At 43.8% G+C, this 72,089-nt stretch overlaps 1 pseudogene; it reads right to left on the minus strand.

Moving 5' to 3' along the window:
• Positions 1-29,115: 29,115 nt before the first annotated feature.
• LOC130039189 (60S ribosomal protein L36a-like) lies at positions 29,116-29,525 on the minus strand (annotated as a pseudogene).
• Between the last annotated feature and the right edge of the window lie 42,564 nt (positions 29,526-72,089).

Raw genomic sequence — 72,089 nt, forward strand, 5'->3', positions numbered from 1 at the left:
AAGGGAGATTTCAGGGCTCTCTGGGGGACACGTGCATCAGAGAACCTGGGAAGATGGGACTGAGGACAGAAGCTGAGAGAACAAAGGTTGCCCGTGCTTGAGAGATCCTGGGGCCTTCATGACATACATCTCTTCCATGTAAAAAACTGCTGCTAAGACCAACCAGCTTGACCTCCGTTTCCTTCCTTCACCTGACAATCACAATCAACCTCCCTGGAGTGGGGAAACGGCCTGAATGCCGGCCTTTTAATTTTTTTGTGTATTTACAAACTTTTGTTAAAACACTGGTAAATGTCCAAGTAACCCAATTCTGGATTTCAGCGGCCTGTTCACACTCGCAAGCATGCTGTTCAACTGGCTATCCACCCCAACCTGGTCAGCTCTTCCTTTTCCTGTACACACAACGCAGACTTCAGAAATTATTGGAATCACCACTACAGAATGTTTCATTCTTTCACTGCCAATCTGGAGTTCTTCGAATCTCCACTCCAGGCAGGCTTTCGTTACAACACTGGTGAATGTCCAAGTAACCCAATGATGGTTTTCAGCTGCCTGTGCTGTTCACTGGCTATCCACTCCACCCTGGTCAGCTCTTCATGTCCTGGTGCCCATAAACTGGAGTTCTGAACTCATTATTATCTCCACTACAGAATGTTCCATTCATTCACTGCAAATCTGAAATTCACCCGAGTCTCAACTCCAGGACTGGAGCGATAGCACAGTGGTAGGGCGTTTGCCTTACAAGCGGCCAACATGGCCGACCCGAGTTCGATTCCTCCGCCCCTCTCGGAGAGCCCGGCAAGCTACCGAGAGTATTCGATATGCCAGACACAGTAACAACAAAGTCTCCAATGGAGACGTTACTGGGCCCGCTCGAGCAAATCGATGATCAACGGGAGGGCCTCAACTCCAGGCAGGATTTCGTTACACCACTGGTGAATATTAAAGTAACCCAATGCTTGTTTCAGCGGCCAGTTCACACGTGCAGAGGTGCTGTTCAACTGGCTATCCACTCAACCCTGGTCAGCTCTTCATTTTCCTGTCCACACAACCTAGACTTCAGAAACAATTAGAATCTCCATTACAGAAAGTTCCATTCATTCACTGCCAATCTGGAATTCATCGAATCTCCACTCCAGGCAGGCTTTCGTTACACCACTGGTGAATATCCAAGTAACCCAATGCTGGTTTTCAGGGGCCTGTTCACACTCGCAGGCGTGCTCTTCAGTGGCTATCCAGTCCACTCTGGTCACGTCTTCATTTCCTTGTGCCAATAACCCAGAGTTGTGCAATCATTGGTATATCCAATACAGAATGTTCAACTCATTCACTGCCAATCTGGAATTCATCGAATCTCCCCTCCAGGCAGGCTTTCTTTACAACACTGGTGAATATAAAAGTAATACAATGATGGTTTTCATCGGCCTTTTCACACTCGCAGGCGTGATGTTCAACTGGCAATCCACACCAACCTGGTCTGCTCTCCATTTTCCTGTCCACACAACCCAAACGTCAGAATCTCCACTACAGAATGTTCCATTCATTCACTGCCAATCTGGAGTTCTTCAAATCTCCACTTCAGGGAGGCTGTAGTTACACGACTGGTGAATACCCAAGTAAACCAATGGTGGTTTTCAGCGGCCTGTGCTGATCACTGGCTATCCACTGCACCTTGTTCAGCTCTTCATTTTCCTGTCCACACAACCCAGACATCAGAAATCATTGGAATCTCCAGTACAGTATGTTCCGGTCATTCACTGAGAGTCGGGAATACATCTGAATCTGCACTCTACGCAGGCATTGGTCACATCCCTTGTATGTTTACCCAGAAACTTGAAATCATCTGAATCTGCACTCTAAAATCATGCATGGGCTGCTTTTTATCTTCCTATCCATACTGCCGTTCTGGGGCGAAAGCACAGCAGTCGGTCGTGTGTGTCACGCAGCCAGCCTGGCCGAGCGCGTTCAATTCCTCACCCACTCAGAGAGCCCGGGAAGCTAACGAGAGTATCTGGCTCTAGTGGAAAAACCTGGCAAGACACCCGTGAAATATTCCATATGCAAAAATTACAGTCACCACAAATCTCCAAAAGAAGACTCTACTGAACCGTGCCAGCAAATCAATGATGTCCGGGAGAACTGGAAGAGTGAAAGCGATCCACACTGCTGAGTAGTGAATTCATCTCAATATCCAATGTATTAGGCCTATGTTTGTTCTCGTTCTCCACAACATCGAGTCGAATTAGAAATCTGGCAATTGAGCATTTGCGTTCAACTCTCCACAGACCTGCTGTTCTACTCCCTGTGCAGTCAAATATAGTATTCTGTTCATGAACCCTGCCACACGAACGAGTGACCTGAGTTCACCTAAATATCAACACCTACATATCTGGTTTTCATCTGCCTGTGCACTCAATCAAGCCGAAGTTTTCATCATCCCGTAGACTCTAACTAGGCCTATTGTGCATCGACTTCTCAATCAATTGAAACCATATGGTACTCTCCCGTTAACGCCACCCAGTGATGGTGAAGATCGTATGCCTCTAAAACTAGTCAGGGTTGGAATTCTTCTGTATGTTCCAGTAACCCTATGGTAGTTGTGGTCAGCAGCCTGTTCACATACTGCAGGCATGGTGTTCACTGGCTATCCACTCCACCCTGGTCAGCTCTTCATATCCTGGGGCCCATAACCCAGTGTTCTGATATAATTGGTATCTCCACTACAGAATGTTCCATTCATTAACTGCGAATCTGGAATTCATCTGAATCTCCACTCCATGCAGGCTTTGATACAACACTGTTGAATGTCCTAGTAATCCAATGCTGGTTTTCAGCGGCCTGTTCACACTCGCAGGCGTCCTGTTCAACTGGCTATCCACTCCACCCTTGTCAGCTCTTTATTTTCCTGTCCACACAAACCAGACTCCAGAAATCACTGGAATCTCCACTACAGAATGTTCTATTGAATCAATGCCAATCTGGAGATCATTGAATCTCCAGTCCAGGCAGGATTTCGCTACACCACTGGTGAATGTCCAAGTAACTCAATGCTGGTTTTGAACGTCCTGTTCAGACTCGCAGGCATACTATTCAACTGGCTACCCACTCAACTTTAGTCAACACTTCATTTTTCTATCCACACAATCAAGACTTCAGAAATCATTGGAATCTCCACTCCAGAATGTTCCATTCATTCAATGCGAATGTGGAATTCACCTGAAGCTCCACTCCAGGCAGGCTTTTGTTACAACACTAGTGAATGGCCAAGAAACCCAATGCTGGTTTTCAGCGTCCTGTTCACACTCGCAGGCGTGCTGTTCAACTGGCTATCCACTAAACCCTGGTCCTCACTTCATTTTCCTGTCCCCACAACCCAGACTTCAGAAATCATTGGATTCTCCACAACAGGATGTTCCATTCATTCAATGCGAATCTTGAATTCATCAAATCTCCACTGCAAGCAGACTTTCATTACACCACTGGTAAATGTCCAAGTAACACAATGCTGGTTTTCTGCGGCATGTTCACACTTGCAGACGTGCTCTTCAACTGGCTATACACTGCACCCAGGTCAGCTCTATCTTTTCCTGTCCACACAACCCAGACTTCAGAAATCATTGGAATCTTCAATACAGAATATTCCATTCATTCACTGCGAATCTGCAATTCATCGAATCTCCTGTCCAGGCAGGCTTTCTTTACACCACTGGTGAATATCCAAGTAACCCAGGGATGGTTTTTAGCGGCCTATTCACACTCGCAGGTGTGCTGTTCAACTGGATATCCACTCCTACCTGGACAGCTCTTTATTTTCCTGTCCACACAAACCAGACTTCAGAAATCATTGGAATCTCTACTAGAGAATGTTTCATTCATTCACTGCTAATCTGGAATTCAACTGAATATCCAGTCTGTGCAGGCTTTCCTTACACCATTGGTGAATGTCCATGTAACCCAATGCTGGTTTTCAGCGTCCTGTTCACACTCGCAGTCGTGCTCTTCAACTGGCTATACACGCCACCCTGTTCAGCTCTTCAATTTCTTGTGCACACAACCTTGACTTAAGAAACCATTGGAATATCCACTACAGAATTTTCTATTTATTCACTGCTAATTTGGAATTCATCGAATCTCCACTCGAGGCAGGTTTTCGTTACACCACCGGTGCATATCCCAGTAACCCAATGCTGGTTTTGAGTATCCTGTTCACACTCACAGGCGTGCTGTTCAACTGGCTATCACTCCAGCCTGGTCAGCTCCTCATATTCCTGTACATACAAGCCAGACTTCAGAAATCATTTGAATCTCCTCTACAAAATGTTCTATTCATTCACTGCCAATCTGGTGTTTATCGAATCTCGACTCCAGGCAGGCTTTCGTTACACAACTGGTGAATGTCCAAGTAACCCAGTGATGGTTTTGAGCGGCCTGTGCTGATCACTGGCTATCCACTCCACCCTGGTGAGCTCTTCAGTTTCCTATCCACACAAACCAGACATCAGAAATCATTGGAATCTCCATTGCAGGATGTGCCGGTCATTCACTGCGATTCTGGAATACATTGAATATCCATTTTACGCAGGCATTCGTAAGAGCACTGGTGTGTCAACCCAGAAACTTGAAGTCATCTGAATCTGAACTCTAAAATCATCCATGGGTTGCTTTTCATTTTCCTATCCACACTGACATTCTGGCGCGAAAGCACAGCATTAGGACGAGTGCGTCAAGCAACCAGCCTTTCCGAGCCGGGTTAAATTACTCTCACTCTCACAGAGCCCGGGAAGCTACGGATAGTATCTGGCCCTCTTGGGAAAGCCTGGCATGACACCTGTGAAATATTCCATATGCCAAAACTACAGTCACCACAAGTCTCCAAATGAAGACGCTACTGAACAGTGCCAGCAAATCAATGAAGTCCTAGGGACTGGGAGAGTGAAAGCGATCCACACTGCTGAGTAGTGAATTCATCTCAATATCCAATGTATTAGGCCTGCGTTTCTTCTCGTTCTCCACGAAATCTAGTCGAATTCGAAATCTGCCAATTGAGCATTTGCTTTCAACTCTCCCCAGGTCTGCTGTTCATCTCCTTATCCAGTCGAATATAGTATTTTGTTCATGAACCCTGCCACACTACCTAGCGACCTGAGTTCATCTAAATATCAACATCTGAATATCTAGTTTTCATTTGCCTGTGCACTCAATCAAGCCAAAGTTTTCATCATACCTTCCACTCCAACCAGGCCTGGTGTGCATCCACTTCTGAATCAATCGAAACCATATGGTACTCTCCTGGTGAACGCCACCCAGTGGTGGTTATAATTGTATGCCTCTAAATCTCGTCAGGGTAGGGATTCTTCTGCATGTCCCAGTAACACAATACTAGTGTTCAGGGACCTGTAAACATACCGCAGGAGTGTTGTTCCCTGGCTATCCCCTCCACCCTGCTCAGCACTTCATTTCCTGGTGCCCATAACCTAGAGTTCTAAAAACATTGGTATCTCCACTACAGAATGTTCCATTCATTCACTGTCAATCTGCAGATCATCGAATCTCCACTCCAGGCAGGCATTCGCTACACCACTGGTGAATGTCCAAGTAACCCAGTGATGGTTTTCAGCGTCCTGTTCACACTCGCAGGCGTGCTGTTCAAATGGCTAACAACTCAACCCTGGTCAGCACTTCATTTTCCTGTCCACACAACCCAGATTTCAGAAACCTTTGGAATCTCCACTACAGAATGTTCCATTTATTCACAGTGAATCTGGAATTCATCTGAATCTTCACTCCAGGCAGGCTTTCGTTATACCACTAGTGAATGTCCAAGTAACCAAATGCTGGTTTTCAGCATCCTGTTCACACTCGAAGGAGTACTGTTCAACTGGCTCCACACTCCACCCTGGTCAGCTCTTCATTTTCCTGTCCACACAACCTTGACATCAGAAATCATTGGAATCTCCACTACAGAATGTTCCTTTCATTCACTGCCACTCTGGAGTTCATCGAATGTCCACCCAGTTAGGCTTTCGTTACACCACTGGTAAATGTCTAAATAACCCAATGCTGGTTTTCAGCATCCTATTCACACTCGCGGGCGTGCTGTTCAACTGACTATCCACTAAACCCTGGTCAGCACTATATTTAACTGTCCTCAGAAACCAGACTTCAGAAATCATTGGAATCTCCACTACAGAATGTTCCATTTATTCACTGCGAACGTGGTATTCCTTGAATCTCAACTCCAGGCAGGCTTTCATAAAAGCACTGGCAAATGTCCAAGTAACCCAATGCTGGTTTTCAGCGGCCTGTTCATACACACAGGCGTGCTCTTCAACTGGCTATCCAATAAACCCTAGTCAGCCCTTCATATAAATGTCCACACAACCCAGACTTCAGAAATCATTGGAATCTCAACTCCAGTATGTTCCATTAATTCACTGCTAATCTGGTGTTCTTTGAATCTCCACTCCAGGCAGCCTTTCGTTTCATCTCTGGTAAATGTCCAAGTAACCCAATGATGGTTTTCAGCGGCTTGTGCTGATCACTGGCTATCCACTTCACCCTGTTCATCTCTTCATTTTCCTATCTACAGAATCCAAACATCAGAAATCATTGCAATCTCCACAGAAGAAATTTCCGTTCATTCACTTCGAGTCTGGAATTCATATGAATCTACACTATACGCAGGCATTCGTTACAGCACTGGTGAGTTTAACTAGAAACTTGAAATCATCTGAATCTGCACTCTAAAATCAACCAAGGGCTGCTTTTAATCTTCCTATCCACACTGCCATTCTGGTGGAAAGCACATCAGTAGGACGAATGCGTCACGCTGCCAGCCTGGATAAGCCATTTTCAATTCCTTGTTCTCTCAGAGAGCCCGAGAGTATCTGGCCTTCTTGGCAAAGCCTGGAAAGACACCTCTGAATTATTCCATATGCCAAAATTACAGTCAACGCAAGACTCCAAACGAAGACGCTACTGAACCGTGGCAGTAAATCAATGAAGTCCGGGAGGAATGGGAGAGTGACAGTGATCCACAGGGCTGAGTAGTGAATTCATCTCAATATCCAATGTTTAAAGCCTGTGATTCTTCTCGTTCTCCACGAATTCGAGTCGAATTAGAAATCTGTCAAGTGAGCATTTGCTGTCAACTATCACCAGGCCTGCTGTTCAGCTCCTTAACCAGTCGAATATAGTATTCTGTTCATTAACCCTGCCACACTAACGAGGGACCTGAGTTCATCTAAATATCAACACCTACATATCTGGTTTTCATCTGCCTGTAAACTCAATCAAGCCGAAGTTTTTATCATCCCGTCCACTCTAACCAGGCCTGGTGTGCATGGACTTCTGAATCAATCGAAAACATGTGGTATTCTCCCCGTCAACGCCACCCAGCGGTGGTGATGCTCCTATGCCTCTAAAACTCATCAGGGTTGGGATTCTTCTGCATGACCCAGTAACCCAATGCTACTGGTCACGGACCTGTTAACATACCGCAGGCGTAGTGCTCACTAGCTATCCACTCCACCCTGGTCAACTCTTTGTTTACTGGTGCCCATAATACAGAGTTCTGAAATCATTGGTATCTCAACTACAGAATGTACCATTCATTCACTTAGAACCTGGAATTCATCTAAATCTCCACTCCAGGCAGGCTTTCGTTACATCACTGGTGAATATCCAAGTAACGCAGTGATGGTTTTCAGCGGTTTATTCACACTCGCATGTGTGCTGTTAGGTCAGCTCTTTCTTTTCCTGTCCACACAATCCAGATTTCAGATATCATTGGAATCTCCACTACAGAATGTTCCACTCATTCACTGCGAGTCTGGAATTTATTTGAATCTCCAGTCCATGCAGGTTTTCCTTACACCAGTGTTGAATGTCCAGGTAACCCAATGGGCTTTTCAGCATCCGGTTCACACTCGCAGGAGTGCTCTTCAACTGGCTATACTCTCCACCATGGTCAGCTCTTTCTTTTCCTGTCCACACAAACCAGACTTCAGAAATCATTGGAATCTCCAATAAAGAATGCTCCATTCATTCACTGCGGATCTGGAATTCATCTTAATCTCCACTCCAGGTAGGCTTTCGTTACACAACTGCTGAATGTCCAAGTAACCAAATGCTGGTTTTCAGTGGCCTTTTCACACTCGCAGGCGTGCTGTTCAACTGGCTATCCTCTCCACCCTGGTCAGCACTTCATTTTCCTGTCTACACATCATTGACTTCAGAAACTATTGGAATCTCCACTACAGAAAGTTCCACTCATTCACTGCCAATCTGGAATTCATGGAATCTCCACTCAAGGCAGGCTTTCATTACACCACTGGTAAATGTCATAGTAACCCAAAGCTGGTTTCCAACATCCTGTTCTCCCTCGCAGGCATGCTGTTCAACTGGCTATCCACTCCACCCTGGTCACCTCTTCATTTCCTGGTGCCCGTAACCCACAGTTCTGAAATCATTGGAATGTCCACTACAGAATATTGCATTCATTCACTGCGAATCTGGAATTCATCTAAATCTCCACTCCAGGCAGGATTTCTTTACACCACTGGTGAATGTCCAAGTAACCCAATGCTGTTTTTCAGTGGCCTGTTCACACTCGCAGGCTTGCTCTTCAACTGGCTATCCAGTCAACCCTGTTCAGCTCTTCAATTTCCTGTCCACACGACCTTGACTTCAGAAACCATTGGAAACTCCACTACAGAATTTTGCATTCATTCACCGCCAATCTGGAATTCATCGAATCTCCACTCGAGGCAGACTTTCATTATACCACTGGTGAATATCCAAGTAACCCAATGCTGGTTTTGAGCGTCCTGTTCACACTCGCAGGCGTGCTGTTCAACTGGCTATCCACTCCAGCCTGGTAAGCTCTTCATATTCCTGTCCACAAAACCCAGATTTCAGAAATCATTTGAATCTCCTCTACAAAATTTTCCAATCATTCACTGCCAATTTGGTGTTCTTTGAATCTCTACTCCAGGTAGGCTTTCGTTACACCACTGGTGAATGTCCAAGTAACCCAATGGTGGTTTTCAGCGGCCTGTGCTGATCACTGGGTATCCACGCCACCCTGGTGAGCTCTTCATTTTCCTATCCACACAACCCAGACATCAGAAATCATTGGAATCTCCATTGCAGAATGTTCCGGTCATTTACTGAGAGTCTGGAATACATTGAATATCAATTTTACGCATGCATTCGTAACAGCACTGGTGAGTCTACCAAGAAACATGAAGTCATCTGAATCTGCACTCTAAAATCGTTCATGTCCTGCTTTTCATCTTCCTATCCACACTTGGATTTGGCGCGAGAGCACAGCAGTAGGACGAGTGCGTGAAGCAGCCAGCCTTTCCGAGCCGGGTTCAATTCTTCTCCCTCTCAGAGAGCCTGGGGAGCTACCAAGAATATCTGGCCCTCGTGGCAAAGCCTGGCAAGACACCCGTGAAATATTCCATATGCCAAATTTACAGTCACCACAAATTTCCAAAAGAAGACAGTACAGAACTGCGCCAGCCAATCAATGAAGTCCGGGAGGACTGGGAGAGTGAAAGCGATCTACACTGCTGAGTAGTGATTTCATCTCAGTATCCAATGTATTAAGCCTGCGTTTCTTCTCGTTCTCCATGAAATCCAGTCGAATTCAAAATCTGCCAATTGAGCATTTGCTTTCAACTCTCCCCAGGCCTGCTGTTCATCTCCCTATCCAGTCGATTATAGTATTCTGCTCATTTACCCTGCCACACTACCGAGCCACCTCAGTTTATCTAAATATCAACACCTACATATCTGGTTTTCATCTGCCTGTGCACTCAATCAAGCCGAAGTTTTCATCATACCTTTCACTCCTACTAGAGCTGGTGTGCATCGACTTCTAAATTAATCGAAACCATATGGTACTCTCCTGGTGAACGCCACACAGTGGTGGTGATGATTGTATACCTCAAAAACTTGTCAGGGTAGGGATTCTTCTGCATGTCCCAGTAACCCAATGCTAGTGTTCAGCGGCCTGTTCACATACCACAGGCGTGGTGTTCACTGGCTATCCACTCCACCCTGGTAAACACTTCATTTCCTGGTGCCCATAAACTAGAGTTCTGAAATTATTGGTATCTCCAGTATAGAATGTTCCATTCACTTACGGCGAAACTGAAATTCATCTGAACCTACACTCCAGGCTGGCTTTCGTTACAACACTGGTGAATATCCAAGTAACACAATGCTGGTTTTCAGCGTCCTATTCACACTCGCAGGCATGCTGTTCAACTGGCTATCCACTCCACAGCGGTCTTCTCTTTCTTTTCCTGTCCACACAAACCAGACTACAGAAACCATAGAAATCTCCACTACAGAATGTTCCATTCATTTACTGACAATCTGGAATTGGTCGAATCTCCACTCCAGGCAGGATTTGGTTACAACAATGGTGAATATCCCAGTACCCCAATGCTGGTATTCAGCAGCCTGTTCACAAACGAAGGTGTGCTCTTCAACTGGCTATCGACTCCAAAGTGGTCAGCTCTTTATTTTCGTGTTCACACAACCCATACTTAAGAAATCATTGGAATCTTCAGGACAGAATGTTCCATTAATTCACTGCCAATCTGGAGATCATCGAATCTCCATTCCAGGCAGGCTTACGTTACACCACTGCTGAACGTCCAAGTAACACAATGCTGGTTTGCAGAGGCCTGTTCACACTCGCAGGCCTGCTGTTCAACTGGCTATCCACTCCAATTAGTCAGCTCTTCATTTTCCTGTCCACACAAACCAGGCTTCAGAAATCATTGGAATTTCCACTACAGAATATTCCATACATTCACTTCCAATCTGGAATTCATCAAATCTACACTCCAGGCAGGTTTTCATTACACCACTGGTGAATATCTAAGTAACGCAATGTTGGTTATCGGCAGCCTATTCAAACTCTCAGGCCTGCTGTTCAACTAGCTATCCACTCTCACCTGGTCTGCTCTTCATTTTCCCATCCACGAAACACAGAATTCAGAAAACATTGGAATCTCCACTACAGAATCCGCCATTCATTCACTGCCAATCTGGAATTCATCGAATCTCCACTGCATGCAGATTTTTGTTAAACCACTGTTGAAAATCCAAGTAACCCAATGGTGGTTATCAGGATCCTTTTAACACTCGCAGGCCTACTGTTCAACTGGCTTTCCACTCCACCTGGTCAGCTCTTCATTTTCCTGTCCACACAAACAAGGCTTCAGAAATCATTGGAATCTCCACTACAGAATGTTCTATTCATTCACTGCGAATCTGGAATTCATCGAATCTCAAATCCAGGCAGGATTTCATTACAGCACTAGTGAATATACAAGAAACCCATTGCTGGTTTTCAGCAGCCTGTTTAAACTCGCAGGCCTCCTGTTCAACTGGATATCCACGCTAACCTGGTCTGCTCTTCATTTCCCTGTCAATACAACCCAGAATTCAGAAATCATTGTAACCTCCACTACAGAATTTCCATTCATTCACTAACAATCTGGAATTCATCAAATCTCCACGCCAGGCAGATTTTCTTTACACCACTGGTTAATATACAATTTCCCCAATGTTCACCACTGGTTAATATACAATTTCCCCAATATACAATTTCCCCAATTTCAGCAGCCTGTTCACAGTCGAGGCGTGCTGATCAACTGGCTCTCCACTCCACCATGGTCAGCTCTTCATATTCCTGTCCACACAACTCAAACTTCAGAAATATTTGGAATCTCCAATAAGAATGTTCCATTCATTCACTGCCATCTGGAATTCATCGAATCCCTACTCCAGGCAAGTTTTCTTTACATCACTGGTAAATATCCAAGTAACGCAATGCTGGTTATCAGCAGCCTGTTCAAACTCGCAAGCCTATTCTTCAACTGGCTATCCAGTCTAACATGGTCTGCTCTTCATTTTCCTATCCACACATCCCAGACTTCAGAAATCCTTGGAATCAACACCACAGAATGTACCATTCATTCACTGCCAATCTGGAATTCATCGAATCTCCGCTACACCACTGCTGAATGTTGAAGTAACCAAATGCTGGCTTTCAGCGTCCTGTTCAAACTCGCAGGCGTGCTGTTCAACTGACTATCAATTCCAGAGTGGTCAGCTCTTTCTTTTCCTGTCCACACAACCCAGATTTTAGAGATCATTGGAATCCCACTACAGAATGTGCCATTCATTCACTTCGCATCTGGAATTCATCTGAATCTCCACTCCATGCAGGCTTTCGTTAAACCACTGGTGAATGTCCAACTAACCCAATGCTGGTTTTCAGCGTCCTGTTCACACGCGCAGGGGTTCTATTCAACTGGATATCCACTCCATAGTGGTCACCTCTTTCTTTTCCTGTCCACACAAACCAGACTTCAGAAACCATATGAATCTCCACGACAGAATGTTCCATTCTTTCTCTGACAATCTGGAATTCATCGAATCTCCACCCCAGGCAGGCTTTCATTACAACCCAATGCTGGTTTGCAGAGGACTGTTCACACTAGCAGGCGTGCTATTCAACTGGCTATCCACTCCACAGTGGTAAGCGCTTTCATTTCCTGTCCACACTTCCCATACTTCAGAAATCATTGGAATATCCACTACAGAATGTTCCATTCATTCACTGCCAATCTGGAGATCATCGAATCTGCACTCCAGGCAGGCTTTTGTTATAACCCTGCTGAATGTTTTAACAATGCTGGTTTTCAGAGGCCTGTTCACACTTGCAGGCATGCGGTTTACCTGGCTATCCACTCAAATCTTGTCAGCTCTTCATTTTCCTGTCCACATTACCCAGTTTTCAGAAACCATTAGAATCTCCACTACAGAATATTCCATTCATTCACTGCAAACATGGAAATCATCTGAATCTCCATTTCAGGCAGGCTCTCGTTATACTACTGCTGAATGTGCAAGTAACCCATTCCTGGTTTCCAAAGGCCTGTTTACACTAGTAGGCATGCTGTTGAACTGGCCAAACACTCTACCCTGGTCAGCTCTTCATTTTCTTGTCCATGCAATGTAGAATTCAGAAATCATTGGAAACTCCACTACAGAATTCCATTCATTCACTGCCTATCTAAAATTCACCGAATCTCCACTCCAGGAAGACTTTCGTTACACCACTGGAGAATGTCCAAGTAACCCAACGCTGGTTTTCAGCATCCTGTTTACACTCGAAGGCGTGCTGTTCAACTGACTATCCAATCAACCCTGTTCAGCTCTTCATTTTCCTGTCCACACAACCAAGACTTCAGAAATCATTGGAATCTCCACTACAGTATGTTCCATACATTCACTGCCAATCTGGAATTCATCGAATCTCCACTCCAGGCAGGATTTCGTTAAACCACTGCTCAATGTCCATGTAACCTAATGCTGGTTTTCAGCGTCCTTTTTACACTCACAGGCTTGCTGTTCAATTGGCTATCAACTCCACAGTTGTCAGCTCTTTCTTTTCCTACCCACACAAATCAGACATTAGAAATCATTGGAAACTCCACAAAAGAAAGTTTTATTCATTCACTGCCAATCTGGAGATCATCGAATCTCCACTCCTGGCAGGCTTTGCATACACCACTGCTGAATGTCCAAGTAACATAATGCTGGTTTTCAGCGTCCTGTTCACAGTCGCAGGCGTGCTGTAAAACTGGCTATCCACTGAAGCCTGGTCAGCACTTCTTTTTCCTGTCCACACAAACCATTCTTCAGAAATAATTGGAATCTCCACTACAGAAAATTCCATTCATTTACAGACAATCTGGAATTCATCGAATCTCCACTCCAGGCAGGCTTTCGTTAAACCAGTGTTGAATATCCAAGCCACCCAATGCTGGTTTTCAGCGGCCTGTTGACACTTGCAGGCGTTTAGTTCAACTGGCTATCAGCTCAACCCTGTTCAGCTCTTATTTTCCCGTCCACACAAACCAGGCAACAGAAATAATTGGAATATCCATTACAGAATGTTCCATTCCTTCACTGCCAATCTGGAAATCATCTGAATCTCAACTCCAGGCAGGCTTTCGTTACACTATGTTGAATGTCCAAGTAACACAATGCTGGTTTTCAGCGTCCTGTTCACACTCGCAGGCATGCTGTTCAAGTGGCTATCCACTCCACAGTGGTCAGCTCTTTCATTTCCTGTCCACACAACCCAGACTTCAGAAATCATTGGAATCTCCACTAGAGAATATTCCATTCATTCACTGCCAATCTGGAGATCATCGAATCACCACTCCAGGCTGGCTTATGTTACACCACTGCTGAAAGTCCAAGTAACCCAATGCTGGTTTTCAACGTCCTGTTCACACTCACAGGCATGCTGTTCAACTAGCTATCCATTCCACTCTGGTCAGCTCTTTCATTTCCTGTCCACACAACCCAGACTTCAAAAATCATTGTAATCTCCACTACAGAATGTTACATTCATTCACTGCCAATCTAGAGTTCATCGAATCTCCACTGCTCTTTCATTTCCTGTCCACACAACCCAGACTTCAGAAATCATTGGAATCTCCACTAGAGAATATCCCATTCAGAAATGATTGGAATCACCACTGTAGAATGTTCAATTCATTCACTGCTAGTCTGGGGTTCTTTGAATCTCCTCTTCAGGCAGGCTTTCATTACACCACTGGAGAATGTCCAAGTCACCTAATCGTGATTTTAAGTGTCCTGTTCACAATCCCAGGCGTGCTGTTCAACTGGCTTTCCACTCAACCCTGGTCGGCTCTTCATTTTCCCATCCACACAACACAGGCTTCAGAAATCAATGGAATCTCCATTAAAGAATGCTCCATTCATTCACTGGCAATCTGGAATTCATCTCAATCTCCACTGCAGGCAGGCTTTCATTACACTCTCTTGAATGTCCAAGTAACATAATGCTGGTTTTCAGCGTCCTGTTCACACTTGCAGGCGTGATGTTCAACTGGGTATAAACTCCAACATGGTCAGCTCTTCATTTTCCAGTCCACACAACCCATACTTCAGAATCATTGGAATCTCCACTATAAAATGTTCCATTCATACACTGCGAATCTGGAATTCATCTGAATCTCCACCACAGGCAGGCTTTCGTTACACCACTGGTGAATTTCCAAGTAACCCAATGCTGGTTTTCAGCATTCTGTTCACAGTCGCAGGCGTGCTGTTCAATTGTTCATCCACTCCACAGTGGTCAGCTCTTTCATTTCCTGTCCACACAACCTAGACTTCAGAAATCATTGGAAAGTCCACTACAGAATGTTCCATTCATTCACTGCCATCTGGCGATCATCGAATATCCACTCCAGGCATGCTTTAATTACACCACTGTTGAATGTGCAAGTAACACAATGCTGGTTTTCAGCGTCCTGTTCACACTCACAGGCTAATTGTTCAACGGCTATCCACTGAACCCTTGTCAGCTCTTTCATTTCCTGTCCACAAAACCCAGACTTCAGAAATCATTGGAATCTCCCCTACTGAATGTTCCTTTCATTCACTGACAATCTGGAGCTCATCGATTCTCCACTTCAGGCAGGCTTTCGTTACACCACTGGTGAATATTTAAGTACCCAAATGCGGCTTTTCAGCGGACTGTTCACACTGTCAGGTATGTTGTTCAACTGGCTATCCACTCCAACCTGGTCAGCTCTTCATATTCCTGTCAACATAACCTAGACTTCAGAAACAATTAGAATCTCCACTACAGAATGTTCCATTCATTCACTGCGAATCTGGAATTCATCGGATCTCCACTCCAGGCAGGCTTTCATTACACTACTGGTGAATGTCCAAATAAAAAAATGCTGGTTTTCAGCGGCCTGATCACGCTCGCAGGCGTTCGGTTCAACTGACTATAAACTCAACCCTGACAGCTCTTCATTTTCCTGTCCCCACAACCCAGACTTCAGAAATCATTGGAAACTCCACTACAGAATGTTCCATTCATTCATTGCAAATCTGGAATTTATCTGAATCTCAACTCCAGGCAGGCTTTCGTTAAACTACTGGTGAATGTCCAAATAACCCAATGCTGGTTTTGAGCGTCCTGTTCACACTCGCATGCGTGCTGTTCAACTTACTATCCACTCCACAGTGGTCAGGTCTTTCATTTCCTGTCCACACAATCCAGACTTCAGAAATCATTGGAATCTCCACTACCGAATATTCCATTCTTTCACGGCCAATCTGGAGATCATCGAATCTCCACTCCAGGCAGGCTTTCTTTACATCACTGGTGAATGTCCAAGTAACCCAATGCTGGTTTTCGGCGTCCTGTTCACTATCGCAGGCATGCTGTTCAACAGGCTATCCACTCAACCCTGGTCAGCTCTTCATTTTCCCGTCCACACAAACCAGTCTTCAGAAATCTTTGGAATATACACTACAGAATATTCCTTTAAATCACTGGAAATCACTGGATTCCTTTAAATCACTTGGAATTCATCTCAATATCCACTGCAGGCAGGCTTTCGTGACACTACTGTTGAATGTCCAAGTAACAAATGCTGGTTTTCAGCGTCCTGTTCTTACTCGCAGGCGTGCTGTTCAACTGGTTATCTACTCCAACCTGGTCAGCTCTTCATTTTCCTGGGCACACAACCCATACTTCAGAAACCATTGGAATCTCCACTATAAAATGTTCCCTTCATTCACTTGCAATAATGAATTCATCTGAATCTTCAGTCCAGGCAGGATTTCGTTACACGATGTGTGAATGTCCTAGTAACCCAATGCTGGTTTTCAGAGACCTGTTCACAGTCGCAGGCGTGCTGTTCATCTGGCTATCCACCCCACCCTGGTCCGCTCGTCCTTTTCTTGTCCACATAACCAGACTGCAGAAATCTTTGGAATCTCCAATACAAAATGTTCCATTCAATCACTGGAATCTGGAGATCATCGAATCTCCACTCCAGACAGGTTTTCATTACACGAATGCTGAATGTCCAAGTAACCCAATGATGGTTTTCAGCGTCCTATTCACAGTCGCAGGCTTGGTGTTCAACTGGCTCTCCACTCAGCAGTGGTCAGCTCCTTCATTTCCTGTCCACACAACCAAGACATCAGAAATCATTGGAATCTCCACTACAGAATGTTCCATTAATTCACTGGAATCAGGATATCATGAAATCTCCACTCCAGGCAGGCTTATTTTACACCACTGCTTATTGCACAAGTATCCCAATGCTGGTTTTCAGAGGACTTTTCACACTCGCAGGCATGCTGTTCAACTGGCTATCCCCTGAACCCTGGTCGTCTCTTCATTTTCGTTTCCACACAAATCAGATTTCAGAAATCATTGGAATCTCCACTACAGAATGTTCCATTCATTCACTGGAATCGGGTGATCATAGAATCTCCACTCCAGGCAGATTTTCGTTTCACCACTGCAAATGTTGAAGTAACCCTATGCTGGTTATCAGCGTATTGTTCAAAATTGCAGGTGTGCTGTTCAACTAGCTATCCAGTGAACACTGGTTAGCTCTTCATATTCCTGTCCACACAACCCAGATTTCAGAAAACATTGGAAACTCCACTACAGTATGATCCATTCATTCACTGCGAATCTGGAATTCATCTGAATCTCTACTCCAGACAGGGTTTCGTTAAACTACTGTTTAATGTCCAAGTAACCCAAAGCTGGTTTTCAGCGTCCTGTTCACATTCGCAGCCGTGCTGTTCAACTGGCTATCCACTGAAATTTGGTCAGCTCTCCATTTTCCTGTCCACATAACCCAGACTTCAGAATTCATTGGAATATCCACTAAAGAATGTTTCATTCATTCATTGCCAATCTGGAGATAATCGAGTCTCCACTCCAGGCAGGCTTTCCTTATACCACTGCTGAATGTGCAAGTAAACAAATGCTAGATTTCAGAGGCCTTTTCACACTCGCTTGCGTGCTGTTCAGCTGGCTATCCACTGAACCCTAGTCAGCTCTTCATTTTCATATCCATCCAACCCAGATTTCAGAAATCATTGGAATCTACACTACAGAATGTTCCATTCATTCACTGGAATCTGGAGATCATCGAATCTCTACTCAAGGCAGGCTTTAGTTACACTACTGTTGAATATTCAAGTAACACAATGCTGGTTTTCAGGGTCCTGTTCACATTCGCAGGTGTGCTGTTCAACTGGCTATCCAATGATCCCTGGTCAGCTCTTAATTTTCCTGTCCACTCAACCCAGGTTTCAGAAATCATTGGAATATCCACTCCAGAATGTTCCAATAATTCACTCCGAATCTGGAATTCATCTAAATCTCCACTCCACGCAGGCTATGGTTAAACCACTCGTGAATGTCCAAGTAACCAAATGCTGGTTTTCAGCGTCCTGTTGACAGTCGCAGGCGTGCTGTTCAACTGGCTGTCCACTCCACAGTGGACAGCTCTTTCATTTCCTGTTCACACAACGTAGAATTCAGAAACCAGTGGAATCTTCACTAAAGAATTTTCCATTCAATTACTGCCAATCTGGAATTCAAGGACTCGCAGCCGTGCTGTTCAATTTGCCATCCACTTAAAACTGGTCAGCTCTTCATTATCCTGTCCAAACAACCCAGACTTCAGAAATCATTGGACTTTCCATTAAACAATGTTCCATTCATTCACTGCGAATCTGGAATTCATCTGACTCTCCACTCCAGGCAGGTTTTCGATACACCCCTGGTGAATGACCAATTTACCCAATATTGGTTTTCAGCCGCCTCTTCATACTCGAAGCCGTGCTGTTCACTGACTATCCGCTCAAGCCTGGTCAGCTCTTCATTTTCCTGTCCACAAAACCCAGACTTCAGAAAGCATTGTAACCTCCACTATCTATAATTCATCTGACTCTGTTCTCAAAGCAGGTTTTCTTTATACCACTGGTGAATGTCCAAGTAGCACAATGCTGGTTTTCTGAGGTCTGTTCACACTCAAAGCCGTGCTGTTCACTGGTTATCCACTCAATACTGGTCAGCTTTTCATTTCCTTTCCAAACAATCCAGACTTCAGAAATTATTGGATTCTCCACTACAAAATGTTCCATTCACTCACTGCGAATCTGGAATTCTTCTGACTCTGCACTCAAGGCAGGTTTTTGTTACACCACTGTTGAATATTCAAATAACCCAATGCTGTTTTTCAGTGGCATGTTCACAATAGCAGCCGTGATATTCAGTTGGCTATCCACTCAACCCTGGTCAGCTCTTCATTTTCCTGTCCACCAGCCTTCAGAAAACATTTTTATCTCCACTACAGAATGTTCCATTCATTCACTGCGAATCTGGAATTAATCTGAACCCGCACTCCAGGCATGCTTTCTTTACACCACTGGTGAATGTCCAAGTAACCCAATGTTGGTTTTCAGTGGCCTGTTCACACTCGCAGAAGTGCTGTTCCATTGCCTATGTACTCCACCCTGGTCAGCTCTTAATTTTCCTCTCGAAACAACCCAGACTTACAGAAATCAGTGGAACTTCCACTACAGAATGTTCCAAATATTCACAGCGAATCTGGAATTCATCTGAATCTCCACTCCAGGCAGGTTTTCGTTACACCACTGTTGAATGTCCAAGTAACCCAATGCTGGTTTTCAGTGGCCTGTTCACAATCGCAGACCTGCTGTTCAATTTGCCATCCACTCCACCCTCGTTAGCTCTTCATTTTCCTTTTCACACAACCCATCCTTAAGAAATTATTGTTATCTGCACTACAGTATGTTCCATTAATTCACTGCAAATTTAGAATTCATCTGAAACGGCACTGTAGTCAGTCTTTCGTTACAGCACAGCTGAATGTCCAAGTAACCCAATGGTGGTTTTCAGCGGCATGTTCACACTCTCAGACGTGCTGTTAAATTGGCTATCCACTCAATGCTGGTCAGCTCTTCATTTTCCTGTCCACACAGTCCAGCCTTAAGAAATCGAGAACAGGCCGCTTAAAACCAGCATGGGTTACTTGGACATTCACCAGTGGTGTAACGAAATCCTGCCTGGAGTGGAGAGTCAGATGAATTCTAGATCATACGGGTTACTTGTACGTTAAACAATGGTATAAGGAAAGACTTCCTGGAGTGCAGATTCAGATTAATTCCATATTCGCAGTGAATGTATGGAACAATCTGTAGTGGAGATTCCAATGATTTCAGAATGCTGGGTTGTATTGACAGGAAAATGCAGAGCTGACCAGAATTGAGTGGATAGGCAATTGAACATCATGTCTGCGAGTGTGAACATGCCGCTGTAACGAAAGCCTGCCGGGAGTGGAGATTCAGATGAATTCCAGATTGGCAGTGGATGAATGGAACATGCTGTAGTGGAGATAACAATGATTTCTGAAGGCTGGGTTCTGTGGATAGGAAAATGAAGAGGTAACCACAGTTTAGTGGATGGAACTTGAACAGCACGGCTGCGAGTGTGAACAGGCTGTTGAAAACCAGCATTGGGTTACTTGGACATTCACCAGTGGTGTAACTAATTCCTGCCTGGAGTTGGAGAGTCAGATGAATTCCAGATTCGCAGTGAATGAATGGAACGTTCTGTAGTGGAGACTCCAATGATTTCTGAAGGCTGGGCTGTGTGGACAGGATAATGCAGAGCTCACCAGCATTGAGTGCATAGGCAATTGAACAGCATGTCTGCGATTGTGAACATGACGCTGAAAACGAGCATTTGGTTACTTGGACATTCACCAGTGGTGTAACGAAAGCCTGCCCGTAGTGGAGATTCAGATGAATTCCATATTCGTAGTGAATGAACGGAACATTACGTAATGGAGTTTCCATTGATTTATGAAGGCTGTGCTGTGTGGACAGTAAATTGAACAGCTGAACAGTTTTGAGTGGATAGCCTTTGAATAGCAGGGCTGCGAGTGGTAACAGGCTGCTGAAAACCAACTTTGGATTACTTCGACATTCACCAGTAGTGTAATAGAGAGCTGCCTTTAGTGGAAAATCAGATGAATTCACGATTTGCAGTGAATGAATGGAACAGTCTGTAGTGGAGATTTAAATGATTTCTGAAGGCTGAGTTCTGTGGACAGAAAAATGAAGAACTGACCAGGGTTGAATCGATAGCCAATTGAACAGCAAGGCTGCGAGTGTGAAAAGACCGCTGAAAACGAGCATTCGTTACTCGCACATTCCCCAGTGGTGAAATGAAATCCTGCCTGGAGTGGAGAGTCAGATGAATTCCAGATTCGCAGTGAATGAATGGAACATTCAGTAGTGGAGATTCCAATGATTTCTGAAGGCTGGGCTGTGTGGACAGGAAAATGAAGAGCTGACCAGGGTTTAAGAGATAGCCAGTTGGACAGCACTTCTGCAAGTGTGAACAGGCCGCTGAAAACCATCATTGGGTTACTTGGACATTCAACAGTGGTGTAACGAAGGACTACCTTTGTTGCAGATTCAGATGAAATCCAAATTCGCAGTGAATGAATTGAATATTCTGTAGTGGAGATAACAATGATTTCTAAAGTCTGGATTGTGTGTACAGGAAAATGAAGACTTGACCATGGTTGTGAGGATAGCCAATTAAACAGCACATCAGCGAGTGTGAAAAGGCGGCTGAGAATCAGCATTGCGTTACTTGGACATTCACCAGAGTTGTATCCAAAACCAGCCTGATGTGGAGATTGAGATATATTCCAGATTCGCAGTGAATGTGTGGAACATTCTGCAGTGCAAGTTCCAATGATTTCTGAAGTCTGGGTAGTGTGGACAGGAAAATGATTAGCTGAGCAGGGTTAAGTGGATAGCCAATTGAACAGCACGTCTGCGAGTGTGAACATGCCACTGAAAACCAGCATTGGGTTACTTGGACATTCAAGAGTGTGTAATTAAAACCTGCCTGGAGTGGAGAGGCAGATGAATTCCAGATTCTCAGTGAATTAATGGAACATTCTGTAGTGGAGTTACCAATGGTATCTAAATTTTGGGTGATGTGGACATGAAAATGAAGAGCTGAACAGGGTTGAGTTGAGTGGACAGCCCATTGAACCGCATGGTTGCGAGTCTGAGCAGGCCGCTGAAAAGCAGCATTGGTTTAATTGGACAATCAGCAGATGTATAACGAAAACCTGCTGGTAGTGGAGATTCAGATGAATTCCAGAATCGCAGTGAATGAATGGAAAATTCTGTAGTGGACATTCCAATGATTTCTGAAGGCTGAGTGATGTGGACAGGAAAATGAAGATCTGAACAGGGTTGTGTGGATAGCCAATTGAACAACACGTCTGCGATTGTGAACAGGCCACTGAAAATGAGCATTGGGTTACTTGGACATTCACCAGTGGTCTAACGAAAATATGCCGGTATTGGAGATTCAGATGAATTCCAGATTCGTAGTGAATAAATGGAACATTCTGTAGTGGAGATTCCAATGATTTCTGAAGGCTGGGCTGTGTGGACAGTAAAATGAACAGCTGACCAGTTTTGCGTGTTTAGCTAGTGAATAGCAGGGCTACTAGTGGGAACAGGCTCCTGAAAACCAGCTTTGGGTTACTTGGACATTCACCAGTGGTGTAACAGATATCTCCCTTTAGTGGAGATTCAGATTAATTCAAGATTCGCAGTGAATGAATGGAACATTCTGTAGTGGAGATTTAAATGATTTCTGAAGGCTGAGTTGTGTGGACAGGAAAATGAAGAGCTGACCAGGGTTGAATGGATAGCCAATTGAACAGCAATGCTGCGAGTAGGAAAATGAGGCTGAAAACCAGCATTGTGTTACTTGGACATTCAACAGTGGTGTAACAAAAACCTGGCAGGAGTGGAGAATGAGATGAATTCCAGATTCGCAGTGAATGAATGGAACATTCTATAATGGAGATTCCAATACTATCTGAAGGCTAGTTTATGTGGACAGGAAAATGAAGAATTCACCAGGGTTGAATCTGCAGCCAATTGAACAGAACGGCTGCATGTATGAAAAGTCCGATGAAAACCAGCATTGGGTCACTTGGACATTCACCAGTGGTGTAAAGAAAACCTGGCTGGAGTTGAGATTAAGATGAATTCCAGATTCGCACTGAATGTATGGAACATTCTGTAGTGGAGTTTCCAATGATTTCTGTAAATCTGGGTGGTTTATACAGGAAAATGAAGAGCTGACCAGGGTTTAGTGGATAGAAAAATGAAAAGCACGGCTGCGAGTTTGAACATGCCGCTGAAAACCAGTATTGTGTTACTTGGACTTTCAACAGTGGTGTAACCAAAACCTGCCTGAATTGGAGAGTCAGATAAATTCCATATTCGCAGTGAATGAATGGAACATTCTGTAGTGGAGATTCCAATGATTTCTGAAGGCTGGGTGATGTGGGCAGGAAAATGCAGAGCTGAACAGGGTTGAGTGGATAGCCAATTGAAAAGCATGGCTGTGAGTCTGAGCAGGCCGCTGAAAACCAGCATTGGGTTACATGGACATTCTCCAGTGGTGTAACGAAAACCTGCCGGTAGTGGAGATTCCGATGAATTCTAGATTCGCAGTGAATGAATGGAACATTCTGTAGTCTAGGTTCCAATGCTTTCTAAAGTCTGGATTGTGTGGACAGGAAAATGAAGAGCTGACCAGAGTTGAGTGGAGAGCCAAATGAACAGTATGGCTGCGATCGTCAACAGCCCACTGAAAACTAACATTGGGTTACTTGGACATTCAACAGCGGTGTATCGAAAACTTGAATGCAGAAGCAGATGAATTCCAGATACCCAGTGAGTGAATGGAACATTCTGCAGTGGAGGTTACAAAAATTTCTGAAGTCTGGACTGTGTGGTAAGGAAATGAAAAGATGACCAGTGTTGAGTGGATAGCCAGTGAACAGCACGGCTTCGAGTGTGAACAGACCGCTGAAAACCAGCATTGGGTTACTGGGACATTCACCATTGGTATAAAGAAAGCCTGCCTGGAGAGCAGTTTCAGATTAATTGCACATTCGCAGTGAATGAATGGAACATACTGTGGTGGAGGTTCCAATGACTTCTGTATATCTGGGTGGTTTAGACAGGAAAATGAAGAGCTAACCATGGTTGAGTGTATGGGAAATTGAACAGCACAGCTGGGAGTGTGAACAGGCCGCTGAAAACCAGCATTGTGTTACTTGGTCATTCACCAGTGGTTTAACGAAAACCTGCCTGGAGTGGAGAGTCAGATGAATTCCAGATTCGCAGTGATTGTATGGAAAGTTCTGTACTGGAGGTTCCAATGATTTCTGAAGTCTGGTTGGCGTGGAGAGGAAAATGCAGAGCTGACCAGGCTTGAGTGGATATCCAACTGAACAGCACGTCTGCGAGTGTCAACATGCCGCTACAAACCATCTTGAGGTTACGTGGACAGTCAACAGTGGTGTAACGAAAGAATGCCTGCAGTGCAGATTCAGATGAATTCCAAATTCGCAGTGAATGAATGGAACATTCTGTAGCGAAGATTCCAATAATTTCTGAAGGCTGAGTTGTGTGGACAGGAAAATGAAGAGCTCACCAGGGTTCAGTGGATAGCCAGCTGAACAGCACGACTGCAATTGTAAACAGGCCACTGAAAATGAGCACTGGGTTACTTGATCATTCCCCAGTGGTGTAAAGACACCTTCCTCGTGTGCAGAGTCAGATGAATTCCAGATTCGCAATGAATGATTGGAACTATCTGTAGTGGAGATTCCAATGATTTCCTAAGCCTGGGTTGTGTGGACAGGAAAATGAAGAGCTGACCAGGGTTGAGTGGATAGCCAATTAAAGAGCACGTCTGCGAGTGTGAAATGGCCGCTGAAAACCACCATTGGGTTACTTTGACATTCAATAGTGGTGTAACGAAAGACTGCCTGCAGTGCAGATTCAAATGGATTCCAGATTCGCAGTGTATGAATGGAAATTTCTGTAGTGGGGATTTCAATGATTTCTGAAGACTGCGTGATGAGGACAGAAAATGAAGAGCTCAACAGGGTTGAGAAGATAGCCAATTGAACAACACAGTTGCGATTGTGATGAGGCCGCAAAAAACTAGCATTGGGTAACTTGGACATTCACCAGTTGGGTATTGAATTCCTGCCAATAGTGGACGTTCATATGTATTCCAGATTCGCAGTAAATGAATAGAACATTCTGTAGTACACATTTCAATGATTTTGGAAGGCTGGGTTGTGTGGACAGGAAAATGAAGATCTCACCAGGGCTGAGTGGATAGCAAATTGAGTAGCACGTCTGCGTGTGTGAACATGCTGCTGAAAACCAACCATGCGTTACTTGGACATTCAATAGTGGTGTAACGAAAGACTGCCTGCAGTGCAGATTCAGATGAAATCCAGATTCGCAGTGAATGAATGGAAATTTCTGTAGTGGAGATTTCAATGATTTCTGATGGCTGCGTGATAAGGACAGAAAATGAAGAGCTCAACAGGGTTGAGCGGATAGCCAATTGAACAGCACTTCTGCGAGTGTGAATATGCCGCCTAAAACCAGCATTGGGTTACTTGGACATTCACCTTATGTGTCACGCAAACCTACCGGTAGTGGAGATTCAGATGAATTCCAGATTCGCAGTGAATGAATGGAACATTTTGTTGTGGACATTCCAATGATTTCTGAAGGCTGGATGATGTGGAGAGGAAAATGACGAGCTGAACAGGGTTGAGTGTATAGCCAGTTGAAAAGCATGAGTACGAGTCTGAGCAGGCCACTGAAAACCAGCATTGTGTGACATGGACATATACCAGTGGTGTAACGAAAACCTGCCTGGAGTAGAGATTCAGATAAATTCCAGATTCGCAGTGAATGAATGGAACTTTCTGTAGTGGAGATTCCAATGGTATCTGAAGTCTGGATTGTGTGGACAGCAAAATGAAGAGCTGACCAGTGTTAAGTGGATTGCCAGTGAACAGCACGGCTTCGAGAGTGAACAAAGCACTGAAAACCAGCATTGCGTTGCTTGAACATTCAACGGTGGTCTAACGAAAGCCTGTCAGGAATGGAGATTCAGAAGAATTCCAGATTCATAGTCAATGAATGGACCATTCTCTGTGGAGATTCGAATGATTTCTGAAGTCTGGATTTTTTGTGGACAGGAATATGAAGAGCTGACCAGTGTTGAGTGGATAGACAGTGAAAAGCCTGGCTTCGAGTGTGAACAGACTGGTGAAAAACATCATTGCATTACTTGGACATTCAATAGTGGTGTAACGAAAGACTGCCTGCAGTGCTGATTCAGATGAATTCCAGATTCGCAGTGAATGAATGGAATGTTCTGTATTGGAGTTTCCAATAATTTCTGAAGGCTGTGTTGTATGGACAGGAAAATGAAGAGCTGACCAGGGTTGAGTGGATAGCCAATTGAACAGCACGGCTGCGAGTCTGAACAGGCCGCTGAAAACCAGCATTGGGTTACTTGGACATTCACCAGCGGTGTAACGAAAACCTGCCAGGAAAGGAGCTTCACAAGAATTTCAGATTCGCAGTGAATGAATGGACTGTTCTCTAGTGGACATTGGAATGATTTCTGAAGTCTGGATTGTTTGGACAGGAAAATGTAGAGCTGAATAGGGTTGAGTGGATAGCCAATTTTAACTGCACCTCTGCGAGTGTGAACGGGCCACTGAAAACCAGCATTAGGTTACTTGGACATTCACCAGTGTTCTAACGAAAGCCTGCCTCCAGTGCGGATTCAGATGAATTCCAGATTTTCAGTGAAGGAATGGAACATTCCATAATGGAGATTCCAATGATTTCTGAATGCTTGGTTGTGTGGACAGAAAAATGAAGAGCTTACCAGCATTTAGTGGATATCCAATTGAACAGAACCTCTGTGAGTGTGAACAGGCCGCTGAAAACCAGCATTGGGTTACTTGGACATTCACCAGCGGTGTAACGAAAACCTGCCAGGAAAGGAGCTTCACAAGAATTTCAGATTCGCAGTGAATGAATGGACTGTTCTCTAGTGGACATTGGAATGATTTCTGAAGTCTGGATTGTTTGGACAGGAAAATGTAGAGCTGAATAGGGTTGAGTGGATAGCCAATTTTAACTGCACCTCTGCGAGTGTGAACGGGCCACTGAAAACCAGCATTAGGTTACTTGGACATTCACCAGTGTTCTAACGAAAGCCTGCCTCCAGTGCGGATTCAGATGAATTCCAGATTTTCAGTGAAGGAATGGAACATTCCATAATGGAGATTCCAATGATTTCTGAATGCTTGGTTGTGTGGACAGAAAAATGAAGAGCTTACCAGCATTTAGTGGATATCCAATTGAACAGAACCTCTGTGAGTGTGAACAGGCCGCTGAAAACCAGCATTGGGTTACTTGGTCATTCACCAGTGGTGTAACGAAAACCTGCCAGTAGTGGAGATTCAGATGAATTCCAGATTCACAGTGAATGAGTCGAACATTCTGTAGTGGAGATTCCAATAATTTCCGAAGTCGGGATTGTGCAGACAGGAAAATTAAGGGCTCACCAGTGTTGAGTGGATAGACAGTGAACAGCACGGCTTCGATAGTGAAAAAACTGATGAAATCCAGCATTGCTTTACTTGGACATTCACCAGTGGTATAACGAAAGCATGCCTGGAGTGCAGATTCAGATTAATTCCAGATTCGCAGTGAATGAATGGAACAGTCTGTATTGGAGTTTCCAATAATTTCTGAAGGCTGGGTTGTATGGACAGGAAAATGAAGAGCTGACCAGGGTTGAGTGGATAGCCAATTGAACAGCACGGCTGCGAGTCTGAACAGGCCGCTGAAACCAGCATTGGGTTACTTGGACATTCACCAGTGGTGTAACGTAAACCTGCCGGTAATGGAGCTTCAGAAGAATTTCAGATTCGCAGTGAATGAATGGACTGTTCTCTAGTGGACATTGGAATGATTTCTGAAGTCTGGATTGTTTGGACAGGAAAATGAAGAGCTGAATAGGGTTGAGTGGATAGCCAATTGAACTGCATGTCTGCGAGTGTGAACGGGCCACTGAAAACCAGCATTGGGTTACTTGGACATTCACCAGTAGTCTAACGAAAGCCTGCCTGCAGTGCAGATTCAGATGATTTCCAGATTCGCTGTGAAGGAATGGAACATTCTGTAATGGAGTTTCCAATGATTTCTGAATGCTGGGTTGTGTGGACAGAAAAATGAAGAGCTTACCAGCATTTAGTGGATAGCCAATTGAACAGAAACTCTGTGAGTGTGAACAGGTCGCTGAAAACCAGCATTGGGTTACTTGGTCATTCACAAGTGGTATAATGAAAACCTGCTGGTATTGGAGATTCAGATGAATTCCAGATTCGCATTGAATGAATGGAACATTCTGTAGTGGAGATTCCAATGATTTCTGAAATCTGGATTGTGCAGACAGGAAAATGAAGGGCTCATCAGTGTTGAGTGAATAGCCAGTGAACAGCACGGCTTCGATAGTGAAAAAACTGATGAAATCCAGCATTGCTTTACATGGACATTCACCAGTGGTATAATGAAAGCCTGCCTGGAGTGCAGATTCAGATTAATTCCAGATTCGCAGTAAATGAATGGAACATTCTGTAGTTTGTTTATACATTTCCTCTGAGTTGCAGAATCCAGGTCACTAACCATAGTAGGCAATACAATTTTAGAATGTAACATACTTGGGCTGGAGCGATAGCACAGTGGTAGGGCGTTCGCCTTACAAGCGGCCAACATGGCCGACCCGAGTTCGATTCCTCCGCCCCTCTCGGAGAGCCCGGCAAGCTACCGAGAGTATTAGATATGCCAGACACAGTAGCAACAAAGTCTCCAATAGAGACGTTACTGGGCCCGCTCGAGCAAATAGACGATCAATGGGAGGGCCTTTACCTTTTACCATACATACTGAGGTAAATTTAGCCTCTTTTAGAAGTCATTGGATTGAATGTGTTTTTTTTTTAATTCATTAAGGTGCCTCTTTTTCTTGACTTTGTCCATTAATATTTATCCATATATGCCTTTGCAATAACTAGATTGTGAAAAGATAACAAGTGTTGTAACAATAATCCATTGTTTGAGGTGCTTGCAGTTGTCTTAAAAAATTAAAGTATTGGGTTTTTTTTCCAGAAAAAAATGATTTTTTTTATCAAGCAAATTTCCTCTCAGGAAGTTTATTCATGACACTATTTAATTTCTCTCCTAAAACATGGATTGTTCCATCAGTCTAACACAGCCCAGGATTTCTGTCTTCGTATTAAAAGATGAAGCTTAGAACTGGATCAATTGTCCCTTTCTCTTTTGATCGCCTCCCAGTTCAAAATGCTTGCACCTCTTAATGGCCAGCATTCTCTTAGATCTGCAGTTGGGCTCGACACATTCAAATATCAACACAATCTTCTTTGGAGTTTTAGCCTTCTTCCGGAAAATAGGCTTAGTTTGACCTCCGTAACCACTCTGCTTCCTATCATAACCACGCTTTCCCTGAGCATACAGAGAATCCTTGCCCTTCTTGTACTGTGTGACTTTGTGGGGCTGATGTTTGCCACATTTCTTACAAAAAGTCCGGCGGGTTTCGGTACGTTCACCATGCTTGAGGCAGCGGTGTCTGCGAGGAAAGGAATGATTTCTGAAGAATGGGTTATGTGGACAGGAAAATGAAGTGCTGAACATGGTTCAGAGGATAGCCAATTGAACAGTATGGCTACGAGTCTGAACAGGCCGCGGAAAAGCAGCATTAGGTTACTTGGATATTCAACTGTGGTGTAAAGAAAACCTGCCGGGAATAGAGATTCAGATGAATTCCAGATTGAATGAATGAATGAATGAATGAATGGAACTTTCTGTAGTGGAGATAGCAATGATATCTGAAGTCTGGCTTCTGCGGACAGGAAAATGAAGAGCTGACGACTGTTGATTGGACAGCCAGTGAACAGAATGGCTTCAATTGTGAACAATCCGCTGAAAACCAGCATTGCATTACTTGGACATTCAACAGTGGTGTAACGAACGCCTACCAGGAGTGGATATTCAGATGCATTCCAGATTCGCAATGAATGAATGGAACATTCTGTAGTGGACTTTCAAATGATTCCTGAAGGCTGGGTCGTGTGGACAGGAAAAAGAAGAGTTAAACACTGTTGAGTCTATAGCCAATAAAACAGCATGGCTGCGAGTATGAAAAGGCCTCTGAAAACCAGTATTGGGGTACTTGCACATTCTCCAGTGGTGTAACGACAACCTGCCGGTATTGGAGATTCAGATGAATTCCATATTCACAGTGAATGAATGGAACATTCTGTAGTGGAGTTTACATTGATTTTTGTAGTCTGGATTGTGTGGAATGGAAAATATAGAGGTGACCAGTGTTGAGTGGATAGCCATTGAACATCACGGCTTCGATTGTGAACAGACCACTGAAACCAGCATTGCGTTACTTGGACATTCACCAGTGGTGTAAGGAAAGCCTGATTGGAGTGCACATTCAGATTGTATGGAACATTCTGTAGTGGATATGCTGATGATTTCTGCAGGCTTGGTTGTGTGGACAGGAAAATGAAGATCTGACCAGCATTGAGTGGATAGAATATTGAACAGCACGTCTGCCAGTGTGAACATGCCGCTGAATACCAGCATTGGGTTACTTGGACATTCACCACTGGTGTCACGAAAACCTGCCTGGAGTGGAGATTCATATGAATTCCAGTTTCAGAGTGACTGAATGGAACATTCTGTATTGTAGGGTCCAATGTTCTCTTAGGTCTTGGTTGTGTGGATAGGAAAATGAAGAGCTGCCCAGGGTGGAAAGTGTAGCCAGTGATCAGCAGGGCTGCGAGTGTTAACAGGCTGCTAAGAACCAGCTTTCGGTTACTTGGACATTTACCAGTGGTTCAACAAAGACCTAACTGTAGTACAGATTCAGATGAATTCCAGAATCTCAGTGAATGAATATAACGTTCTGTAGTGGAGATTTAAATGATTTCTGAAAGCTGGGTTGTGTGGACAGGAAAATGAAGAGCTGACGAGGGTTGAATCGATAGCCAATTGAACAGAACGGCTGCAAGTTTGAAAGGGCCGCTGAAAACCAGCATTGCGTTACTTGGACATTCACCAGTGGTGTAATGAAAAACTGCCGGAAGTGGATGTGGAGATGAATTCCGGATTCGCAGTGAATGAATGTAACATTCTGTACTGGAGATAACAATGATTTCTGAAGTCTGGGTTGTGTGGACAGGAAAATGAAGAGTTGACCAGGTTGAATCGATAACCAATTGAACAGAACGGCTGCGATTGTGAACAGGCCGCTGAAAACCACATTGGGTTACTTGTACATTTAAAAATGGTGTAACGAAAGCCTGATTGGGGTGCACATTCAGATTAATTCCAGATACGCAATGAGTGAATGGAACATTCTGAAGTGGATATTCCAATGATTTCTGAAGTCTTGGTGTTGTGGACAGGAAAATAAAGAGCTGACCAGGGTTGAGTGGATAGCCAATTGAACAGAACGGATGCAACTGTGAACAGGCCGCTGAAAACGATCACTGGATTACTTGGTAATTCACCAGTGGTGTAACGATACTGCCTGGTGTGAAGAGTCAGATGAATTTCAGATTCGCAATGAATGAATGAAACAATATGTAGTGGAGATTCCAATCTTCTCTGAAGCCTGGGTATTGTGGAAAGGAAATGAGAAGCTGACCAGGGTTGATTGCATAGCCAATCTAACAGCACTGCTCCGATTAGGAACAGGCCGCAACAAACCAGCATTGGGTTACTTGGACATTCACCAGTGGTGTAACGAAAACCTTCCGAGAGTGGATGTTGAGATGAATTCCAGATTCGCAGTGAATGTATGGAACATTCTGTAGTAGAGTTTCCAATGATTTCTGAAGGCTGGGTTGTGTGGACAAGAACATGAAGATCTGACCAGCATTGAGTGGATACCAATTGAACAGCACGTGTGTGAGTGTGAACATGCCGCTGAAAACCAGCATTGGGTTACTTGGACATTCAATAGTGGTGTAAGGAAAGACTGCCTGCAGTGCAGATTCCGATGAATTCCAAATTCGCTGTGAATGAATGGAACATTCTATATTGGAGATAACAATGATTCCTGAAGCATGGGTTATGTAGACCGGAAATTGCAGTGCTGAGCAGGGTTGAGTGGATAAGCAGTTGAACAGTATGGCTACGAGTCTGAACAGGCCGCTGAAAACCAGCATTGGGTTACTTGGACATTCATCAGTGGTGTAACGAAAACCTGCCGGGAGTAGAGATTCAGATGAATTCCAGATTTGCAGGGAATGAATCGTACTTTCTGTAGTGGAGATTACAATGATATCTGAAGTCTGGATTGTGTGGACAGCAAAAGGAAGATATGACCAGTGTTAAGTGGATAGCCAGTGAACAGCACGTCTTCGAGTGTGAATAACCCACTGAAAACCAGCATTGCGTTAATTGGACATTGACCGGCAGTGTAATGAAAGCCTGCTGGGAGTGGAGATTCAGATGAATTCCAGATTCGCAGTGAATTAATGGAAAATTCTGTAGTGGAGATTCCAATGATTTCTGAAGTCTGGATTGTGTGGACAAGAAAATGAAGAGCTGGCAGTGTTGAGTGGATAGCAAGTGAACAGCACGGCTTCGAGTGTGAACAGACCACTGAAAACCAGGATTGCGTTGCTTGGACATTCACCAGTGGTGTAACGAAAGCCTACCGGGATTGGATATTCACATGAATTCCAGATTCGCAGTGAATGAATGGAACATTCTCTAGTGGAGATTCCAATGATTTCTGAAGTCTTGGTTGTGTGGATAGGAAAATGTAGAGCTGCCCAGGGTGGAAAGTATAGCCACTGAACATCAGGGTTGCAAGTGTGAACAGGCTGTTGAGAACCAGCTTTTGGTTACTTGGACATTTACCACTGGTTCAACAAAGACCTACCTAGAGTGCAGATTCAGATGTATTCCAGAATCGCAGTGAATGAATGGAACATTCTCTAGTGGAGATTTAAATGATTTCTGAAGGCTGGGTTGTGTGGACAGGAAAATGAAGAGCTCACAAGGGTTGAATTGATAGCTAAATGAACAGAACGGTTGTAGTTTGAAAGGGCCGCGGAAAATCATCATTGTGTTACTTGGACATTTTCCAGTGGTGTAAAGAAAAACTGCCTTTAGTGAAAGTTTAGATGAATTCTGGATTAGCAGTGAATGAATGGAACATCTTGAAGTGGAGATCACAATGATTTCTGAAGGCTGGGTTACGTGGACAGGAAAATTAAGTACTGAACAGGGTAGAGTGGATAGCCAATTGAACAGCATGGCTACGAGTCTGAACAGACCAATGAAAACCAGCATTGACTTACTTGGACATTCACCGTTGGTGTAATGAAAACCTGCCGGGAGTAGAGATTCAGATGAATTCCAGATTAGCAGGGCATGAATGGAAATTTCTGTAGTGAAGATTCCAATGATATCGGAAGTCTGGATTGTGTGGACAGCAAAATGAAGTGCTGACCAGTGTTAAGTGGATAGTCAGTGAACAGCATGTCTTCGAGTGTGAACAGAGCTGAAAAGCAGCATTGCGTTACTTTGACATTCACCAGTGGTTGTAACGAAAGCCTGCCTAGAGTGCAGATTCAGATTAATTCCAGATTCGCAGTGAATGAATGGAATATTTTGTAGTGGAGTTTCCAATGATTTCTGAAGGCTGGGTTGTGTGGACAGGAAAATGAAGAGCTGACCAGGGTTGAGTGGATAGCAAATTGAACAGCACGGCTGTGAGCGTGAAAAAACCACTGAAAACCAGCATTACTTTACTTGGACATTCACCAGTGGTGTAACGAAAGCCTGCCGGGTTTTGTTAGTGGAGATTCAGATGAATTCCTGATTCGCAGTTAATTAATGGAAGATTCTTTAGTGGCGATTCCAATGATTTCTGAAGGCTGGGATGTCTGGACAGGAAAATGAAGAGCTGGCCAGTGTTGAGTGGATAGCAAGTGAACAGCACGGCTTCGAGTGTGAACAGACCACTGAAAACCAGGATTGCATTACTTGGACATTCAGAGGTGGTGTAAGGAAAACCTGCCGAGAGTGGATGTTCAGATGAATTCCAGATTCGCAGTGAATGTTTGGAACATTCTGTAATAGAGATTCCTACGTTTTCTGAAGGGTGGGTTGTGTGGACAAGATAATTTCGATCTGACCAGCATTGAGGGTATAGCCAATTGAACAGCACTTCTGCAAGTGTGTGCATGCCTCTGAAAACCAGCATGGGGTAACTGGGACATACAATAGTGGCGTAATGAAAGACTGCCTGCAGTGCAGATTGCGATGAATTCCAATTTCACAGTGAATGATTGGGACATTCTGTATTGGAAATAACAATGATTTCTGAAGTCTGGTTTATGTGGACAGGAAAATGAAGTGCTGAACAGGGATGAGTGGATAGCCAATTGAATAGCACGGCTACGAGTCTGAACAGGCCGCTGAAAACCAGCATTAGGTTAACTGGACATTCACAAGTGGTGTAACAAAAACCTGCCGGGAGTAGTGTTTCAGATGAAATCCAGATTCGCAGTGAATGAATGGAACTTTCTGTAGTGGAGATTCCAATGATATCTGAAGTCTGGACTCTGGACAGCAAAATGAAGAGCGACCAGTGTTAAGTGGATAGCCAGTGAACAGCACGGCTTCGAGTGTGAACAAACCATTGAAAATCAGCATTGCTTTACTTGTATATTCACCAGTGGTGTAACGAAACCCTGCCGCGAGTGGATATTCAGATGAATTCTAGATTCCCAGTGAATGAATGCAACATTCTGCAGTGAATGAATGCAACATTCCAATGATTTCTGTAGGCAGGGATGTGTGGACAGGAAAATAAAGAGCTGACCAGGGTTGAGTGGATAGCCAATTGAACATCACGGCTGCGATTGTGAACAGGCCACTGAAAACCAGCTTTGGGTTACTTGGACATTGATTAGTATTGTAACAAAAGCCTGATTAGAGTGCACGTTCAGATTAATTCCAGATTCGCAATGCGATTGTGAAGAGGCCGCAAAAAACAAGCCTTTGGTTATTTGTACATTCACCAGTGGTGGAACGAAAACCTCCTGAGAGTGGATGTTCAGATGAATTCCAGATCCGCAGTTAATGTATGGAACATTCTGTAGTAGAGATTCCATTGATTTCTGAAGGATGGGTTTTGTGGACAAGAAATTTAAGATTTGACCAGCATTGAGGGGATAGCCAATTGAACAGCACGTCTGCGAGTGTGAGCATGCCTCTGAAAACCAGCATGGGGTTACTTGGACATAAAATAGTGGTGTACCGAAAGACTTCTGCAGTGCAGATTGAGATGAATTCCAAATTCGCAGTGAATGAATGGAACATTCTGTAGTTGAGATAACAATGATTTCTGAAGGATGGGCTATGTGGACAGGAAAATGAAGTGCTGAACAGGGATGAGTGGATAGTCAATTGAGTAGCACGGCTATGAGTCTGAACAGGCCACTGAAAACCAGCATTGGGTTACTTGGACATTCACCAGTGGTGTAACGAAAACTTGCCGGGAATAGAGATTCAGATGAATTCCAGATTCACAGTGAATGAATGGAACTTTTTGTACTGGAGATTCCAATGATATCTGAAGTCTGGACTGTATGGACAGCAAAAAGAAGAGCTGACCAGTGACAAATGGATAGCCAGTGAACTTCACTGTTTCGAGTGTGAACAAACCACTGAAACCAGCAACGTGTTACTTGGACATTCACCAGTGGTGTAACTAAAGCTTGCCGGGAGTGGATATTCATTTGAATTCCAGATTCGCAGTGAAGGAATGGAACATTCCGTAGTGGATATTTCAATGATTTCTGAAAGTTGGGTTGTGTGGACAGGAAAATGAACAGCTGACCAGCACTGAGTGGATAGAATATTGAACAGCACGTCTGTGAGAGTGAACATGCCACTGAAAACCAGCATTTGGTTACTTGGACATTCCCCACTGGTGTAACAAAAACCTGCCTGGAGTGGAGAGTCAGATGAATTTCAGATTCAGAGTGACTGAATGGAACATTCTGCAGTCGAGTCTAAAGTTTTGGTTGTGTGAATAGGAAAATGTAGAGTTACCCAGGATGGAAAGTATAGCCAGTAAACTGCAGGGTTGCGAGTTTGAACAGGCTGTTGAGAACCAGCTTTCGGTTACTTGAACATTTACCAGTGGTTCAACAAAAAACTGCCTGGAGTGCAGATTCTGATGTATTCCAGATTCGCAGTGAATGAATGGAACATTCTCTAGTGGAGATTTATATGATTTCTGAAGGCTGGGTTGTGTGGACAGGAAAATGAAGAGCTGACGTGGGTTAAATCGATAGCCAAATGAACAGAACGGCTGCGAGTTTGAAAGGGCCTCTGAAAACCAGCATTGCGTTACTTGGATATTCACCAGTGGTGTAACGAAAAGCTGCCAATAGTGGATGTTCAGATGAATTCCGGATTCGTAGTGAATGAATGGAACATTCTGTAGTGAATATGCCAATGATTTCTGAAGGCTGGGTTGTGTGGACAGGAAAATGAAGAGCTGACCAGCATTGAGTGGATAGAATATTGAACAGCACGTCTGCCAGTGTGAACATGCTGCTGAAAACCAGCATTGGGTTACTTGGACATTCACCACTGTTGTATAGAAAACCTGCCTGGAGTGGAGAGTCAGATGAATTCCAGATTCGGATTGACTGAATGGAACATTCAGTAGTGAAGAGTCCAATGATTTCTGAAGTCTTGGTTGTGTGGATAGGAAAATGAAGAGCTGCCCAGGGTGGAAAGAGCAGCTAGTGAACAGCAGGGCTGCGAGTGTGAACAGGTCGCTGATATCCAGCTTTCGTTTACTAGGACATTTACCAGTAGTTCAACAAAGACCTTCCTGGATTGCAGATTCAGGTGAATTGCAGATTCGCAGTGAATGAATGGAATATTCTGTAGTGGAGATAACAATGATTTCTGAAGGCTTGGTTGTGTGGACAGGAAAATGAAGAGCTGACCAGGGTTGAGTGGATAGGCAATTGAACAGCACAGCTGCGACTGTGAACAGGCCGCTGAAAATGATTAATGGGTTACTTGGTCATTCACCAGTGGTGTAACGAAACCTACTTGATGTGAAGACTCAGAAGAATTCCAGATTTGGAGTGACTGAATGGAACTTTCTGTAGTGGAGATTCCAATGATTTCTGAAGGCTGGAATCTGTGGACAGGAAAATGAAGAGCTGAGCAGGGTTCAGTGTATAGTCAATTGAACAGCACGGATGCAAGTGTGAACAGTCCGCTGAAAACTGGCATTGGGTTACTTTGTCATTCACCAATGGTGTAACGAACACTGCCTGGTGTGGAGGGTCACATGAATTCCAGATTCGCAGTGAATGTATGGAACAATCTGTATTGGAGATTCCAATGATTTCTGTATGCTGGTTTGTGTGGACACGAAAATGAAGAGCTGACCGTGTTGAGTAGAAAGTCAATTGAACAGCATGGCTGCGGTTGTGAACAGGCCGCTGAAAACCAGCATTGGGTCACTTGGACATTCAACAGTGGTGTAACGAAAGCCTGCCGGGACTGGAAAGTGAGATGAATTCCAGATTCGCAGTGAATTAATGGAACATTCTGTACTGGAGATTCCACTGATTTCTGAATGCTGGTTTGTGTGGACAATAAAATGAAGAGCTGAGAAGGGTTGAGTGGATAACCAATTTAATAGCACGTCTGCAAGTGTGAACAAACTGCTGAAAAACAGCATTGCGTTACTTGGATTTTCATCAGTGGTGTAACAAAAACCTGCCATGGCAGGATGTTCAGATGAATTCCAGATTCGGAGTGAATGAATGGTACATTTTGTAGTGGAGATTTAAATGATTTCTGAAGTCTGGATTGTGTGGACAGGAAAATGAAGAGCTGACCAGTGTTGAGTAGATTGCCAGTGAACAGCACGGCTTCCATTCTGAAGAGATCACTGAAAACCAGCATTGCGTTACTTGGACATTCACCAGTGCTGTAACGAAAGCCTAACGAGAGTGCAGATTCAGATTAATTCCAGAATCGCAATGAATTAATGGAACATACTGTAGTGCAGGTTCCAATGACTTCGGAAGCCTGTGCGACGTCGAGAGGAAAATGAACATCTGACCAGCAATTATTGTATTGCCAATTTAATAGCACTACAGCGAGTGTGAACAGGACACTGAAAACCAACATTGGGTTACTTGCTCATTCAACAGTGGTTTAACGAAAACCTGTCTGGACAGTCAGATGAATTTCAGATTCGCAGTGAATATATGGTACAGTCTGTAGTGGAGATTCCAGTGATTTCTGAAGGCTGTGTTGGGTGGACAGGGAAAAGAAGAGCTGAGCAGGGTTGAATCGATAGCAAATGAAACAGCACGGCTGCGAGTATGAAAAGGTCGCTGAAAACCAGCATTGGGTTACTTGGACATTCACCAGTGGTGTTTCAAAAGCATGCCTGCAGTGCAGATTCAGATGAATTCCACATTCGCAGTGAATGAATTTAACATTCTGTAGTGCAGGTTCCAATGATTTCTGAAGGCTGGTCGATGTGGACAGGAAAATGAAGAGCTGACCAGCATTGAGTGTATTGCCAATTGAACAGCACGTCTGCGAGTGTGAACAGTCCGCTGAAAACCAGAATTGGGTTACTTCGACATTCACCAGTGCTGTAACGAAAGCGTAACGAGAGTGCAGATTCAGATTAATTTCAGAATCGCAATGAACGAATGGAACATACTTTGGTGGAGATTCCAATGATTTCTGAAGGCTGGATGATGTGGACAGGAAAATGAAGAACTGAACAGAGTTGAGTGGATAGCAAATTGAACAGCATGGATGCGAGTCTGAACAGGCCGCTGAAAACCAGCATTGGGTTACTTGGACATTCACTAGAGGCATAACGAAAATCTGCCGGTAGTGGAGATTCCGAAGAACTCCAGATTCGCAGAGAAGGAATGGAACATTCTGTAGTGGAGATTTCAATGTTTTCTGAAGGCTGAATTGTGTGGACAGGAATATGAACAGCTTATCAAGGTTGAGTGCATAGCCAATTTAACAGCACTGCTTGAGTGTGAACTGGCTGCTGAAAACCAGCTTGGACATTTGCCAGTGGTGTAACAAAAACCTGCTTATAGTGGATATTAAGATGAATGCCAGATTCACAGTTAATGAATGGAACATTCTGTATTGTAGATTCCAATGATTTCTGAAGGCTTGGTTTTGTGAACAGGAAAATGAAGAGTTGAACAGGGTTGAGTTTATAGTCAATTGAACAGCACGGCTGCGAGTCTGAACAAGCCGCTGAAAACCAGCATTGGTTTACTTGGACATTCACGAGTGGTGTAACGAAAACCTGCCAGGTGTGGAGATTCAGATGAATTCCAGATTCGCAGTGAATGAATGGAACATTCTGTAGTGCAGATTCCAATGATTTCTGAAGACTGAATTGTGTGGACACGAAAATGAATACCTGACCAGAGTTGAGTTGATAGGCAGTGAACAGCACGGGTACGAGTGTGAACAGACAGCTAAAAATCAGCATTGCGTTACTTGGACATTCACCAGTGGTGTAACAAAAACCTGCCGAGAGTGGAGATTCTGATGAACTCCAGAATCGCAGTGAATGATTGGAACATACTGTAGTGGATGTTCCAATGTTTTCTGAAGTCTGGGTTGTGTAGACAGGAATACGAATTGGTGACAGGGTTGACTGGATAGGCAATTGGACAGCAGGTCTGTGAGTGTGAACTGGCCCCTGAAAACCAGCATTGGTTTACTTGGACATTCACGAGTGGTGTAACGAAAAACTGCCAGGTGTGGAGATTCAGATGAATTCCAGATTCGCGGTGAATGAATGGAATATTCTATAGTGCAGTTTCCAATGATTTCTTAAGTCTGAATTGTGTGGACACGAAAATGAAGAGCTGACCAGAGTTGAGTTGATAGCCAGTGAATAGCACGGGTACGAGTGTGAACAGACCGCTGAAAAATCAGCATTGCGTTACTTGGACATTCACCAGTGGTGTAACGAAAACCTGCCTGGAGTGGAGTTTCAGTTGAATTCCAGATTCCCATTGAATGTGTGGAATATTCTGTAGTGGAGATTCAAATGATTTTTGAAGCCTGGTTTGTTTAGACAGGAAAATGAAGCGTTGACCAGGGTTGAGTGAATAGCCAATAGAAAAGCATGGCTGCGAATGTGAACAGGCCTCTGATAACCAGCATTGGGTTACTTGGACATTTAACAGTGGTGTGTCGAAAACCTGCCTGGAGTGCAGAGTCAGATGAATTCCAGATTCGCAGTGAATGAATGGAACATTCTGTATTGGAGATTTCAATGATTTCTGAAGGCTGGGTTGTGTTGACAGGAAAATGAAGAGCTGAACAGGACTGAGTGGATATCCTATTGAACAGCACGGCTGCGAGTCTGATGAGGCCGCTGAAAACTGTGATTTCTGAATTCTGGATTGTGTGTACAGGAAAATGAAGAGCTGACCAGGGTTGAGGGGATATCCAATTAACAGCATGGCTGCGATTGTGAACAGGCCGCTGCAAACCAGCATTGGGTTCCTTGGACATTCTCCAGTGGTGTAACGAAAGCCTGCCTGGAGTGCAGTTTCAGATTAATTCCAGAATCGCAGTGAATGATTGAATCATTCTCTAGTGGAGAGTCCAATGATTTATTATGTCTGGGTTGTTTGCATAGCAAAATGAAGAGATGACCACGGTGGAGTGGATAGCCAGTGAACAGCAGGGCTGCAAGTGTGAACTGGCTGCTGAAATCCAGCATTGTGTTACTTGGACATTCACCACTTGTGTAAAAAAACCTGCCTGGAGTGGAGATTAGGATTAATTCCAGATTCGCAATGAATGTTTGTAACATTCTGTAGTGGAAATTCCAATGATTTCTGAAGTCTGGATTGTGTGGACAGGAAAATGAAGAGCTGGTCAGTGTTGAGTGGATAGCCAGTGAACAGCACGACTTCGAGTGAGAACATACTGCTGAAAACCACCATTGTGTTACTTAGATATTCAGTAGTGGTGTAACCAAAGCCTGGGTTGAGCGCAGATTCAGATTAATTGCAGATTCGCAGTGAATGAATGGAATGTTCTGTAGTGGAGATAACATTGATTTCTTTAGGCTGGTTTTTGTGGACGAGTAAATGAAGAGCTGACCTGGGTTGACTGGATAGCCAATTGAAAAACACGTCTGTGAGTGTGAATATGCCGCTGAATACCAGCATTGGGTTACTTGGTAATTCAGCAGTGCTGCAATGCAAACCTGCCTGTATTGGAGAGTTTGATGAATTCCAGATTCACCGTGAATGAATGGAACATTCAGTAGTGGAGATTCCAATGATTTCTGAAGGCTGGGTTATGTGGACAGGAAAAGAAGAGCTGACCATGGTTGAATCGATAACCAATAAAACAGCACGGCTGCGAGTATGAAAAGGCCGCTGAAACCCAGCTTTGGGTTACTTGGACATTCACCAGTGGTGAAACGAAAGACTGGCTGCAATGCAGATTCAGATGAATTCCAAATTCGCAGTGGATGAATGGAACATTCTGGAGTGGAGTTACCGATAATTTCTGAGGGTTGGGTTCTTTGTAAATGAAACTGTAGTGTGAACAGGCCGCTGAAAACCCGCATTGGGTTTCTTGGTCCTTCACCAGTGGTGTAAAGAAAGCCTGCTGGAGTGCAGTGGTGTAACCTTCACCAGTGGTGTAACGATAACCTGACTGGATTGGAGAGTCAAATGCTTTCCAGATTCACAGTGAATGAATGGAACATTTTGCATTGGAGATTCCAATGTTTTTTGAAGGCTGGGTTATATGGAGTGGAAAACTAAGATCTGAACAGGGTTGAGTGGATACCCAATTGAACAACACGGATGCGAGTCTGAACAGGCTGATGAAATCCAGCATTAGTTTACTTGGACATTCACGAGTGGTGTAAAGGAAACCTGCCAGGAGGGAAGAATCAGATGAATTCCAGATTCGCAGTGAATGAATGGGACATTCTGTAATGCAGATTCCAATGATTTTGAAGTCTAGATTGTGTGGACAGGAAAATGAAGAACTGACGTGTGTTCAGTTGATAGCCAGTGAACACGAGCTACGGCTACGAGTGTGAAGAGACCGCTGAAAACCAGCATTGCGTTACTTGGATATTCACCAGTGGTGTAAAGAAAGCCTTCTGGAGTGCAGATTCTGATTTATTCCAGAATCGCAGTGAATGAATGTAACGTTCTGTAGTGGAGAGTCCAATGATTTCTTAAGTCTGGGTTGTCTGCATAGCAAAATGAAGAGCTGACCAAGGTGGGTTGGATAGCCAGTGAACAGCAGAGCTGCGACTGTGAACTAGATGGTGAAAACCAGCTTTGGGTTACTTGGACTTTCATAAGTGGTGTAACAAAAACCTGCCCGGAGTGGAGATTTAGATGAATTCCTCATTCACAATGAATTAACGGAACATTATGTAGGGGAGATTTAAATGATTGCTGAATGCATGGTTGTGTGGACAATAAAATGATGAGCTGACCAGGGTTGAATCGATAGCCAATAGAAAAGCACGGCTGCGAGTATGAAAATGCCGATGAATACGAGCATTGTGTTACTTTTACATTCACCAGTGGTGTAACGAATACCTACTGAGAGTGGAGATTCATATGAATGCCAGATTGGCAGTGAATGAATGGAAAACTCTGTAGTGGAGATTCCAATGATTTCTGATATCTGGATTTTGAGGACAGTAAAATGAAGAGCTGACCAGTGTTGAGTGGATAGCCATTCAACAGTACGGATTCCAGTGTGAACAGACCACTGAAAACCAGCATTGCGTTCCTTGGACTTTCACCAGTGGTGTAACGAGAGCCTGACGAGAGTGCAGATTCAGATTAATTCCAGATTCGCAGTGAATTAATGGAACCTTCTGTAGTGGAGTTAAAAATGATTTCTGTAGGCTGGGTTGTGTGGACGGGAAAATGAAGAGGTGACGAGGATTGTGTGGATGGCTAGTTGAACAGCACGTCTGCGACTGTGAACAGGCCGCTGAAAGCCATCATTGATTTACTTGGACATTCACCAGTAGCGTAACGAAATACTGCCTGCAGTGCAGATTCAGATAAATTCCAGATTTGCAGTTAATGAATGGAACATTCTGTAGTGGAGATAACAATGATTTCTGAGGTCTGGATTATGTGGACAGGAAAATGATCAGCTAACTTGGGTTGAGTGGATAGCCAATTGAACAGCACTACTGTGAGTGTGAACAGGCTGCTGAAAACCAGCATTGGGTTACTTGCTTATTCATCAGTGGTGTAACGAAAACCTGCCTGGAGTGGAGAGTTAGATGAATTCCATATTCGCAGTGAATGAATGGAACAATCTTTAGTGGAGCTTCCAATGATTTCTAAAGGCTGGGTTGGGTGGACAAGAAAAAGAAGAGCTGACCAGGTTTGAATCGATAGCCAATAAAACAGCACGGCTGTGAGTATGAAAAGTTCGCTGAAATCCAGCATTGGCTCACTTGGACATTCACCAGTGGTGTAAGGAAAATCTGCATGGAGTGGAGATTTAGTTGAATTCGAGATTCGCATTGAATGTATGGAACATTCTGTAGTGGAGATTCCAATGATTTTTGAAATCTGTGTTTTATGGACAGGAAAATGAAGAATTGACCGGGGTTGAGTGGATAGCCAATTGAAAAGCATGGCGAAGATTGTGAACAGGCCACTGATAAAAAGAATTGGGTTCCTTGGACATTCAACAGTGGTGTATCGAAAATCTGCTTGTAGTGCAGTCAGATGAATTCCAGATTCGCAGTGAATGAATCAATCATTCTGTATTGGAGATTCCAACGATTTCTGAAGGTTGGGTTGTCTGGACAGGAAAATGAAGAGTTGACCAGGGTTGAATCGATAGCCAATTGAACAGCGCGCCTGTGAGTAAGAAAAGGCCGCTTAAAAATAGCATTGGATTATTTTGACATTCACCAGTGGTGTAACGAAACCTGCCTGGAGTGGAGATTCAGATGAATTTCATATGCGCAGTGAATGAATGGAACATTCTGTAGAGGAGTTTCAAATGATTTCTGAAGTCTGTTTTGTGTGGACAGGAAAATAAACAGCTGAACTGGTTTGAGTGGATAGCCAATTGAACAACACATCTGCTAGTGTGAACATGCCGCTGAAAACCATCATTGGCTAAGTTGGCATTCACAAGTGGTGTAACGAAAGTCTGCCTGCAGTGCAGATTCAGATGAATTTAAAATTCGCAGTGAATGCATGGAACATTCTGTAATGGAGATAACAATGATTTCTGTAGGCTGGGTTGTGTGGACGGTAAAATGAAGAGCTGACCTGGGTTGAGTGGATAGCGAATTGCACAGCACGGCTGCGAGTGTCAACAGGCCACTGAAAACCCGCATTGAGTTAATTGGTCATTCACCAGTGATGTAAAGGAAACCTGCCTGGAGTGGAGAGTCAAATGTATTCCAGATTCAAAGTGAATGAATTGAACATTCTGTAGTGGAGATTCTAATGATTTATGAAGGCTGGATGATGTGAACAGGAAAATGTAGGGATGAACAGTGTTGAGTGGATAGCCAATTTAACAGCACGGCTGCGAGTCTGAACAGGCCACTGAAAACCAGCATTAGGTTACTTGGACAATAACCAGTGTTGTAACGAAAGCCTGCCTGGAGTGGAGATTCAGATGAATTCCAGATTAGTAGTGAATGTAGGGAACATTCTGTAGTGGAGTTTCCGATGATTTCTGATGGGTGGCTTGCGTGGACAGGAAAATGAAGAGCTGACCAGTGATGAGTGGATAACCAGTTGAACAGCAATGCCGCAGTTCTGAACAGGCTGCTAAAAGCCAGCATTCGGTTCCTTGGACATTCACCAATGGTGAAATGAAAACCTGCCGGGAGTGGAGATTCAGATGAATTCTAGATTCGCAGTGAATTAAAGTAACATTCTGGTAGTGGAGATTCCAGTGATTTCTGAAGACTGGGTTATGTGGACAGGACAATGAAGAGCTGAACAAGGTTGAGTGGATAGCCAATTTAACAGTACTACTGCGAGTGTGAACAGGCCACTGAAAATCAACTTTTGGTTACTTGGTCATTCAGCAGTAGTGTAAAGAAAACCTGTCTTTAGTGCAGAGTCCTATGAATTTCAGATTCGTAGTGAATGTATGTAACAATCTGTAGTGGAGATTCCAATGATTTCTGAAGGCTGGGTTGGGTGGACAGGAAAAAGAAGAGCTGACCAGGTTTGAATCGATAGCCAATAAAACAGCACGGGCTGGAGTATGAATAGGTCGATGAAAACCAGCATTGTGTTACTTTGACATTAACCAGTGTTGTAACGAAAGCCTGCCTATAATGCAGATTCAGATAAATTCAAGAATCGCAATGAAAGATTGGAACATTCTGTAGTGGAGAGTTTTCTTATGTCTGGATTGTTTGCATAGCAAAATGAAGAGCTGACCAGGGTGGAGTGGATAACCAGTGAACAGCAGGGCTGCAAGTGTTAACTGGCTGCTGAAAACCAGCATTTGGTTACTTGGACATTCACCAGTGGTGGAATGAAAACCTGTCTGGACTGGAGATTCAGATGAATTTATGATTAGCAGTGAATTTACGGAACATTCTGCAGTGGAGTTTCCAATGATTTCTAAAGGATGGGTTGTGTGAACAGGAAAAGGAAGAGTTGACCAGGGTTCATTCGATAGCCAATCGAACAGCATGACTGGATTGTGAACAGGCCGCTGAAAACCAGCATTGGGTTTCTTGGACATTCAACAGCGCTGTAACGAAAACGTGCCTTGAGTGCAGAGTCAGATGAATTCCAGATTCGCAGTGAGTGAATGGAACACTTTGTAGTGGAGAATCCAATTATTTCTGAAGTCTGGACTGTGTGGACAGGAAATGAAAAGCTGACCAGAGTTGAGTGGATAGCCAGTGAACAGCACGGCTTCGAGTGTGAAAAGACCACTGTAAACCAGCATTGCGCTACTTGGACATTCACCAGTGGTGTAACGAAATACTCCCTGGATTGGAGAGTCAGATGAATTCCAGATTCGATGTGAATGAATGGAACATTCTGTAATGGAGGTTAAAATGATTTCTGAAGGCTGGGTGATGTGGACAGGAAAACGAAGAGCTGACCAGGCTTGAGTGGATAGCCAATTGAACAACATGGCTGCGAGTCTGTACAGGATGCTGAAAACCAGCATTGGGTTACTTGGTAACTCACCAGTGGTATAACGAAAGCCTGCCTGGATTGAAGATTCAGATCCAGTTTTGAGTGGATAGCTAGTGAATAGCAGGGCTGCAAGTGGCAACAGGCTGCTGAAAACCAGCTTTGGGTTATTTGGACATTCACCAGTGGTTTAACAGAGATCTGCATTTAGTGGAGATTGAGATGAATTCAAGATTCGCAGTGAATGAATGGAACATTATGTAGTGGAGATTTCAATGATTTCTGAAGGCTGAGTTCTGTGTACAGGAAAATGAATAGCTGACCAGGGTTGAATCGATAGCCAATTGAAGAGCGAGTGTGAAAATGAGGCTGAAAACCAGAATTGTGTTACTTGGACATTCAATGGTGTTGTAACGAAAACCTGGCAGGTGTGGAAAGTCAGATGAATTCCAGACTCGCAGTGAATGAATGGAACATTCTATAATGGAGGTTCCAATGATATCTGAATGCTCGTTTGTGTGGACAGGAAAATGAAGAACTCATCAGGGTTGAATATGTAGCCAATTAAAGAGAACGGCTGCGAATATGAAAAGCCCGCTGAAAACCAGCATTGTGTCACTTGGGTATTCATCAGTGGTGTAACGAAAAGCAGCCTGGAGTGGAGAGTCAGATGAATTCCAGATTCGCAGTGAATGAATGGAACATTATCTATTGGAGAGTTCAATCATTTCTGAAGTCTGGGTTGTGTGGAAAGGAAAATGAAGAACTGACCGGTGTTAAGTGGATAGCCAGTGAACAGCAGGGCTGTGAGTGGGAACAGGCTGCTGAAAACCAGCTTTGGATTATTTAGACATTCACCAGTGGTGTAACAAAAGCCTACCTGGAGTAGAGATTCAAATTAATTCCAGATTACAGTGAATGAATGGAACATTCTCTATTGGAGATAACAATGTTTTCTGAGTGATGGGTTGTGTGGACAGTAAAATGAAGAACTGACCATGGTTGAATTGATAGCCAGTTGAACACCACGTCTGCGAGTATGAAAAAGCCGCTGAAATCCAGCATTGGGTTACTTGGACATACACCAGCGGTGTAACGAAAGCCTACCCGGATTGGAGATTCAGATGAATTCCAGATCCGCAATGAATGAATGGAACATTCTGTAGTGGAGAAAACAATGATTTCTGAAGGCTGGGTTGTGTGGACAGGAAAATGAAGAGCTAACCAGTGTTTAGTGGATGGCAAATTGAATAGCACGGCTGTGAGTGTGAACAGGCCACTGAAAACCAGCATTGGGTTACTTGGACATTAACCAGTGGTGTAACGAAATCCTGCCTGGAGTGGAGATTCAGATGAATTCCAAATTCGCATTGAATGAATGGAACGTTCTGTATGGAGATTCAAATGATTTCATAAGGCTGGGCTGTGAGGACAGGAAATTGAAGAGCTGACCAGCATTGCGTGGATAGTCGATTGAAAAGCACGTTTGCGAGTATGAATAGACCGCTGAAAACCAGCATTGGGTTACTTAGACATTCACCAGTTGTGTAACGAAAACCTGCCGGTAATGGAGATTCCAATGAATTCTAGATACACAGTAAATGAATGGAATATTCTGTAGTGGAGATTCCAAAAATTATTGAATTCTAAATTGTGTGGACAGAAAAATGAAGAACTGACCAGTATTGAGTGGATAGGCAATTGAACAGCGAGGCTGTGAGTGTGAACAGACCGCTGAAAACCAGTATTGCGTTACTCGTATTTTCACCAGTGGAGTAATGAAAGCATGCCTGGAGTGCAGATTCAGATTAATTCCCTATTCTCAGTGAATGAATGGAACATTCAGTAGTGGAGATTCCAATGATTTCTGAAGGGTGGTCTGTGTGGACAGGAAAATGAAGAGCTGACCAGGGTTTAGAGGATAGCCAATTGAACAGCATGTCTGCGAGTGTGAACATGCCACTGAAAACGAGCATTAGGTTACTTGGACATTCAAGAGTGGCGTAACGAAAATCTGCCTGGAGTGGAGAGGCTGATGAATTCCAGATTCTCAGTGAATGAATGGAACATTCTTTGCTTTAGATTCCAATGATTTCTGAAGGTTTGGTGATGTGGACAGGAAAATGCAGAGCTGAACAGGTTTGAGTGGATAGCCAATTTAACCGCATGGCTGCGAGTCTGAACAAGCCGCTGAAAGCAGCATTGGGATACTTGAACATTCTCCAGTGGTGTAACGAAAACCTGCCTGTATTGGAGAATCCACTGAATTCCAGATTTGCAGAGAATGAATGGAACATTCTGTAGCGCAGGTTCCAATGATTTCTGAAGTCTGGGTTGTGTGGACAGGAAAATGAAGTGCTGACCAGTGTTTAGTGGATAGCCAATTGAACAGTAGGGCTGTCATTGTGATCAGGCCGCTGAAAACCGCATTGGGTTATTTGGACATTCAAAGGCGGTGTAACGAAAACCTGCCTTGAGTGCAGAGTCAGATGAATTCCAGATTCGCAGTGAGTGAATGGAACATTCTGTAGTGGAGTTTTAAATGGTTTCTGAATGCTAGGTGGTGTGGACAGGAAAATGAAGAGCTGGCTAGGGTTGAATCGAAAGCCAGTAGAACAGTAAGGCTGCGAGTCTGAAAAGGAGACTGAAAACCAGCATTGTGTTACTTGGACATTCAACAGTGGTGTAACGAAAACCTGGCAAGAGTGGAGAGTCAGATGAATTCCAGATTCGCAGTGAATGAATGGAACATTCTATAATGGAGATTTCAATGATTTCTGAAGTCTCTTTGGTGTGGAAAGGAAAATGGAGTGCTCACCAGTGATGAATCGGTAGCCAATTGAATAGAACAGCTGTGAGTATCAAAAGGCCGCTGAAAACCAGCATTGCGTCACTTGGACATTCACCAGTGGAGTAACGGAAACCTGCCTGGAGTGGAGAGTCAGATGAATTCCAGATTCGCAGTAAATGAATGGAACATTCTGTAATGGAGAGTCCAATGATTTCTGAAGTCTGGGTTCTGTGAACAGGAAAATGAAGAGCTGACCAGTGTTAAGTGGATAGCCAGTGAACAGCAGGGCTGAGAGTGGGAAAAGGCTGCTGATAACCAGCTTTGGGTTTCTTGGACATTCACCAGTGGTGTTGCAAAGGCCTACCTGGAGTAGAGATTCAGATTTATTCCAGATTTGCAGTGAATGAATGGAACATTTTGTAGTGGTGATAACAATGTTTTCGGAAGGCTGGGTTGTGTGAACATTAAAAGGAAGAGCTGATAATGGTTGAATCGATAGCCAGTTGAACACCACATCTGTGCGTATGAAAAAGCCGCTGTAAACCGGCATTGAGTTACATGGACTTTCTGCAGAGGTGTAATGAAAGCCAGTGTTAAGTTACAATGATTTCTGAAGTCTGGTCTGTGTGGAAAGGAAATGAAAATCTGACCAGTGTTGAGTGCATAGCCAGTGAACAGTACAGCTTTGAGTGTGAACAGACCGCTGAAAACCAGCATTTCGCTACTTGGACATTCACCAGTGGTGTAACGAAAGCCTGCCTGGAGTGCAGGTTCAGATTGTTTCCAGATTCGCATTAAATGAAAGGAACGTGCTGTAGTGGAGAATCCAATGGTTTCTAAACGCTGCGTGATGTGGAAAGGAAAAGATAGAGCTGAAAAGGGATGAGTGGATAGCCCATTGAACAGCACGGCTGCGTGTCTGAACAGGCCGTTGAAAACCAGCATTGGGTTACTGGGACATTCACCATTGGTATAACGAAAACCTGACTGGAGAGCAGATTCAGATTAATTCCACATTCGCAGTGAATGAATGGAACATACTGTAGTGGAGGTTCCAATGATTTCTGTATATCTGGGTGGTTTAGACAGGAAAATGAAGAGCTAACCAGGGTTTAGGGGATGGGAAATTGAACAGCAGTGCTGTGAGTGTGAACAGGCTGCTGAAAATCAGCATTGGGTTACTTTGTCATTCACCAGCTTTGTAACGAAAACCTGCCTGGAGTGGAGAGTCAGATGAATTCCAGATTCGCAGTGAATGTATGGAACGTTCTGTAGTGGAGGTTCCAATGATTTCTGAAGTCTGGGTGGTGTGGAGAGGAAAACGCAGAGCTGACCAGTGTTGTGTGAATAGCCAATTGAACAGCACATCTGCGACTGTGAAAATGCCGGAGAAAACCAGCATTGGGTTACTTGGACATTCAACAGTGGTGAAACGAAAACCTGCCTGGAGTGGAGAGTAAGATAAATACCAGAATCACAGATAATGAATGGAACATTCTGTAGTAGAGATTTCAATGATTTCAGAAGGCTGGGTGATGTGAACAGGAAAATGTAGAGCTGACCAGTATTGGTTGTATAGCCAATTGAACAGCACAGCTGCGATTGTGAACATGCTGCTGAAAACCAGCATTGCGTTACTTGGACATTCAACAGTGGTGTAACGAAAACCTGCCTGGAGTGGAGAGTAAGATAAATACCAGAATCACAGATAACGAATGGAACATTCTGTAGTAGAGATTTCAATGATTTCAGAAGGCTGGGTGATGTGAACAGGAAAATGTAGAGCTGACCAGTATTGGTTGGATAGCCAATTGAACAGCACAGCTGCGATTGTGAACATGCTGCTTAAAACCAGCATTGCGTTACTTGGACATTCAACAGTGGTGTAACGAAAACCTGCCCTGAGTGGAGAGTCAGATGAATTCCAGATTCGCAGTGAATGTATGGAACGTTCTGTAGTGGAGGTTCCAATGATTTCTGAAGTCTGGGTGGTGTGGAGAGGAAAACGCAGAGCTGAACAGGCTTAAGTGGATAGCCAATTGAACAGCACAGCTGCGATTGAGAACATGCTGCTGAAAACCAGCATTGTGTTACTTGGACATTCACCAGTAGTGTAACGAAAAGCAGCCTGGAGTGGAAATTCAGATGTATTCCAGATTCGCAGTGAATGTATGGAACATTCTGTAGTGGAGTTTCCAATGATTTCTGAAGTCTGTGTGGTGTTGACAGGAAAATGAATATCTGACCAGGCTTGAGTGGATAGCCAATTGAAATGCACGGCTGCAAATCTGAACAGGACGCTGAAAACCAGCATTGTCTTACTTGGACATTCACCAGTGGTATAACGAAAACCTGCCAGAAGTGCAGATTCCGATGAATTCCAGATTCACAGTGAATGAATGGAACATTCTGTAGTGGAGGTTCCAATGATTTTTGATGTCTGGGTTGTGTGGAAAGTAAAATGCAGAGCTAAACAGGGTTGAGTGGATCGCCAATTGAACAGAACGGCTGCGAATCTGAGCAGGCCACTGAAAACCAGCATTAGGTTACTTGGACATTCAACAGAGGTGTTATAAAACCTGACTTGAATGCAGAGTGAGATGAATTCCAGATTCACAGTGAGTGAATGAAACATTTTGTAGTGGAGAATCCAATAATTTCTGAAGTCTGGATTGTGTGGAAAGGAAATGAAAAGCTGACCAGTGTTGAGTGGATAGCCAGTGAACAGCACGGTTTCGAGTGTGAACAGACCACTGTAAACCAGCATTGCGCTACTTGGACATTGACCAGTGATGTAACGAAAGCCTGCCTGGAATGCAAGTTCAGATTAATTCCAGATTCGCAATGAATGATTGGAACGTTCTGAAGTGGAGAATCCAATGATTTCTGAAGGCTGCGTGATGTGGACAGGAAAATGAAGAGCTGAAAATGGTTTAGTGGATAGCTAATTGAACAGCACGTCTGCGAGTGTGAACATGCCGCTGAAAACGAGCAGTGTGTTTTTCGTGGACATTCCCCAGTGGTGTAACAAAAGCCTGCAGGGAGTGGAGAATCAGATGAATTCCAGATTCGCAGTGAATGAAAGGAACATTCTGTAGTGGAGATAACAATGATTTATGAAGGCTGGGTTGTATGGACAGGAAAATGAAGAGCTAACCAGGGTATAGTGGATGGCAAATTGAATAGCACGGCTGCGAGTGTGAACAGTCCGCTGAAAACCAGCATTGGGTTACTTGGGCATTCACCAGTGTTGTAACTAAATCCTGCCTGGAGTGGAGAGTCAGATGAATTCCAGATTCGCAGTGAATGAATGGAACTTTCTGAAGTTGTGATTCCAATGTTTACTGAAGTCTGAATTGTGTGGACAGGAAAATGAAAAGCTGACCAGCATTGAGTGGATAGCCAATTGAACAACACGGCTGCGAGTGTGATCAAACCGCTGAAAACCAGCATTGGATTACTTAGACATTCACCAGTGGTGTAACCAAGCACTGCCTCAGTGCAGATTCAGATGAATTCCAAATTTGCAGTGGTAAAAGTTAAGGTAAAGGCCCTCCCGTTGATCGTCGATTTGCTCGAGCCGGCCCAGTAACGTCTCCATTGGAGACTTTGTTGTTACTGTGTCTGGCAAACCGAATACTCTCGGTAGCTTGCCGGGCTGTAATATTCTGTAGTGGAGATAACAATGATTTCTGAAGTCTGGATTTTGTGGACAGGAAAATGAAGTGCTGACCAGGGTTGTGAGGATAGCCAATTGAACAGCACGTCAGCGAGTGTGAAAAGGCCTCTGAAAACCAGCATTGGGTTATTTGGACATTCAACAACGGTGTAACGAAAACCTGCCTTGAGTTCAGAGTCAGATGAATTTCAGATTCGCAGTGAATGAATGGAACATTCTGTAGTGGAGATTCCAATGATTTCTGAAGTCTGGATGGTGTGGAGAAGATGATGAAGAGCTGACCAGGGTGGAGTGGATAGCCAATTTAACAGAATGGCAGCGATTGTGAACAGGCTGCTGAAAACCATCATTAGGGTAACTTGTACATTAAACAGTGTTATAATGAAAGACACCCTGGAGTGCAGATTCAGATTAATTCCAGATTCGCAGTGAATGAATGGAACAATCTGTAGTGCAGATTTCAATGATTTCTGAATTCTGGGTTGTGTGGACAGGAAAATGAAGAGCTGACCAGCATTGATTGGATAGCCAATTGAACAGCACGTCTGCGAGTGAGAACATGCCGCTGAAAACCAGCATTGGGTTACTTGGACATTCAGCAGTGGTGTAATGAAAGCCTGCCTCAGTGCATATTCAGATGAATTCCAGATTCGCAGTGAATGAATGGAACATTCTGAAGTGGAGTTACCAATAGTATCTAAAGGTTGGGTGATGTGAACAGGAAAATGAAGAGCTGAACAAAATTGAGTGGATAACCAACTGAACAGCACCGCTGCGAGTCTGAACAGGCTGCTGAATACCAGCATTGGCTTACCTGGACAATCAGCAGATGTATAACGAAAACCTCCCAGTAGTGGAGATTCAGAAGAATTCCAGATTCGAAGTGGATGAACGAAACATTCTGTAGTGGAGATTCCAATGATTTCTGAAGGCTGGGCTGAGTGGACAGTAAAATGAACAGCTGACCAGTTTTGATTGAATAGCTAGTGAATAGCAGGGCTGCGAGTGGGAACAGGCTGCTGAAAACCAGCTTTGGGTTACTTGGACATTCCCCAGTGGTGTAAAAGAGATATGCCTTCAGTGGAGATTCAGATGAATTCTAGATTCGCAGTGAATGAATGTAACATTCTGTGGTGGATTTTTAAATGACTTCTGAAGGCTGGGTTCTGTGGACAGGAATATGAAGAGCTGACTAGGGTTGAAGCGAAAGTCAATTGAACAGCAACGCACGAGTATGAAAAGGAGGCTGAAAACCAGCATTGTGTTACTTGGACATTCAACAGTGGTGTAATGAAAACCTGGCAAGAGTGGAGAGTCAGATGAATACCCGATTGGCAGTGAATGAATGGAACATGCTATAATGGAGATTCCAATGATTTCTGAAGGCTCTTTGGTGTGGACAGGAAAATGGAGTGCTCACCAGTGAAGAATCGGTAGCCAATTGAATAGAACGGCTGCGAGTGTAAACATGCCGCTGAAAACCAGCATTGGGTTACTTGGACATTCAGCAGTGGTGTAACGAAAGCCTGCCTCAGTGCATATGCAGATGAATTCCAGATTCGCAGTGAATGAATGGAACATTCTGAAGTGGAGTTACCAATAGTATCTAAAGGTTGGGTGATGTGAACAGGAAAATGAAGAGCTGAACAAAATTGAGTGGATAGCCAATTGAACAGCACCGCTGAGAGTCTGAACAGTCCGCTGAATACCAGCATTGGCTTACCTGGACAATCAGCAGATGTATAACGAAAACCTCCCGGTAGTGGAGATTCAGAAGAATTCCAGATTCGTAGTGGATGAATGAAACATTCTGTAGTGGAGATTCCAATGATTTCTGAAGGCTGGGCTGTGTGGACAGTAAAATGAACAGCTGACCAGTTTTGATTGAATAGCTAGTGAATAGCAGGGCTGCGAGTGGGAACAGGCTGCTGAAAACCAGTTTTGGGTTACTTGGACATTCACCAGTGGTGTAACAGCGTTATGCCTTTAGTGGAGATTCAGATGAATTCTAGATTCGCAGTGAATGAATGGAACATTCTGTTGTGGATTTTTAAATGATTTCTGAAGGCTGGGTTGTGTGGACAGGAATATGAAGAGCTGACCAGGGTTGAAGTAAAAGACAATTGAACAGCAATGCGTGAGTATGAAAAGGAGGCTGAAAACCAGCATTGTGTTACTTGGACATTCAACAGTGGTGTAACGAAAACCTGGCAAGAGTGGAGAGTCAGATGAATTCCCGATTCGCAGTGAATGAATGGAACATGCTATAATGTAGATTCCAATGATTTCTGAAGGCTGGTTGGTGTGGACAGGAAAATGAAGAGCTCACCATTGTTGAATTGGTAGCCAATTGAATAGAACAGCTGTGATTATCAAAAGGCCGCTGAAAACCAGCATTGCCTCACTTGGACATTCACCAGTGGAGTAACGGAAACCTGCCTGGAGTGGAGAGTCAGATGAATTCCAGATTCGCAGTAAATGAATGGAACATTCTGTAATGGAGAGTCCAATGATTTCTGAAGTCTGGGTTCTGTGAACAGGAAAATGAAGAGCTGACCAGTGTTAAGTGGATAGCCAGTGAACAGCAGGGCTGAGAGTGGGAAAAGGCTGCTGATAACCAGCTTTGGGTTTCTTGAACATTCACCAGTGGTGTTGCAAAGGTCTACCTGGAGTAGAGATTCAGATTTATTCCAGATTCACAGTGAATGAATGGAACATTTTGTAGTGGTGTTAACAATGTTTTCTGAAGTCTGGGTTGTGTGAACATTAAAATGAAGAGCTGACCATGATTGAATCGATAGCCAGTTGAACACCACATCTGCGAGTATGAAAAAGCCGCTGAAAACCGGCATTGTGTTACTTGGACATTCAGCAGGGGTGTAACGAAAGCCAGAGTTAAGTTACAATGATTTGTCAACTCTGGACTATGTGGAAAGGAAATGAAAAGCTGACCAGTGTTGAGTGGACAGCCAGTGAACAGCACAACTTCGAGTGTGAACACATGCCTGAAAACCAGCATTTCGCTACTTGGACATTCACCAGTGGTGTAACGAAAGCCTGCCTGGGATGCAGGTTCAGATTATTTCCAGAATCGCAATGAATGAAAGGAATGTTCTTTAGTGGAGAATCCAATGTTTTCTGAAGGCATGATGTGGAAAGGAAAAGGAAGAGCTGAAAAGGGATGAGTGGATAGCCAAGAGAATAGCACGTCTGCGTGTCTGAACATGCCATTGAAAAACAGCATTGTGTTTCTGGGACATTCACCATTGGTATAACCAAAGCCTGACTGGAGAGCAGATTCAAATTAAATCCAGATTCGCAGGGAATGAATGGAACATACTGTAGTGGAGGTTCCAATGATTTCTGTATATCTGGGTGGTTTAGACAGGAAAATGAAGAGCTAACCAGGGTTTAGGGGATGGGAAATTGAACAGCACAGCTGCAAGTGTGAAGAGGCAACTGAAATCTAGCATTTGGTTACTTTGTCATTCACCAGTGGTGTAACGAAAACCTTCCTGGAGTGGAGAATCAGATGAATTCCAGATTCGCCGTGAATGAATGGAACACTCTGTAGTGGAGATTCCAATGATTTCAGAAGGCTGGGTGATGTGGACTGGAAAATGCAGAGCTGAACAGGATTTAGTGGATAGCCAATTGAACAGCACGGCTGCAAGTATGAGCAGGCCGCTGAACACAAGCATTGGGTTACTTGGACATTCACCAGTGGTGAAACGAAAACCTGCCTATGGGGCGTATTACGATGAATTCCAGATTCGCAGGTAATAAATGGAACATTCTGTAGTGGAGGTTCCAATGATTTCTGATGTCTGGGTTTTGTGGACAGTAAAATGGAGAGCTCAACAGGGTTGAGTGGATAGCCAATTGAACAGCATGGCTTCGAGTCTGAGCAGGCCACTGTAAACCAGCATTGGGTTACTTGGATATTCAACAGTGGTGTAAAAATTCCTGCCTTGAGTGCAGAGTCAGATGAATTCCTGATTCACAGTGAGTGAATGAAACATTCTGTAGTGGACAATCCATAAATTTCTGAAGTCTGGATTGTGTGGAAAGGAAATGAAAAGCTGACCAGTGTTGAGTGGATAGCCAGTGAACAGCACGGCTTCGAGTGTGAACAGACCACGGTAAACAAGCATTGCGTTACTTCGACATTTACCAGTGATGTAACGTAAGCCTGCCTGGAATGCAAGTTCAGATTAATTCCAGATTCACAATGAATGAATGGAACGTTCTGTAGTGGAGAATCCAATGATTTCTGAAAGCTGCGTGATGTGGTCAGGAAAATGAAGAGCTGTAAAGGGTTTAGTGGATAGCCAATTGAACAGCACATCTGCTAGTGTGAACTTGCTGCTGAAAACGAGCATTGTGTTTTTCTTGGACTTTCAAAAGTTGTGTAACGAAAACCTGCCTGGAGTGGAGAGTCAGATGAATTCCAGATTCGCAGTGAATGAATGGAACATTCTGTAGTGGAGATTCCAATGATTTCTGAAGGCTGGGTGATGTGGACAGGAAAATGCAGAGCTGAACAGGTTTGAGTGGATAGCCAATTGAGTAACCCGGCTACGAGTCTGAGCAGGCCACTGAAAAGCATCATTGGATTACTTGGACATCCACCAGTGTTTTAATGTAAATCTGCCGGTAGTGGAGATTCCGATGAATTCCAGACTCGCAGTGAATGAATGGAACATTCTGTAGTCTAGGTTCCAATAAATTCTGAAGTCTGGGTTGTGTGTACAGGAAAATGAAGAGCTGACCAGGGTTGCGTGGAGAGCCAATTGAACAGTACGGCCGCAATTGTCAACAGGCTGCTGAATACGAGCATTGGGTTGCTTGGATATTCAGCAGCGGAGTAATGAATAAATGCCTTGAATGCAGAGTCAGATGAATTTCAGATACGCAGTGAGTGAATGGAACATTCTGTAGTGGAGGTTACAATGATTTCTGAAGTCTGGGTTTTGTGGAGATGAAAATGAAGAGCTGACCAGGGTTGAGTGGACAGCCAGTGAACAGCACGGCTTCGAGTGTGAACAGTTGGGTGAAAACCAGCATTGGTTTAATTGGTCATTGATCAGTGGTGTAACGAAAACATGCCGTGAGTGGACGTTCAGCTGAATTCCAGATTCGGAGTTTTTGAATGGAACATTCTGTAGTGTAGATTTAAATGATTTCTGAAGGCTGGGTTGTGTGGAGAGGAAAATTAAGAGTTGACCAGGGTTGAATCGATAGCCAATTGAACAGCGCAGCTGTGAGTAAGAAAAAGCTGCTGAAAAACAGCATTGGGTTACTTCGACATTCAACAGTGGTGTATCGAAAACCTGTTTGGAGTGGAGATTCAGATGAATTCCAGGTTCGCAATCAATGTATGAACATTCTGTAGTGGAGATTCCAATGTTTCCTGATTTCTGGGTATGTGGACAGGAAAATGAAAAGCTGACTAGGGTTGAGTGGAAAGTCAATTAAACAGCACGGCTGCGATTGTGAACAGGCCGATGATAACCAGCATTGTGTTCCCTGGACATTCAAAAGTGGTGTAACGAAAAGCTGCCTGAGGTGGTGATTCAGATGAATTCCAGATTCGCAGTGAATGAATGGAACATTCTTCAGTGCAGATTCCAATGATTTCTGAAGTTTGGATTGTGTGCACAGGAAAATGAAGAGCTGTCCAGTGTTGAGTGGATAGCCAGTGAATAGCCTGGCTTCGAGTGTGAACAGACCGGTCAAAAGCAGCATTGTGTTACTTGGACATTCACAAGAGTTCTAACGAAATCCTGCCTGCAGTGCAGATTCAGATGAATTCCAGATTCGAAGTGAATGTACGGAACATTCTGTAATGGAGATTCCAATGATTTCTGAATGCTGGCTTTTGTGGACAGGAAAATTAAGAGCTTACATGCATTTAGTGGATAGCCAATTGAACAGAACCTCTGCGAGTGTGAAAAGGCCGCTGAAATCCAGCATTGGGTTACTTGGTCATTCACCAGTGGTATAACAAAAACCTGCCGGTAGTGGAGATTCAGGTGAATTCCAGATTCGCAGTGAATGAATGGAACACTCTGCAGTGGAGATTCCAATGATTACGACATCTGGATTGTTTGGACAGGAAAATGAAGAGTTGACCAGTTTTGAGTCGATAGCCAGTGAACAGCATGGCTTCGTATGTGAACAAAACCGCTGAAAACCAGCATTACGTTACTTGGACATTCAGCAGTGGTGTAACGAAATCCTGCCAAGAGTGGATGTTCATATGAATTCCATTTCGCAGTGAATGAATGGAACATTCTGTAGTGGAGATATAAATGATTTTTGAAGGCTGGGTTGTGTGGAGAGGAAAATGAAGCGATGACGAGGGTTGAATCGATAGCCAATTGAACAGAATGGCTGCGAGTTTGAAAGGGCCGCTGAAAACCAGCATTGCTTTACTTGTACATTCACTAGTGGTGTTACGATAAACTGCCTGTAGTTCATATTCAGATGAATTCTGGATTCACAGTGAATGAATGGAACATTCTGCAGTGGAGATAACAATGATTTCTGAAGTCTGGGTTGTGTGAAAGGAAAATGAAGAGCTGACCAGGGTTGAGTGGATATCCAATTGAACAGCACGGCTGTGATTGTGAACAGGCTGCTGATAACCAGCATTAGGTTACTTGGACATTCAGCAGCAGTGTAACGAAAACCTGCCGGGAGTGGAAAATGAGATGAATTCCAGATTCACAGAGACTGAATGCTATATGCTGTAGTTGAGATTCCAATGATTTCTAAAGGCTGGATTGTGTGGACAATAAAATCGAGAGCTGACCAGCATTGAGTGGATAGCCAATTGAAACAGCACGTCTGCTAGTTGAACATGTCACTGAAAACCAGCATGGGGTTACTTGGACAGTCAACAGTGGTGTAACGAAAGAATGCCTGCAGTGCAGATTCAGATGAATTCCAAATTCGCAGTGAATGAATGGAACATTCTGTAGTGGAAGTTCCAATGTTATCTGAAATATGGGCTCTGTGGACAGGAAAATGAAGAGCTGACCAGCATTAAGTGGAAAGCCAATTGATCAGCACCTCTGCGAGTGTGAACATTCCGCTGAAAACCAGCGTTGCTTTTCATGGACATTCACTAGTGGTGTAACGAAAGCCTGCCTGGAGAGCAGATTCAGATGAATTCCAGATTCGCAGTGAATGAACGGAACATTCTCTAGTGGAGATTCCAAAGATTTCTGAAGGCTGGGTTATGGGGACAATAAAATCGAGAGCTGACCAGCATTGAGTGGATAGCCATTTGAAACAGCATGTCTGCGAGTACGAACATGCCGCTGTAAACCAGCATGGGGTTACCTGGACAGTCAACAGTGGTGTAACGAAAGTCTGCCTGCAGTGAAGATTCAGATGAATTCCAAATTCGCAGTGAATGAATGGAACATTCTGTAGCAGATATTCCAATGATTTCTGAAGGCTGGATTGTGTGGACAGGTAAATGAAGAGGTGACCAGGGTTGAGTGGATTGCCAATTGAACAGCACGACTGCGAGTGTGAACAGGCCGCTGAAAATGAGCACTGGGTTACTTGGTCATTCCCCAGTGGTGCAAGGAAACCTGCCTGGTGTGAAGAGTCAGATGAATTCCAGATTCGCAGTGAATGGGTGGAACTATCTGTAGTGGAGATTCCAATGATTTCTGAAGACTGGATTGTGTGGACAGGAAAATGAAGAGCTGACCAGGGTTGAGTGGATAGCCAATTGAACAACACAGCTGCGATTGTGAACAGGCCGCAAAAAACGAGCATTGGGTTACTTGGACATTCACCAGTGGGGTAACGAAATCCTGCCAATAGTGGGTGTTCAGATGAATTCCAGATTCGCAGTGAATGAATGGAACAATCTGTAGTAAAGATTCCAATGATTTCTGAAGGCTGGGTTCTGTGGACAGGAAAATCAAGAGCTCACCAGGGTTGAGTGGATAGCAAATTGAACAGCACGTCGGCGAGTGTGAACATACCGCTGAAAACCAGCATTGGGTTACTTGGACATTCAATAGTGGTGTAATGAAAGACTGTCTACAGTGTAGACTCAGATGAATTCCAAATTCGCAGCGAATGAATGGAACATTCTGTAGTGGAGATGTCAATGATTTCTGAAGGCTGGGTTATGTGGACAGGAAATGAATTGCTGAACAGGGTTGAGGGGATATCCAATTGAACAGCATGGCTAGGAGTCATGTGTAATGAAAACCTACCGGTAGTTGAGATTCAGATGAATTCCAGATTCGCAGTGAATGAATGGAACATTTTGTTGTGGACATTCCAATGATTTATGAAGGGTGGGTGATGTGGACAGGAAAATGAAGAGCTGAACAGGGTTGAGTGTATGACCAATTTAACAGCATGGCTATGAGTCTGAACAGGCCGCTGAAAACAAGCATTGTGTTACATGGACATATACCAGTGGTGTAACGAAAACCTGCCGGGAGTAGAGATTCAGATGAAATCCAGATTCAGAGTGAATGAATGGAACTTTCTGTAGTGGAGGTTCCATTGATATCTGAAGTCTGGATTGTTTGGACAGAAAAATGAAGAGCTGACCGGTGTTAAGTGGATAGCCAGTGAACAGCTCGGCTTCGAGAGTGAAAAAAGCACGGAAAACCAGCATTGCATTAGTTGGACATTCAACAGTGGTGTAACGAAAGCCTGCCGGGTGTGGAGATTCAGAAGAATTCCAGACTCACAGTGAATTAATGGACCGTTCTCTAGTGGAGATTCGAATGATTTCTGAAGTCTGGATTGTGTGGACAGGAACATGAAGAGCTGACCAGTGTTGAGTGGATATACAGTGAAAAGCCTGGCTTCGAGTGTGAACAGACTGGTGAAAACCAGCACTGTGTTACTTGGACATTCACCAGTGCTCTAACGAAAGCCTGCCTGCAATGCCGATTCAGATGATTTCCAGATTCGCAGTGAATGAATGGAATGTTCTGTAATGGACATTCTAATGATTTCTGAATGCTGTGTTTTGTGGACAGGAAAATGACGAGCTTACCAGCCTTTAGACGATAGCCAATTGAACAGAACTTCTGCGAATGTGAACTGGCCGCTCAAAACCAGCATTGTGTTACTTGTTCATTCACCAGTGGTGAATGAAACATTCACCATTCTGTAGTGGATTCACAGATTCGCAGTGAATGAATGGAATATTCTGTAGTGGAGATTCCAAAGATTTCGACGTCTGGATAGTTTGGACAGGAAAATGAAGAGTTGAACAGTTTTGAGTCGATAGCCAGTGAACAGCATAGCTTCGAATGTGAACAAAACCGCTGAAAATCAGCATTAAGTTAATTGCACATACAACAGTGGTGTAATGAAAGCCTGCCTGGAGTGCAGATTCAGATGAATTCCAGATTAGCAAAGAATGAATGGAACTTTCTGTACTGGATATTCCAATAATTTCTGAAGGCAGGGTGATGTGGACATGAAAATGAAGATCCCAACAGGATTCATTTCATTTTCATGTCCACACAATCCAGACTTCAGAAATCATTCGAATGTCCACTAGAGGATGGGCCATTCATTCACTGAGAATCTGGAATTATTTTGAAGCTCCATTCCCGGCAGGTTTTTGTTACACCGCGGGTGAATGTCCAAGTAATCCAATGCTGGTTTTCAGCGGCCTGTCCAGACTCGCATCCGTGCAGTGCAATCGGCTATCCACGCAAACCTGGTAAGCTATTCATTTTCATGTCCACACAATCCAGACTTCAGAAATCATTGGAACCTCCACTAGAGAATGTTCCATTTATTCTATGCGAATCTGTAATTCATCTTAATCTCCACTCCAGGCAGGTTTTGTTACACCACTGGTTAATGACCAAGTAAACCAATATTGGTTTTTAGCGGCCTGTTCACACTCGCAGCCATGCTGTCCAATTGGCTATGCACGCAACTCTGTTCCGGACTTCATTTTCCTTTCCACACAACCCAGTCTTCATAAATCATTGTTATCTCCACTACAGAATGTTCCATTCATTCACTGCGAATTTGGAATTTATCTGAATCTGCACTGCAGGCAGTCTACCGTTACACCAGTGGTGAATGTGCAAGTAACCCAAAGTTGATTTTCAGCGGCATGTTCACACTCGCAAATGTGCTGTTCAATTGGCTATCCACTCAGTGCTGGTCAACTCATCATTTTCCTGTCCACACAACCCAGCCTTCAGAAATCATTGGAATCATCTCCACTACAAAATGTTCCATTCATTCACTACGAATATGGAATTATTCTGAATCTGCATTCCAGGCAGGCTTTCGTTACACCACTGGTGAATGTTCAAGTAATGCATTACTGGTTTTAAGCTGTTTGTTCACATTCGAAGCCGTGCTGTTCACTGGCTATCCATTCAACACTGGTCAGCTCCTCATTTTCCTCGCCACACAATGCAGACTTCAGAAATCATTGGAATCTCCACTACAGATTGTTCCTTCCATTCACTGCGAATCTGGAATTCATCTGACTCTTCACAACAGGCAGGTTTCGTTACACAACTGGGGAATGACCAAGTAACCCAGTGCTCATTTTCAGTGATTTGTTCACAGTCGAAGCCGTGCTGGTCACTGGCTATCCACTCAACACTGGTCAGCTCTTTGTTTTTCCTGTCCACACAATCCAGACTTCAGAAATAATTGGAAATCATTGGAAACATCTCCACTACAGAACGTTCCATTCATTCACTGCGAATCTGGAATTAATCTGAATCTGCACTCCAGGCAGGCTTTCGTTAGACCACTGTGACTGTCTAAGTAACCCCTGCTGGTATTCAGCGGCATGTTCACACTCGAAGAAGTGCTGTTTCAATTGGTTATCCACTCAATGCTGGTCAGCTCTCGATTTTATTGTCCACACAATCCAGACTTCAGAAAACATTGGAATCTCCACTAGAGAATGTTCCATTCATTCACTGTGAATCTGGAATTCATCTCACTTTCCACTCCCGGCAAGTTTTCGTTACACAACTGTTGAATGCCCAAGTAACACAATTCTGGTTTTCAGCGGCCTGTTCACAAACGCAGTCGTGCTGTTCAATTGGCTATCCACTCAACCCTGGTCAGCTCTTCATTTTCCTGTCCACACTACCCAGAATTCAGAAATCATTACTATCTCCATGACAGAATGTTCCATTCATTCATTGCGATGTTCCATTCATTCATTCATCTGAACATCCACTACCGACATTTTTTCGTTAAACCACTGGTGAATGTCCAAGTAATGCAATGCTAGTTTTCAGCGGGTCTTTCAAACTCGCAACCGTTCTGTTAAATTGGCTTTCGATTCAACCCTCGTCAGCTCTTCATTTTGCTGTCCACACAACCCAGCATTCAGAAATCATTTAAATCTCCACTACAGAATGTTCCATTCCTTCACTGTGAATCTGGAATTCATCTGAGTCTGCACTCCAGGCAGATCTTTGTTGAACCACTGGTAAATGTCCAAGTAACCGAAGGCTGGTTTTCAGCAGCCTGTTTAGACTTCCAGCCCTGCTGTTCACTGGCTATACTTTCCACCCTGGGTAGCTCTACATTTTCCTATCGACACAACCAAGATTTCAGAAAACATTGTACTCTCCACTAAAGAATGTTCCATTCAGTCACTCCGAATCTGGCATTCATCTGACTCTCCACTCCAGGTAGGTTTTCATTACACCAGTGGTGAATGTCCAAGTAACCCAATGCTGGTTTTTAGTGCATGTTCACACTCACAGAGATGCTGTTTAATTGGCGGACCAGTGTTAAGTGGATAGCCAATGAACAGCGCATCTTCGAGTGTGACAACCCACTGAAAACCAGCACTGCATTACTTGGACATTCTCCAGAGGTGTAACGAAAGCCTGCCTGGATTGCAGATTCAGATTAATTCCAGATTCACAGTGAATGAATGGAACATTCTGTAGTGGATATGCCAATGATTTCTGAAGGCTGGATTGTGTGGACAGGAAAATGAAGAGCTGACGAGGGTTGAATCGATAGCCAATTGAACAGAAAGGCTGCGATTTTGAAAGGGCCGCTGAAATCCAGGATTGCGTTACTTGGACATTCACCAGTAGTGTATCGAAGAACTGCCTTTAGTGGATGTTCAGATGAATTCTGGATTCGCAGTGAATGAATTGAACATTTTGTAGTGGAGATAACAATGATTTCTGATGTCTGGGTTGTGTGGTCAGGAAAATGAAGGGCTGACCAGGGTTGAGTGGATAGCCAATTGAACAGCAAGGCTGCAATTGTGAACAGGCCGCTGAAAACGATCACTGGGTTACTTGGTCTTTCACCAGTGCGGTAACGAAACCTGCCTGGTGTGAAGAGTCAGATGAATTACAGATTCGCAGTGAATGAATGGAACAATCTGTAGTGGAGATTCCAATCATTTCTGAGGCCTGGGTTGTGTGGACAGGAAATGAGGAGCTGACCAGGGTTGAGTGGATAGCCAATTGAACAGCATGGCTGCGATTGTGAACAGGCCACTGAAAACCACCATTGGTTTACTTGGACATTCACCAGTGGTGTAACTAAAACCTGCAGAGATGTTGGATGTTCAGATGAATTCCAGATTTGCATTGAATGTATGGAACATTCTGTTGTAGAGATTCCAGTGATTTCTGAAGTTTGGGTTGTGTGGAAAAGAAAATGAAGATCTGACCAGCATTGAGTGGATAGCCAATTGAACAGCACGTCTGCCAGTGCGAACATGCCGCTCAAAACCAGCAATGGGTTACTTTTACATTCAATAGTGGTGTAACGAAATATTGCCTGCAGTGCAGATTCAGATGAATTCCAAATTCGCAGTGAATGAATGGAGCATTCTCTAATGGAGATAAAATTGTTTTCTGAAGACTGGGTTATGTGGACAGGAAAATGACGTCCTGAACAGGGTTCAGTGGATAGCCAATTGAAGATCATGGCTAAGAGTCTGAACAGGCCACTGAAAACCAGCATTGGGTTACTTGGACATTCACCAGTGGTGTAACGAAAACCTGCCGGGAGTAGAGATTCGCAGTGAATGAATGCAACTTTCTGTAATGGAGATTCGAATCATATCTGAAGTCTGGATTGTGTGAACAGCAAAAGGAAGAGCTGACCAGTGTTAAGTGGATAGCAAGTGAACAGCACGGCTTCGAGTGTGAACAGATCTCTGAAAACCAGCATTGTGTTACTTGGATATTGACCGGCGGTGTAACGAAAGCCTGCCGGTAGTGGGTATACAGATGAATTCCAGATTCGCAGTGAATGAATGGACCATTCCATAGTGGAGATTCCAATGATTCCTCAAGGCTGTGTCGTGTGGACAGGAATAAGAACACTTAAACAGGGTTGAGTCTATAGCCAATAAAACAGAAAGGCTACGAGTATGAAAAGTCCTCTGAAACCCAGAATTGGGTTACTTGAACAATCTCCAGTGGTGTAACGACAACCTGCTGGTAGTGGAGATTCAGATGAATTCCAGATTCGCAGTGAATAAATGGAACATTCTGTAGTGGAGTTTACAATAACTATTGTAGTCTGGCTTGTGTGGAATGGAAAATGAAGAGGTGTCCAGTGTTGAGTGGATAGCCAGTGAACATCACGGCTTCGATTGTGAACATACCACTGAAACCATCATTGCGTTACTTGGACATTCAACAGTGGTGTAACGAAAGCCTGATTGGAGTGCACATACAGATTATTTCCCGATTCGCAGTGAATGTATGGAACATTTTGTAGTGGATATGCCAATGATTTCTGCAGGCTTGGTTATGTGGACAGGAAAATGAAGAGCTGACCAGCATTGAGTGAATAGAATATTGAACAGCACGTCTGCCAGTGTGAACATGCCGCTGAATTCCAGCAGTGGGTTACTTGGACATTCACCACTGATGTAACGAAAACCGTCCTGGAGTGGAGAGTCAGATGAATTCCAGATTCGGAGTGACTGAATGGAACATTCTTTAGTGGAGAGTACAATGATTTCTGAAATCTTGGTTGTGACGATAGGAAAATGTAGAGCTGCCCAGGGTGGAAAGTATAGCCAGTGAACAGCAGGGCTGGAAGTCTAAACAGGCTGCTGAAAACCAGCCTTTGGTTACTTGGACATTTACCAGTGGTTCAACAAAGATCTGCCTGGAGTGCAGACTCAGATGAATTCCAGATTCACAGTGAAGAAATGGAACATTCTGTAGTGGAGATAACAGTGATTTCTGAAGGTTGGATTATGTGGACAGGAAAAGAAGAGCTGACCAGGGTTGAATCCATAACCATTAAAACAGCACAGCTGCGAGTATGAAAACGCCGCCGAAAACCAGCATTGGGTTACATGGACATTCACCAGTGGTGTAAAGAACACCTGCCTGGAGTGGAAAATCAGATGAGTTCCAGATTCGCTCTGAATGTATGGAACATTTAGTAGTGGAGGTTAAAATGATTTCTGAATTATGCGTTGTGTGGACAGGAAAATAAAGAGCTGAACAGGGTTGAGTGGATAGCCAATTGAACAGCACGGCTGCTAGTCTGAACAGGCCGCTGAAAACCAGCATTGGGTTACTTGGATAATCACCAGTGGTGTAACTAAAGACTACCTGCTGTGCAGATTCAGATGAATTCCAAATTCGCAGTGAATGAATGGAACATTCTGTAGTGGAGATAACAATGATTTCTGAAGGCTGAGTTGTGTGGAGAAGAAAATGAAGAGCTGATAAGGGTTGAGTGGATAGCCAATTTAACAGTACTGCTTCAAGTGTGAACTGGCTGCTGAAAACCAGGTTTGGGTTACTTGGACATTCACCAGTGGTGTAACAAAAACCTGCCTGGAGTGGATATTCGGATGAATTCCAGATTCGCAGTGAATGAATGTAACATTCAGTATTGGAGATTCCAATGATTTCAGAAGGCTGGGTTGTGTGAACATGAAAATGAAGAGCTGAACAGGATTGAGTGGATAGCCAATTGAACAGTATGGCTGCGAGTCTCAACATGTCGCTGAAAACCAGCATTGGGTTACTTGGATATTCACCAGTGGTGTAACCAAATCCTGCCTGGAGTGAAGATTCAGATGAATTACAGATTCGTAATGAATGTATGGAACATTCTGTAGTGGAGGTTCCAATGATTTCTGAAGTCTGGGTTGTGTGGACAGGAAAATGAAGAGCTGAACAGGGTTGATTGGACAGCTAATTGAACAGCACGGCTGCGAGTCTGAACAAGCCGCTGAAAACCAGCATTGGATTACTTGGATATTCACCAGTGGTGTAACGAACACCTGCCAGGGATGGAGATTCAGATGAATTCCAGATTCGCAGTGAATGAATGGAAAATTCTGTAGTGCAGATTCCAACGATTTCTGAAGTCTGGATTGTGTGGACAGGAAAATGAAGACCTGACCAGTGTTGAGTAGATAGCCAGTGAACAGCACGGGTACGAGTGTGAACATACCGCTGAAAATCAGCATTGCGTTTCTTGGACATTCACCAGTGGTTTAACGAAAACCTGCCTGGAGTGGAGATTCAGTTGAATTCCAGATTCGCAGTGAATAAAGGAACATTCTGTAGTGAAGGTTCCAAAGATTTTTGAAGCCTGGGTTGTATAGATAGGAAAATGAAGAGCTGACCACGGTTGAGTGGATAGCCAATTGAAAATCATGGCTGCGAATGTGAATAGGCCTCTGATAACCAGCATTGTGTTACTTGGACATTCAATAGTGGTGTATCGAAAACCTGCCCGGAGTGCAGAGTCAGATGAATTCCAGATTCGCAGTGAATGAATGGAACATTCTGTATTGGAGATTTCAATGATTTCTGAAAGCTGGGTTGTGTGGACAGGAAAATGAAGAGCTGAACAGGACTGAGTGGATATCCAATTGAACAGAACTGCTCCTAGTCTGAAGAGGCCGCTGAAAACCAGCATTTGGTTACTTAGACATTCACCGGTGGTGTAACGAAAGCCTGCCTGGAGAGCAGATTCAGATTAATTCCAGAATCGCAGTTAATTATTGGAACATTCTGTAGTAGAGAGTCCAATAATATCTTATGTCTGGGTTGTTTGCTTAACAAAATGAAGAGCTGACCATTGTTGAGTGGATATCCAGTGAACAGCACGAATTTGAGTGAGAACAGACCGCTGAAAACCAGCATTGCGTTACTTTGAAACTCACCTGTGGTGTAATGAAAGTCTGGGGCTGATTCATATTCATTGCAGATTCACAATGAATGATTGTAACATTCTGTAGTGGAGATAACAATGATTTCTGTAGGCTGGTTTTTGTGGACGGGAAAATGAAGAGCTGACCTGGATTGACTGGATAGCCAATTGAACAGCATGGCTGCGATTGTTAACAGACCGCTGATAACCAGCATTGGGTTACTTGGACATTCACGAGTGGTGGAACGAATGACTGGCTGGAGCAGAGATTCAGATGAATTCCAGATCCGCAGTGAATGAATGGAACATTCTTTAGTGGAGATAACAGTGATTTATGAAGGCTGAGTTGTGTGGACAGGAAAATGAAGAGCTGACCAGGGTTGAGTGGATATATAATTGAACAGCATGGCTGCGATTGTGAACAGACTGCTGAAAACTAGTATTGGGTTACTTGGGCATTCACCAGTGGTGTAACGAAAGCCTGCCTGGAGTGCGATTCAGATTAATTCCAGAATCGCAGTGAATGATAGAAACGTTCTCTAGTGGAGATTCCAATGATTTCTGAAGGCTGGGTTGTGTGGACAGAAAAAAGGAATAACTGACCAGCATTGAGTGGATAGCCAATTGAATAGCACGTCTGCAACTGTGAACATGCCGCCGAAAACCAGCATTGGTTTACTTGGACATACACCAGTGGTGTAATGAACGACTGCCTGCAATGCAGATTCAGATGAATTCCAAATTCGCAGAGCATGAATGGAACATTCTGGAGTGGAGTTAACAATAATTTCTGAGGGCTGGGTTGTGTGGACAGGAAACTGTAGACCTGAGCAGGGTTGAGTGGATGGCCAATTGAACAGCACGGCTACGAGTGTGAACAGACCGCTGAAAACCCGCATTGGGTTACTTGGTCCTTCACCAGTGGTGTAAGGAAAACCTGCCTGGATTGGAGAGTCAAATCATTACAGATTCACAGTGAATGAATGCAACATTTTGCAGTGGAGATTCCACTGATTTATGAAGGCTGGGTTATATGGACAGGAAAACGAAGATCTGAACAGGGTTGAGTGGATACCCAATTGAACAACATGGATGCGAGTCTGAACAGGCTGATGAAAACCAGCATTGGTTTACTTGGGCATTCACCAGTGGTGAAAAGAAAACCTGCCAGGAGAGAAGATTCAGTTGAATTCCAGATTCGCAATGAATGAATGGAACATTCTGTAATGCAGATTCCAATGATTTCGAAGTCTGGATTGTGTGGACAGGAAAATGAAGAACTGAACTGTGTTGAGTTTCAGGCCACTGAAAACCCGCATTGGGTTACTTGGTCATTCAACAGTGGTGTAACGAAAACCTGCCTGGAGTGGAGAGTCAAATGTATTCCAGATTCACAGTTAATGAATTAAACATTCTGTAGTGGAGATTCCAATGATTTATGAAGGCTGGGTTATGTGTACAAGAAAATGAAGCTCTGAACAGGCTTGAGTGGATAGCCAATTTAACAGCACGGCTGCGAGTCTGAATAGTCCGCTGAAAAAAAGCATTGGATTACTTGGACATTCACCAATGGTGATAAGAAAACCTGCCGAGAGTGGAGATTCTGATGAATACTAGATTCGCAGTGAATGAAAGGAACATTCTGTACCGGAAATAAATTTATTTCTGTAGGCGGATTTTTGTGGACAGGAAAATGAAAAGATGAACAGAGTTGAGTGGATAGCCAATTTAACTGCACGGCTGCGAGTCTGAACAGGCTGCTGAAAACCAGCATTGGGATACTTGGACATTCACCAGTGGTGATACAAAACCTTGCCATAAGCGGAGATTCAGAATAATTCCAGATTCGCAGTGAATGAATGGAACATTCTGTAGTGGAGATAACAATGATTTCTGAAGGCTGTGTTGTATCGACAGGAAAATGAAGAGCTGACCAGGGTTGAGTGGATAGCCAATGGAACAGCACGTCTGCTAGTGTGAAAATGCCGCTGAAATCCAGCATTGACTTACTTGGCATTCACCAGTGGTGTAATGAAAGTCTGCCTGCAGTGCAATTTCAGTTGAATTCCAAATTCGCAGTGATTGAATGGAACATTCTGTCGTGGAGATAACAATGATTTCTGTAGGCTGGGTTGTGTGGACAGGAAAATGAAGAGCTGACATGGGTAGAGTGGATAGCGAATTGAACAGCATGGCTTCGAGTGTGAACAGGCCACTGAAAACCCGCATTGGTTTACTTGGTTATTCACCAGTGGTGTAACAAAAACCTGCCTGGAGAGGAGAATCAAATGTATTCCAGATTCACAGTGAATAATGGAACATTCTGTTGTGGCGATTCCAATGATTTCTGAAGCCAATCTAACAGCACTGCTGCGTGTGTGAACTGGCTGCTGAAAACCAGCTTTCGGTTAGTTGGACATTTACCAGTGGTGTAAAAAAAACCTGCCTGGAGTGGAGATTCGGATGAAATCCAGTTTCGCAGTGAATGAATGGAACATTCCGTAGTGGAGATAACATTGATTTCTGTAGGCTGCTTTTTGTGGACAGTAAAATGAAGAGCTGACCAGGTTTGAGTAAATAGCCTATAGAACAGTACAGCTGCGTGCATGAAAAGGTCGTTGAAAATCAGCATGGGGTTACTTGGAACATTCAGTATGGGAGATTCCAATGATTTCTGATGGGTGCCTTGCATGGACAGGAAAATAAAGAGCTGAACAGGGTTGAGTCGATAACCAATTGAACAGAAAGGCTGCGAATGTGAACAGGCGCTAAAAGCCAGCATTCGGTTCCTTGGACATTCAACAGTGGTGTAACGAAATCCTACCTGGAAGAGAGTCAGATGAATTTCAGATTCGCAGTGAATGAAAGTAACATTCTTGTAGTGGAGTTTCCAATGATTTCTGAATGTTGTGTTATGTGGACAACAAAATGAAGAGCTGAACAAGGTTGAGTGGATAGCCAATTTAACAGCACTAATGCGAGTGTGAACAGGCCACTGAAAACAAGCTTTAGGTTACTTGGTCATTCAGCAGTGGTTTAACGAAAACCTGCCTGTAGTGGAGAGTCACATGAATTCCAGATAAGCAGTGAATGAATGGAACAATCTGTAGTGGAGATTCCAATGATTTCTGAAGGCTGAGTTGGGTGGACAGGAAAAAGTAGAGCTGACGAGGGTAGAATCAATAGCCAATAAAACAGCACGGCTGGGAGTATGAAAAGGTCGCTTAAAACAAGCATTGTGTTACTTTGACATTAACAAGTGTTGTAACGAATGCCTGCCTGGAGT

The sequence above is a fragment of the Sorex fumeus genome, unplaced genomic scaffold (assembly GCF_029834395.1).
Source record: "Sorex fumeus unplaced genomic scaffold, SorFum_2.1 ptg000083l, whole genome shotgun sequence".
NCBI classification, from domain to species: domain Eukaryota; kingdom Metazoa; phylum Chordata; class Mammalia; order Eulipotyphla; family Soricidae; genus Sorex; species Sorex fumeus.